This window comes from Indicator indicator, chromosome 12 (assembly GCF_027791375.1).
Source record: "Indicator indicator isolate 239-I01 chromosome 12, UM_Iind_1.1, whole genome shotgun sequence".
In the NCBI taxonomy this organism is placed as follows: Eukaryota; Metazoa; Chordata; class Aves; order Piciformes; family Indicatoridae; genus Indicator; species Indicator indicator.
Genome location: NC_072021.1, coordinates 28404021 through 28476109, shown reverse-complemented (window position 1 = coordinate 28476109; position 72089 = coordinate 28404021). Strand labels below are relative to the sequence as shown.

Genomic DNA, 72089 nt, shown 5'->3' with positions numbered 1-72089 from the left:
TGTGCTGCTATGGTTGTTCCTGTGTAACAGGAAGGAGTTTTAGTGAAAACAGATTTCAGATATTCCATAGACAGTAGCTTGAAAGTATACGTTCAGAAAGCCTGCAGAGAGTGAATATGCAAAAGATTGTGCAGACACATTTAACTTTGGCTGGGTTTACAGTCTCTATGTATTCTGAAGATAGCTTTTCAGATGGGATGCACATATATAACACATTTAACATAATCCAACCATAAAACATCTTGACTTCTTGTGATGAAAAGTAGCAAAAGAACTTCAGAACTAATGTATTAAATTGACTGATATAAAATGGAGGGTTTTTTTTTTCTTTTAAAAGGTTCTGAACATTTCCAGCATTACAGACACTTTAATTCATGCTTTGTGCTTAACTTACAGCAGCTGTATTCTCTAAAATCATACACTTGGTCCTGTCCTCCCACACGCTCTATCAGCTAACCAACAAAAGCTCTGAGGGGTTTAAAAATAATCTTACTGAGCTCAGGGCCAAGGAGCATTTTACACTGATTATATACTACAGGCCTTTTGTAAATCAGTTTATCAAACCCAAGAGAAAGCTGCAAATCTGGAGATGCATTTTTAACTCTAATTATGCTTATGCTAATTATTAACAAACTGATGGGCAGCAGTCGAGTGTTCATTAGGTACTGAGTATTCCTTCTGCAAATGTCTCATTTATGTTCTTTTTAACATTCAAATATCAAAATAAATCATTAGAACAACCATTGGCATTTTAAATTAATGACAAATCTGGATGATCTGGAGCTTTAATTTTCTGGAGAACTGATACTTCCATTGCTGGTGCTAAACGACTGGGACCAGGGAGAAATTTTCACTGACCACAGTTTTATTTACACAATTAAGCATAAGTAGGCAGGTTTAACAGCAGGATGTCTCAATTTAAGCATTTTTTGGTAACAGTGTCATGTCTAGGGCAACATATTTCTCAAAAGACAGACATTTTTAATGATGTTAACAGTTGTTGAAAATGATTATAACGAAAGGAAAGGAAGAAACCATCCCTTTTCCAGAGGAAGCATTTATATAGGAATTGTATTGATCAGCAGTACTTACTGGGTAAGTACATGCTGCCTTACAGTCACAATATGGAAAATTCCCAGAAGCTACCTTTCAGTGCAACCAGAAAAAATATACTGAGAGCTCAAAAAAATGAAACAAAACCCCCCAACCCATTCAAAAAAAAAACCCAAAACCCTTAGGTAGCCTCTGTGTTTGGGGTGGCTATTTATCTCAGCCTTTCTTCGTGTTCATAGGAGTGCTGTGACTGTGCAGAGCATGCACAGTGGTTTTAATGCTCTTATCACTGGGACAATCCATGAAAATGTTGGATCAGAGTAACCAGTCTTTGAGTATTGATCTGCACTTAGTTTAATAGAAGTAGAAGTTTTGTCCCTGCAGCAGAGCCACATCATACAACTGGATGCAGGGCTGTGCTGTTGGATAATCCAAGTAGTAAACTGAGGTCATCCTTAGGCTGCCTCTTCCCAGTTTCCAGCCTGATCATTACTGCTTTCCTCTTTGTTAACCACTGCATTCAACTCTTGGTCTTTTGGCCATGGGAAAGTTTTGATATACAGCCATCAGGATCAGGATTAGGATCTGTGATGTCAAACATAGAAGAGACGACATTTTTGCTATGAGATGTTTCTTGGTGCCATACATGTCCTCCCAGCTGCCAGCTGCAGCTTTCCTTCTGCACCTTGACCTATGTGCTGGCATGGCTGAGAGGGGAGAGACCTCCACACCTGTAAGGGTATGATGGAGAACTAACTGCAGAACTTCCTGAGTCTGTAATTTTAACCACTGTAAATACAGGAGCCCAATTCCCTTCCCTACATGTGTTGTTATTCTAGCATCATCCCAATGAAATGCTGCTGGCTGCTGAAAATCAGGACTTGCATTTAAAAGCCAGAGCAGTCAGTGGTGAGTCTGGCATATGGGGTTTGACTGCAAGCAATCACAAGAACTGAGCTGGTAAAAAGGGACATGGGTTGAAGCAAGGGAATACGGGAAAGTAGACAGAAATTAATAGCAGAAAGCTGGGGGAGGTGTGTGTAAATAAGTGGGCAGAAAGTGGGAAAGAGCCTGGGAAAATTAGGGAGCAAGAAAGGATGGAAACAGAAAAATAACTGCTAGAAGAGAAGGATGCACCAAAAGTGAATTCACAGACAGTGGCAGCACAATGGGGGGAAAATGAGAAATACAGAAAAAAAGGAAAATGAATAATGCATTGGTCCCTTGCACTTCAGTTCTGGAGTGGATTTTGGAGTTATTACTGCAATCTCAAAGTTTTCCAACCAAATTGGAATCAAGTCTTCACTTGACCCTTCACAGCCTATTAGGCAGTTCCTTAGATCATAACTGATTTATAGGTGCTCATAGTCTCCCATCCTGACTGTGGTAGCTTTGCTACAGCTTAACCTTCCTGAGCCTTAAATGTCTTCCCTCTGGTAAAGACTAAACACAGCCACCTTTGCATCCATCCGAAGCTGGCCTCCTCTTTCATTCTATTGCTCTGAGTTTCCTTTTCCCTTCTGGAACCTTTCTAAAAAATGTCTTTGTTTACCTTACATCTTCCTGCATCATCCCACTGATGGTGTTTATGAGGCAGGCTTCCATGTACAATGCCTGTCACATCTTATGCCACATTGCCTTCTACACCCTGAATCTCCTCTAAATGCTCTCTTCTTCTATGAAGTCAAGAAAATTATATCCTTGAAGTGTGTTTTGTGGAGGAGATGCTACATTTCAACAGAATAAGAAAATTCTTCTGGCAAACTCAGTCACCTAGATGCAGCCTATTATGAAGTGCATCATTTCAAGTACTGCTTGTGAATTTTATGCTCTTAGGAACAAGTTTTTAATTGTCTCCTGTGGTTGGGAAATTCTTACCACATGGGTTACAAGAAAACCATTTCAGAAAGAGCTGAAAGTCTTCATGAGTAATGCCCACAATAAACAATCCTTGACTCGCAGCCTGGCTGGCTAAGCTTTTGCTTTAGGACACTGAATTTGCTGAATCTCTCCAAGAAAAGGAAATGGAAAAGTAGCACAAAGGTCATCTAATTTACAACTGAATGAGGTTTGAAATTGAGACCAGGCACCTTGACTGCCCACCTGATACCTACCTCTTCCCCACCTTTGGCCCTTCCACCGCATTTACCTCTCCCCTCCAGCACAGAGGGATTTAAGTTGTAGCTCATCTAATTATTTCATAGCTTGAGGTAAAGGAAAGACTTTACTACTTTCATCTGCATGTGCTGTCTAATCAAGGGAATTAGCAATAGGTGGTGACACTGCTGTACACACTAGTGCTGGAGAAAGGACCACTTGTGTAACAATTCACCATTTTTGTAATTAGCAGATTACTGTGTCCTAACAAAGCAATCATCACCAGAAACAGTTGCTCCACTAGTCCTACATCTGTTCACAGGGTGAATGGTCCTGTCTCTCCCACTCCTCACCAAGGAAAGAAGAACTGATCGTGCCCAGTGAGAAACTGCATTACAGGCACAGCAGAAGATCTGCTGAAATCTCATTTGTTTTTCATTGCATTAAAATTATTTTGTCCTTTGGTTAGCAGCTGCTGTTTGGATTCAGTGATCCAGCAGTCCAAGATACTTAAAGTAAGCGCTTTAAATAAAACCATCAGAAAAGGATGGCAACATGGGAAATGCTATTAACACGATTTCAGCCTTTAGTGCAGGAAAAATATGGGCATTGACAAGATGTCTATAAGTCATCAAATCACATTTATTCATTTGTAATAGAATTAATATTTCTAAACTCACTAAAATAGTCTTGTAACGTGGAGCAGTTTGAGATTGTAAAAAAACAATTTGAAAACTTCCATTTAGGCTTTAGAAAATTGTCATTGAACATTTTAATGACTAATGATTTCTTGTAATGTCTTTATAGCATTCTGACATTAATGGAGTTGCCAGTTAAAAACAGAACCATAAAAATACGTGTGGGCAATTAGATGTTTCTTTCCACCAGAAAAGTCTGAATCCCAATGAAATTACCTATGGTGTTCTGAGGAGGTGTGATGTTACAAACAAGGTTGTTAAAGGCTGTTAAAATATTCAGCCTGCAGTTCTTGTATGGGTAAGAGGAAGCATCTGTGCTGTGGATGCTATTTACTTTTTGCCCACCATCTCGAAATCTTAATGAGTCTGTGTTCAGACATTACACAAATTAAACATCCACTGGAGACAGTGGGACCACTCTGTATGCCACCTGGAACTCAAGTACAAGTGTGGGGGCTGTATCTTTGGTGGCAATACTAATTGTCTAGTTTTACCTTTCATCTTTGTCAGGCACTTAATTACAGAACCTCAGCTTCTATGCTGGTCACATTAGCTTGGGCACACTGAGATGCTCCTGTGTGTCTTATAAATCTTGAAGTCTTGCAGGCCCACCTAGAACAGAGTTTCCCAGCTTTACCTGCATCCCAGCCTTCTTCACAGCTCACAGTCACCACAAATCACATCCCCTGGCCCTTCAGCAGACAGTTAATCAGCTGCATGCCTGTGATGGCTGACAGCAAGTCACACGAGACCCAGGACTGGAAGGCATCATATCTTTTCCTCAGTATCAAAGGGAATTGAAGCAGGTTAAGTCACCTGGTAACCTGCTTAAGGTCTCCCCTGCACAGCCAGGAGCTCTTGAAAGCTGACCCTGTGTGGAACTGCCACTGGGTAATGAGACACCACCCGCTGCTACCAGGATCTTGTAGTTGACCACTCCCAGCTCTACATCAGGAGCAACTATCATTATGGTTTGGTTGATTTTGACTACACAGACAGCAGAACTAAGTGCATTTTGGCACCTTACATTGGAGTTATTTGACTTTGCAGCAGTCCTAAGTTGTTGTTTTGTTTTTTTTTTTTTTTACAGTTCTGCAAGCACTTAACAGTTTAAGAAGTATATGGCCAAAGCCTTCAGTCATTCTATGAGTCTGATTGTCTTCCCTTCAGGTTTGCTTTCCTCCCCACCAGCATGTGTACCTACAGCAGCACACTCACAGAGCAATGCCACAGAGGTGGCTGGGTCGGGCATCTTAGCTTTGACTTGTCCTGAAGAGGAGAGAAAGTGTTGCTGCCACAGCCATGGACTGAGCTTGGGAAGAAATAGTCTGTCTGCTGTGATTTGGAAACTGCTATAGACAGGAAGGGTGATCTGGCTGAGTCATAGCCACTTGGTAAAGGATCTGGTCCAGCTGTTGGTAGAAAGGGTACATCTCCTACGCTGCTCCAGACTGAAGACTTATTTCAGGGGAACAAGCATGCTCCATACTGGTATTTTATTTCCAAGAGAAATGGCTCCCCACCTGTGTGTACCTGGGACAGATTCACTGTCACCAAATTGCTTGTGGGAAAATAGTGCTCATGCTCCTCACCTTTGCTGGTGTTACAGCAGACATAAGGAGGTGAGAGCAGCTCCATCCAGCAGTGCATGTCACAGCACCAGGCACAGTCACAGTGACCCTGCCTGGTGGCATAGGGTGAGGAGAGGGCAGAATATCTCAGGGGGCAGCAGGCAGGCAAACCAGAGTCCAGTGATGTGCTGTGACCATCTGCAGATACTGCCAAATTACCTGGCTGCCCCCATCTTTTCTTCACAGCCATACCAACAGGTAGGCAGTATGGATGGCCAGGGAGAAGGACTTGTGTGAGAAATTCAGTCCAGCAGTATAAACACACCCTCTCAGTACATATAGCCACTGTCAGTGTTATGAGAACTAAAGTCTTAAGGGACTGGAGCACTGCCTTACGAGGAGAGGCTGAGAGCCCTGGGGCTTTTTAGCCTGGAGAGGAGAAGACTGAGAGGGGATCTGATCAATGTCTATAAATATCTGAGGGTTGGGGCTCAGGAAGGAAGGCATAGGCTGTTCCTGTCCTCACTTGCACCCTGGGATGGGACAAGGGGCAATGGATGGAAACGGCAGCACAGGAGGTTCCACCTCAACATGAGGAAGAACTTCTTTACTGTAAGGGTCACAGAGCACTGGAGCAGGCTGCCCAGAGAGGTTGTGGAGTCTCCTTCTCTGGAGACTTTCCAGCCCTATCTGGATGTGTTCCCGTGCGACCTGTGCTGGATTCTATGGTCCTGCTCTGGCAGGGTGGTTGGACTTGAACACCTCTAGAGGTCCCCTCCAATCCCTAGCATCCTGTAATGCTGTATTTTGTTTTTCAGCAGTCAGGTGACAGATGTCTGTAGTTAGAAATTTAGCCAGGAAGTATCAGGATCTTATCAACAAGCTCCAGTGAGAAAACTTTGCAATTCCAACATAGGTGGTTTACGCCCTAAATATTGCAAATTTTCTCCCTCTCTTGGATGAAGTTTGGTGAGCAGAATCTCTGCTGAAAGGAATCCCAACTGCTTTTGCATCAACAAAGCAGAGTGCCAGTGCATATGTGCCTGCCTGAATCGTGACATGGAGAAAATGGAATGTGATGCAGCTGTGACGAGGTTAATAGTAAATTAGCATTGTCCCATTGAAATTTGAAGAGGGAGGTGAGCAGCATTGTTAATTCTCCATCTCCCTAAAAAGTCTTAAGAAAACTAGTCAGCTATCTGGCAACTTAACATTTCACAGTGCTGCTTAACATTCAGCTACAGTAAGTGAAAGCCAGCACTAGCTACTGTGCTGTACTTATTAAAGCTAACAGAGCATTACAGAAAAAGAGTTATGGTGACTAGCAGGGAAGGAGGGAAAGTTTCCAACAGGAGGGGAAAGAAAATTCACAGTGCAAATGTTACTTGTATTTAGTTTGCATATGCACTTTACTATTTACCTAGTGCCCCTAACTCAAAATGTGCTCCTAAACAAAAGGAACTCTTTTAATGAAGTGTACTTTTATGTTAACAAATGAACAACACTTAACACAAATAAGATTTTATATCATAGACAAATTATCTCAAAAGTGGAGACACTTCCATAGAGTTAAACACTTAGGAATACAAACTTCCCTAAACTACAGGGAGTAATTTCACTGCAGTTGGTGAAGTTGTTTAGTGTCCACATCTGTGTGAGGGAGATCTTTTGTTGCCTTTAAATGCCTTTGTATTCAGGTGATACTGTTGAGCATTGCATGATAGCTTACTTCACTTCAGAATGAAGGTCAAGGCAACCTGGGCTTACTGAACCATAAAACTTGTTTAGTGATGTGTTGTGAGTGCTGGGCACGTACACCTGTATGTACATAGCAGCTGCAGGTTCTCCAGGCTAATCATGTATTGGGGTGGTACAGAAGACAAGTGTTATGCTTTTGCGTCATGACATTAAAGAGGGACAATCTGGGTGCTTTGTGGGTTGGAGGAAGCAAGTTGATAGTCCAGCCACTGCTTAGCTGGAATCTCTCCTGATTCTTCACTCTTCTGTACCAACACAGTCCTTTGAATACCTCTCCTTTGAAAACAGTCAAGACCAGTATATGCCTCCCACACTGATTCAAAGACAACTAAACCTTGGTAAGAGATAAGTGTGCCTCTTATGCCTCCACCCATTTATTTTTCATCAATTTCCCATTTGTTAGGGGTGATTTTCCCACACCTTCTGGTTTGGGGCTTTACTTTGAAACCTGAACAAGCATGAAATAAATCTGCTGTAGGAAGGCAGACTCTCTATGCTTTTCACATGCTGGCAGTAAGAAAGGAATCTCTGAGAATGGTGGCAGTGAGCAGTGGGGATGAGGTTAAAGATGAAATAAGTTGTGCAGTGTTCCAGAATGGGCTTGAAAAGATTCTTTTAGCAACCTTTCTGCCAGGCCTAAAGCTTTATCTTGTTCCTTTCTAACTCAAGTCCTTTGCCAGTACTCAGAGCTGTGCCCAATTACCTGCTGGTAGGGGAAACTGATTTTTACAACAAGCTCTTTCTTTAGCAATTTTTATTTACAAATAAGTCTACACAACATCCTGCTTGTGTGGACATACTAAAATCAAATAGCAGTAGGCAGTTCTCTTCTTCACATTTCCCAAGCTGTTTTTCCCAGTAAGTTTCACATTGGGAGCTCCTTCCCTGCACAATTGCAAACACAGCTCCTCAGAGTGATGACTCTGCCCTCCCTTTCTTGTTCTTTCTGCCTTGGATGACAGGTGCACCTATCTGCTGCTAGTCTGTCTGCTGGTCCATGCAGTTAGGCCATGTTCTGGCCCTACCTTCTGGCCTTTAGCTTCAAGTTCAATTGCTCCTCCTTCCTTTAGCAGGAAGAAAGGCCACCCTGCTTTTCCATGAACCCTGTCTAGGTGTTCTGCACAGAGCAAACAATGGTTTCTTCCAGGATACCAGAAGGAATGGCTTCCTCCTAAAATTCCCTAACTTCCCTTTTGGGAATATTTGTTTCTTTTTTGGGTATGTAATGGCTGGCATCTGCAGAAAGTGTAAGGCAATTATGCTAGTGCCTGCTCCAGTTGATGTGTTTGTTGAATTCCTTAGTATATGTTTCTGTTCACACTGCACAAGGTAATTCCCTCAAAATGAAAAGGAAGACCCTTGGCACATATGGATTAAGAAAGGAATATGAACACTAAGTTTGGGAAGAAATGTTTGTGTCCCAGTGTCAGAGCTGCATTTTTGATATGGACTACCACTGCTAACAGCTAGGAGTTCCCCATGATACATGAAAAAAAAAAATCAGTGTGAGCTATTTACTTTTATGCAGAAGATGTAAAGATCCAAATTGTTAAAGAGCACAACTGCATCACTTAATCATAGAACTGCTCAGGTTGGAAGGGACCTTAGACATCATCTACTCCAACCTCCCTGCCATGGACAGGGACACCTCTCAATTAGACTTGGCTGCTCAAAGCCTCATCCAGCCTCCCTGGGCAGCCTCTTCCAGAGTCTCACCACCCTTGTACTGAAGAACTTCTTCCTAAGCTTCAGTCTGACCCTCCTCACCCTCAGATTCTGATACTGTAGTTAGTTATTTAATACAGTAACTAAGGTTTCACTGTAGACATCAGCATGAAAATGTCACATGCTCATGAAATGGAGTGCAGGACACCACTTCACTTGTTCCTTCACACTGAAAATTTGCATGGTGTGAGTTTCTGTAGCTGTCTCACTGCTGAGGGCACTTTTTACATAGTGTTGAATTTGTGTTTTCTTTCAGGGCATGCATGACAAAAGCTGAAGTTTTTTCATAACTGTAACAAGAAAATTTGTTGCTGTTTGATTTTGTGTGTGTGTGTGTGTGTGTGTATCTAATGAGACTTAGTTGAGAGTTTAGTCTTGAATTCCTTTGTAAAACGTTCCCTGCTACACTGAAAAAAAATCACACCCACTTTGTATTCAGATCAATGAAGAACGGCATTTGAGGGAATGCTAGGTCAGATCTCTTATCAGCATTCTTCAGATTCATAAAATACAAGGTGACTGATCTGATCTGTTACAATGGTGCTCTGCAAAGCTAGAAATATAATCTCTAAGTACACCTCTTGAGCTGATTATTTACTAGAAAGACATGGTTTCAGAATTTCTCATCTGGCTCTCTTTAGTCTACTGAAATTAAGAAATGGGCATTTTCTTGTATTATTGCCATCATTTTGCTGAAATTCCATGACTGTATTCTACCAGTCAGCAGCAACAGCAGCATTTCAGATTTTGTGGTGGTTGTTTTTTTCAAGAACGATGACAGCAGATCAAATGGTAAATTAGTTATCTATCAGATGCTTTACATATTTCAATTTACCAGACTTTGATGATGTCTTGTTTCAAACAGTATTTTTCTGATTAAGACACTATATAATCCCTTTGTAATTCTGCAATAGTTGACTTTTAAATTTTGTCAGTAATTACTCTTAAAGGTCTGTTTGCTAAGCAAGCCAAATGTAAGTACTCATACCATACTCTGTGGTAAAACTCAGAGGTCCTGTAATATGATCAGTACAATCTACTCTTCTGAATTAAAAATGTACAAAGAGGAAGATTCTTAGGAGTTAAGCTACTTTGGAGAGGATGAAATATAGGCCAGATAACCCAGCAGATAAAAGACTAGCAAGGTAAAGCTATGCAAGTGAAATGTGATTGTAAATTCCCTTCTCCTTGCAACTGCTCACTGCTAGTGCTGCTCAGACCTTGGTATAAGCATATGCATGGTAAGCTTGGTGAGAAGAGGTATGGGTATGAGCTCAGACCCTTTTCCTGCTAGCTTCTGTACTTTGGCATCATTATAGAGCTCCTTACAGTGGCTGGGTCCATGCAGCATCTGCGTGTGCCTGATTCCAGCTGTACTTCAGCTCCTGCATCCATGTACACTGCAGTGTTTTGGTAAAGAAGGACTGGAGTTACCTTCTGGTATCTTTCCATTTCACCTCCAGAGCAATGTACACCACCCAACACACATTCACTTCCGCCCCAAGGGAGCAGCTGAGTGACCTCACGTGAAAGATGGGAGTCATCTCCCTAGTTCCCTGCAAGATACTCAGAGCAATAGAAGTAGTTCCCAATTCCTTAGAAAAGATTCTGCCTTTCCCCAAGATTACACAACCTAATTACAAGACATACAGTAATTTTCTAATAAATACCCTGAAGATGCATATCTTCTAGACTGCCTCATCTTTACAGATTCTGTTTCTTCGTATTCCCATACCTGCCAGATCACCAGATATAGTGACATAATCTTCATTGCTTAATTATAGTCATTAGTCAAGGGATTTCTGCCTCAGACATATAGCTTACAAGCAGTCTGTTGAAGAGGTTATCAACAGGTTTTAAAAATAAGCCATTTGACATTTGAACATACTCTGCCAGTCCCTAAGAACAGTAAGAGAATAAATACCTATTTATCACCTGAAGGATGTTATGTGGTGAACAAGCACAGTAAAAGAAGGAAGGCTGCATGAGCATCCATTGCTAAAATTTGATCACTTCTGAATGCACTGCAGTTTAAAGTACTTTTTCTCATGTCATATAAATTATGAATGTCTATTTATATGTATATAAAAAATGTCTGTATGTTCCTTATGTGGGCTGGGGGTTTCTTGGAGGGAGGAAAATAAAGGGGAGGGAATCTTGAAATTCCAACAAAACCTAATATGTGAGCAAATTTTCACTCCCAGCCCTAAATTCCTCTTGAGATTTCCAGGTGTTTAGTGCCTGTCTACACATAGGGAGTATTTCCCAGGAAATGAAAACAATGGCAGCAGCAAAATGAATCACAGACCCTATCTTGGTGCAGGGTATTTGCTTCTTTATTCTCTGAATTTTGACTTCACAGACTCATTAAGGTTGGAAAAGACCTCCAGGATCATCAAATCCAGCCACTAACCTAACATTGCCACTAAACCATGTCCCCAGGCACCACATCTACATGCGTTTTGAACACGGCTGTGTCTTTTGCTTTTGCACAGTTCTTGTTGGGTTTTGGGTTTTTTGTTTAAAAAGAAAGCAGATTTCTACTCATTAGTTACATCAAGAAAGAGCCTGCTGAATTTCCCAATATTTCATGACTGTACTGGTCTTCTACAGAGGCAGTCCTTTAATTCAGTTTACTATGTACATTCAAGCATACTTGAAATGAGAATCCTTGAGCAATGGGCGCTGTGCATTCATGCAACGAGATATCCAACATCACAATCTTCCCAGTTTAAATGGAAATGGTGAGCAAAGGGGGCATTACCTCATTCTTTACCTTAGAAACTCAAAAGGCTCTCTTTGGTTTTTTTTCCTCAGGGTCACTGAGGATAATTGCAACAGAGTCAAAAAAAGTTCTCTCTTGGTTTAATGCCAGTTTGTGCCAGCTATCATGGAAGTCCTGCTAGCAGCACCCCAATCATGTATTATTCTTCACCTTCCCATTTTTCTTTTCTGGCAAAGCCTAAATGTCACAAATTGTAGATCTTACAGCTAGGCTGCACTATCCTATGCAGAACTGTCTCTACTGGAAGTAAGACTTTAGCCTGGGTCTGTCCAATGGGTCGTTGGAGAAGGCAGCTCAATGTGTGTGCTAGGTTCTGCTTCTCCATGCTACTGGTTGGAAGAGCAAGATAATAGTAACTAATGAGCAGTGCTTTTGAGTTCACAGAAAAGTTGCAGCAATATGTGGGGCTTTCAGTGACCTTTCCTTTGTCAAGGACACTTCAATTGTTAGAGTAACAAGCAGCATATCTGTACAGAGCCTGGCTAGGAGACACCAGCACGTTGACTGCAAACCGCAGCCAAGCTGGAAATTCTCTTGATAGTTTTGTGATGTCCCAGATTATTGGAATGAAGTTTCATAGTTCTGCCCCTGTTTTCAGCAGGTTTTATCTCCTATAGGAAGAAATTGCCAGAGCAAGACAGAGATTTGTTCCTGCACTTTTATGTCTACATTCAGGCTGGGAAGTTGAAGTCTTCCAAGGAAGCAACCAAGTGAGTTTTATCTTCTCCTCGGTGTCTACAGCAGCTTCTCTAGAAAGCTTTATCTGTTTAAGGGATTTAGAGATTAACACCATGGCCAAAGTGTATACTGTCTCTGGACACACGGATTAAATGTGAAGAAATATTGGCTTTCCTGCAACTTTTTATCTTTCCAGCTCTAGATCTGTGATGAATAAAGGAGGGGGAGGAGGGCACACAGGGGAGTGAAATGAGAGACTGGTGTTGCAGTGCCAGCTAGCTAGGTTATCGTGACACTAACCAGTCATCAGGGACAGGATTGCAGATAGTGATGGAGGGTTTATTACTTACTGACAGAGCCTTTGTCTTTACCCTTTTGCTCTGGATGACCATGAATAAACAAGGAAAGTCTGAACACTGTGGAAAAATAACAAAATGTCCTTCTGAATTTTAAGAGCCCTACGTGCTAGTTCTGAAGAAAATAATCCCAGCTGCCAGCATTTCTAGGAGTCCCAGATATCTCCTGCAATGCAATTATGCAGGCTCCGTAGAAAACTATTCTGCACATTTGGAGCTAAAGGACAATATAATAAATGACTGCAGTGAACTACATTGCTATTGCATCAGATTGCATCTGAATCCACTACCAGTGGGTTTTCTGGGGCTGGAAATCTGCCCTTCAGGATCTCAATGTCCTCTTGTTTGTTTGCTTACATACTCCTTGATACTGCAATACCGGTATGAGTCCAAGGTAGATTAGAAGCAGCTGTTTTGTAGCAAACAAACAAAAGCCTTTCTCTATTAGCTGTTATCACTTTTTTCCAGTGGGGAAAAGAGAAAAAAGCCAGCTGTCTGTTTGCAGACAAGTAAACTTCATCAAATGATTGAACTTTTTGCAAACAGAAAATTTGGAGTTTGATCCAAGTGTGATTTCAGGGGTAAAAAAATATTAGTGGAGCTTCATTTACTTTGAGGAACCACACTAATTCCTGCAGTTCATGATACACCCTGTAGCTCAAAGGTCTCTCAATATTGCCATGAGAATATCTCAGTGCTGTTGTGCTACTGTTCACTTGGAGTGTGTCAAAGACTTCTCCAAGCCTGACAGTAATAGATTGCAAACATAATTTCAATAAATAAGCAGCACAATATAGTAGGACTAAAGCTTGAAAGGGAAGAATGAGGTGCAGAACTGCCTAGCACGGTGGAGAACTAAAATGTAGACCAATTAATTTTAGTCCTAAATGTAATTTTCAGTATATTGAAATGCTCCTCCAAATGATCATGCTAATTGTAACCCACTGATCTCTGGCTACAGGGGAACTGTTGTGGATCTCCCACTCTCACTCACAGCAGATGCACTGAAAAATGCAAATGGGATTTAGGCACCCAGGCTTTAATTTACTTATGCAGCTCTAATGACTAGATGCAAAATGTACTCTGAAGAATAAGTGACAGAATGTGAATGTCATAATCTTAATCTTCCTTTTACATTTGCTTGTATTTTAATTAAAAGATGGAGGAATGCTAAAAGAAAATGTAGGACATCTCTCTTCACTACAGGATATCACCCTACCACAAGGTCTAATTAAAATTTTGAATTATCAAACTCAGGACACTTTAATTCAGGTTGCATGTTCTTGAATGTACATCTTCAGGAATATGGACAAAGTCTTGAAATGCATTTAGTCTGTCCTCTGTGCAGCTTAATACAGATTTGCTTTTACAAATCAAAGTGTTTGTAAAATAGGTTTCAAATAAAGGCAGTTTTGCCAGAGTAGACTAGAATGGTCCATAAAATACCTTGTTAAATGGAAACAAACTACAAAATTAACTGCTTTGAGTTCTAGTTTACATGTGTATTTTATGCAAACTTCAGATCTTAAAGTTCATGCTCAGGTCGGGAACTTCCAGAGCTTGGCAAATCCATGGCAGTCTTAATATACCATCACGTGGGGTTTGACACAGCTTCAATGGGTGAGCAGATGATGGTATTGCAATTCACAGACTCACAGAAACGTTCAGCTTGGAGAAGACCCTCAGGATCACCAAGTCCCACTGAGAATCCCACTCTACAAGGTTCACCCCTAAACCATATCCCCAGGCACCATATGCAAACAACCTAAAACACATCCAGGGTTGGTGACTCCACCACTTCCTTGGGCATTCCAATGCCTGACCACTCTTGCTGGGAAAACGTTTTCCCTAATGTCCAGTCTAAACCTGCCCTGTTGCAGCTTGAGGCCATTCCATCATTGAGTACCTGTGGGAAGAGACCAGCAGCAGCCTCTCCACAAAGTCCTTTCAGTGATGAGGTCTCCCTTCAGCCTCCTCTTTTCCAAACTAACCATCCCCAGCTCCTTCAGTTGCTCTTTATCAGATTTATTCTCCAGGCCCTTCTCAGCTGCCTTGCTCTCCTCTGCACTGGCTCCGGCACCTCCACATCTCTCTTGCATTGAGGTGCCCAAAACTAGATACAGTACTCGAGGTGTGGCCTCACCAGAGCTCAGTACAAGGAGACAATCACCTCCCTACTCCTACTGGACACAGCATTTCTAATCCCAGCCAGGATGCCATTGGCTTTCTTGGTCACCTAGGCATGCTGCTGGCTCATATTCATCTGCTTGTCCATTAGAAGTTTTATGAGTCAAGTCATATGCAAAGTCTTATTGAGAGTGTTGCAAATATGATTTGGGACAAGGGAAGGCAAGACTTAGAATGACTTTTTGGAATAGGTACTATTAAGATTAAGATAAAACAGGTACCTAAATAAAAGTGGAAGCTGCAACAGTGCTTAAATATATATATATATATATATATATATATGAGTGTGTGTCTACTATTATTCTGACAGAATAACTATTGTGTTCAGAAGGTTAGGTTAGGTTAGGTTAGGTGAAAAAGTGTGATACTCCTTGGAATGCTATTGCTCAATTCAGTATCTGTCACTTACTGTGTCTGTACTTAGCAGCCTGAGAGAAGCTCCTGGAAGCCCTCTCCTCTAACTCTGGCTAACCTGTGGTTTATGTTAAGGTCTTACTACAGCTTGTTAGATGATCTGTCTCGCATTTCTCACGAACTTTCACCTAAGAGTGAGTGCTTTCAGATTTAAGACTGGAGTTCCTCTTGCCAAATCTGGTTGTCATGCTTTAAGAGCTTAATTATTACTTTGAAGGATAGTTTTCTACTGGATGGACAACGGAAAGAAAGATTTACACAGAAGTAATGTAACCCTCTAGCTCCTGTAGGGACTCTTGCCTTTGAAGCTAGCAGCTATACTACAGAGTGCTCATGCCCACTTCTACAAGTTTCTATCTCCTAATTGCAACCCATCCATGAAACAGCATCAGGTACACCTAAGACAAAATCTGTTAAGAATTTTAAACAGCAACATCCCAACTGCTGTTGTGTAATAAAACCAAAACACGTGAGACTGGGTCCTGGAGAACTGTAGGCATCACTTTTAGCACATATTAGGGAAGGAGACTGACTGGCTTCCGTTCCTGGATAGGCTATAGGGCTAGAGCTCCTCTGGCTGAGAACTTGTCCTCCAGCTCAAAGTCCTCCACTTGGAGGTTACAGGTGCCCAGTACAAACTGATGATCTGGAATCATGGCTAAAGATTAGCTGCACTCAACAAGATAAAGAAATTATGTGAGCAAAATATTAATGCAGCGCTTTGGCTACATCTTCTTCCAGCCCTGTCACCATGCAGAACAAGAAGACTGCTATAAATCTGGAGTTCATTCTGCTTCTTGGAACTCTGGGTTATATTTTAGAAGTAGTTCACTACTTCAGACTACTGCTATAAATCTGGAGTTCTTTCTGTTTCTTTGAACTTTGGCTTATACTTTAGAAGTAGTTCACTGCTTCAGGCTTCCTGCTGTTTCTGCCTTAATGACCAGTGGGGACATGATGTGCATGTGCAGACCAGATGAAGGAGGTTCTAATTTAACCTAATTAAAAATCAAGAATATTACTAGTGTAAATATAGAGCCTGAAAAGCTCTTTGCTTCAAAAATTCTGAGTAAGAAAAAATAAATTGAATACAGGAAATGAAAAATTCCACAAAAAAACCCCCAAGTAGGCTTCTTAATAGCTCTTTCTGCACAAGTTAATTAGCTTCTTAGGTTTTGACAACTGCTGATGAAATGTTCTTCTTAGCATGGATGAGATTTTTTTTTGTTTGTTTTGTTTTCTTTGTAATCATGAACTCTTTTGTCTTGGCTTTTTCTTTCCTTTGGCATATTGATGGGATTTTGCCTTTCTTTCCCCCTTGGTCTTTGGATTTGTCTGTTCTAAAATTAAAATATTATTAATAGTTTAGTGCTTCAGTTTGTCCATGAAACAGCTGAATACTTGTGTTCTTCTGACACTATTCAACCACTTTAGATAACCACTGATACCTATCTAGTGCACTGGAAATCCTGTAGTAAAATCATGCTAATAGAGTGGCTTTTATGCCACTTCTGGCCCTGTTATTAAGGATGCAGGCAGATGAAGGGTAGCGCTACACTTGATCTTTGCCTGCCAACTAGGTCCACATCACCACAGTAAGAGTTAAACTGCTTTAGTAACCAGTAAGGAAAGAACAAAAGCAGTTTTCACGGGCTAGTGTTGGCATGTGACTACAACTCATGATTAAAGCTGAACAGTCACTTGAACATAAAACAATTGTTATAATATTTAAAGCACAATATCCAATATGGGTAAGAGAGACAGTTCAGATTCATATGACTAACAAGAAAAAGTAACTATTGCTACATTAAGGACATGAATTACTTTTGGCTGAGGTAACAAATTTTGTAGGCAGTACACAAACCCCTTTCTCCTGCAGGGGATCCAATGACTGTTCAGATTCTAGGTGAAGAGCTCACAAACTGTCTGCAAACACATCCTCAGGTGGCTTGAGGAAACTAATGTGAATCCCTGAGGCAGCCAGTGGAGCACAGTGCTTAAACTAATATGCCCCACAAATTTAATCAGAAGGCAAGCTACAAGGATGCAGCTACAGATGGAGAGAAGGAAGCGCATGTGGCAGGCAGTGAAGCTAAAATTACTGTAAACAACCAATTGCTAAAAAGAAAACAATGTTTAAACTACAGGGGGAAAAGACCATATGCTGATATCATTAGTAGGTGCCTGATAATTCTTGCAGAAGCTGCTTCAGTAGCTTCATGTGCCACCTTTGAGGTTCAGACAGAAGAACGACTGCCTGTTACAACAAACTTGGGTTTGTTCAAGATGAACCATATGTGCACTTTCAGGATGCTTTATCTTCACCTGTCTTCAAATACAAAAGAAAGATGGTGTCAACTTCTATGTCAGCTTAAAATTATTCCTACTGATAAACTTTTGTAAGTCCTTTCCAGATAAGAGTAAAAAAAAGAAACCACCAAAAAAACCCACAGTCATGATTAGAATTCTGTGTATGTAAAGTGATGTCTATAATTTCCTATGTACTCTTCTGGTATAAAAGAAAGAGTATTCTTCTCCCCAAACATCAAAGAGATTAAGACAGACAGCTCACAGCAGAGGCCAACAGAAGGAGCAAAAATGTTAAAAAAATTAAAAATTAAATGAGAGTAAGACATTTTACTCAGATAACTTTGCTAGGAAATAAGTAATTTGAAATACTGTAAAGTTCATTGATTTGGTGAACTTGCTAAGAGTGCTACATGGAAAGACATGGTTTGACAACCTGGGTGTCTTATCTGGACTACTAACACATTCTCTTCCCTGGATTTTGAAGATCCAGCTCATCTCATATGCAGGCAAACTGTTCTTGCAGAGTTTTTTTTCTCTACATCATTACTTCAGCATCTCATCTTTTGCTTGCCAAGCTCATTTAGCACTGAGGCAGGACTCTTTTGCATATCATCCTTCACTCTACATCTTTGAGAACAATGTTGAAATTAAGCCCCTGATGCCAGTGGTTGATGCTTTGCTCTGCTGCCATGAATGATCAACATGGCAAAGGGTAGCCACTTTTTTGGGCAAGTGATTGAAAGCAGTTTTGACAACATAGATATCTGGGTTGATTGGAATAGCATTTAATCTGAAAAGATAATTACTGTTGTCTTCTTTGTTATACAACTAAAATCTATGGAAAGAGAATTGTATCACATCTCTCAATAACATACAAGTGGATCATAGAAACTGGGTTGAATTAGACAGACAAAAATAATTTAGGGAGGAGTGGAGGAAGGCTATGGATCATGTTTCATGTTAACCTGTCTCTATGACAGAGAGCTTGACTGGGTCTGTTAGGGACTTGCACTCAGCACGTACAGCTGCAATTACTATGGGAGGGTTAGAAGTCCCTTCATGTTCATAGGCTCTCTGAAGTGTCTGTTCATACAAGCCTCTCTCAGTAGCTACAGACCAGAATTCCTGAGCATCCTTCCAGCATTCCATTGTTAACAACTATAAATAAAAAGAGGAATGGGATACAATGGGTGGTGTATATAGGTCATCTGAGGTTTCACTGAAGAAGTTTTTTAACTTCCAAATAGAAAGAAACTAAGAAAGTTGGCTAAAACACTGTGAATGCTTTACTTATTTATATAAATCTATAAATGCAGATTGTGTGTTCTTCCTTAAAGTGTTCATTTTGTATGCATAGGCATGGCTCCCCGGGGTGAACAGTCACATCCCTCATAGGTTCAAACTGCACCTAGACAAATTTACTGAAGACTTATACATTGAGGATTATTAAGCTTAATGATACCACCTCTAGTACAGGGTGTTCCTGGGCCAGAACTTCTCAGAGAATTGTAGAGCATTCATGCTTGTCTCATTTATGGATGGACTTAATCTAAGGTCTTTTCCAACCTAAATGACTCTTAGAGGGAAAAAAAAAAAAAAAAAAAAAAGAGAGGAATGAGGAGAAACAAAGTAGTCCCCATAGCAATCGCCAGTCATGGAGCAAGAACTCTGGTCTGATCCAATGCATCTGTTCTCATGGTGTAGTTATGAAGTCCCAGTTAACTTTGGTTTTCCTCAGGAACGGTCATACTTTGTTTTTCCAAGCCGATCAGTTGATCTGGTAGACAAGAAGCGCTTCTCCCAGCCTGCAACAGGCACTGCAAAATCCAAGCTGGATTCAGAAGTTGTGCTGTGAATCCCGCTTGCTTTTGACACTCGCTTAAACAGTGCAGAGCAGTAAGTAACCGCGGCAGGAAAACCGTCAGCAAAAGCTGAAAGACGGGCAATGGCAATTGAACACAAAGCGTCACAAGGAACTTCGATGGCGTCCGTAATTTTGAGCCTACAGCAGTTACCTTTTTTGCTCCCACGGTAGTTTTTCGGCCTCACTAGTGGAATACGTATTTGGAGATCACAATCACAGCAGCGCCGGCTGCCGAGGTGTCTCATAGATTGGGTACGATTTCACATATAGAGCCTTCTTCAGGGCAGGGAGCCAGAGCGCTCGTATACATTTGGTTACTTCGCGTGTAAGCCGGGAGTCAAGGCTGCTCCGCCGCCATAGTGACGGGAAGATTCACCCCCGCCCCCTCCGTCTGAACCCTTCTCCTCGGAGGACGCCTCCTCGGGTCAGCTAGACGGCGGCGCGTCCCCGAGGGACTGGCCAGTTCAAGCAACTCAGCCCCACCGGGGCAGCCGCGGATCCCGGGATGGGGCGGGCCGAAACCCGGCGACTTGAGGAGGAGGAGACGGAGACAGTGGTGAGGCGGGGCCATGCCAGAGCGCGGCGGCTCGGGCCCTCCCCCGCCGTCTGGGGACCGCTGCTCCGCCCCGCCCCGCCCCGCCGCCCGCCCGGCCCGCGGCTGCCGGGAGCGACTCCATGCGCTCCGGCCGTCAGTGCGCAGCCGCGGCGGGGCTCAGCCGGGGAGGAGGAAGCGGCGCGGCGCGAGGAGGAGCAGGCCGAGGCCGGCGGAGGTGGCGGCGGCGGCGGCTCCGGCTCATGGCTCATGGCTCCTCGGGCGGGCGGATGAGGTGCGGGTGTGCGGGCCGCTAGCGCTCCCCGAGGCGGCATCTGCGGTGGGCGAGGCTGCGGCGGCAGCTCCGGCTCCGTGTCAGGGAGCGCGGCGGTCGCAGGTCCGGCTCCTCGTCGCCTCCCTGCGGGCTGGTGTTATGGCCCCTTGGGGGAGAGCAGAAGGCTCCCCGACTTGGAGGTCAGCGCAGCTCCTGATCCTCGTCGTCTCCTGCTGCGGTAGGTACCGGGAAGTGACGCCACCCGTCCGCCTCCCTCTCCCGGGCCGGGAGGCGGCCGCCCGCCGCGGGCGAGGGGGAACAAAGCGGCCTTTCTCCTTGCCGGCCTCCGGCGGCTCGGCGGCCCCGGCCACTGGTGGGATCCCTCTGCCTCTGCCCACCTCGGGCCCTGGCGCCTCCTGGGACCTCCGCCGCCTTCCCCGCGGTGGCCCTGCTGGTGTCCCCGTGCTTGCCCTTCCTCACCCGCAGCCCCGACCTGCCCTCCGAGCTCGGCTGTTCCAGGACTCTCTCTGGGGGTTTTTCGTATCTGTGGGGGTGGGCGGAAATCTCCTTAGGGAAGTTCTTAAAACAGGCTGGAATTTGGCCCAGCTGCCCTCGGCTTTCTCTCTCGCAGATGTATGTTGCCGGGAACTCTGGAGTTGGCGTGGGGCCGCGCAAACAAACCAACCCCAAATCCTCTGAGTCACGAATAATCGCTATCTGTGGATAATAGGGATGTTTGGGAGATGTTCCACGTCCGGCCGGGCAGGGACTGTCGCGGCCTGGTGTCTGTGGGCAGGTCGAGCCCCTCAGAGGGCCGAGAGCCTGCGGGGGCAGTGGGGGGTGGCTGGCACTGTGTGATGAATTTGTGACACATCAGCACAGGCCTTGAAGCCCTTCCAGGGACCTTTGCTTCTGCTCAGCCTGCGTTCACTTCCTACCCGAATGGCACGTTGTTTATGGCTGTAAAACCATCTTTGGACAGAACTCGTGTAAGTGTGTTGAGTGTACTCGGGTTGTTTTCACAGTATGTAAGCGGCCCAGTAATACATGATCGGGCAAAATGCAGATGCTTGACAAGAGTCGTCGCATGTTTTCTCACAGAGTTGTTTGTTTTACTAACTCGAGCGTAGGTTGTGTCTGTGGGCCTCCAACGTGGGAAGCAGCCTTTGGCACGGAGCTGGGCATGTGCCTTCCTCTGAGGACAGCAACCGGGGCCCTGATTTAGCAGTTTCTTAGGTAGGCGCCTTTCCATATGAAGGTGATTGAGCATATGAAGTATTTAAGGTTTGTCCATGCAGAGGGCTTTGTCCAGCCTATGCCTGTGCTGCAAAGATCAGTGCAAATTCTTAAGTGCAGATGTACTACAAAAACCTGCAAGAACACTTCATATTTACATGAGTAAAAGTAAAGTAGGCTTCTTCAAACAGTTATGCCAGTACCTGTAACTGAGTAGTTACACTGGTATAAGTTAATTTTTTGAGGGGACCTAATTGCACCGAGGGAGGCACTGACCAATCTTTAAATGTACGCAAATCAAGGAAAGGAGTTTTGATATCTACGTAGGCTGTTAAAATTTTGATACATCAAAAGATAAAGTGAAAGCACATCTGGAAAGGAATTGTCATATGATAGAGAAGGAGCTGGTAGGGTAAAATCTCAAGTCTGGATATATTAAGCTGCCATTATGTTTGTATATTTAGTGCACTTGATAAAATTTAACTTCTGGGCAAAGGTTTTTAACAAACTGTTTATTATACTCATGACAAAATTGAAGTGAAAAAAATGTTGTAAATGTCACGATATACCTCATCAGCCTGACTTCAGAAAATAGATTGGGATTGTAATGCTGCAGCTTAGGCAGTATTTTCAGCATTTCCGCAATAAAAAAAATTAAAACACAAGGACAATCTTCAGTTAGAGAAAAAGACCCAACCAAATAAAATTCTTGCTGAATATAATTTTTCATAGACGTTTAATGAAGGCTTTCCAAAGTTCACCCAAGAATGAAGGCTCCATAAGTTTCTTTTTCCTTGCTGAGGAACATATCACCATCTGTTATCACAACTGCTGGGAAAGAGAAGCTGCTTTGGATTTTGATCAATGTGCTGCCTCATCCTCATGAGGAATTAGTTTTCTACTAGCCTTGTTTGTTACAAATGTTCTGACCAGTTTCACTGCTGGAAGGAAAGGAATTTTATCCTCTCCGGGCTAGAGCATCCAAAACAAAAGCAAGCATTCACTGTGTAGTGTAGCTGGTTCTGGAGCTGTCATTTTGATTTCTCCTGTTTGTTTCTTTTGGGAGAAGGAAGTGGGAACTATTCCCTGTTAAAGCATTTTACCTTCCTGTACAATTGCTTTTAGCTCTTCCAAACCAAACTAATTTAGTATCAGCATGAATTTAATCAAGGCACTGCTGACAGCAGAGCTCTGGACTATGATGTTGATCCTGAGCAGAGCCTTGTAGATATCATTATGTTACTGTGTGTTAAGGCTTTGAATTCAGTAGGTGGTACTCCAGGTAAATGCACACTTGGAAAAACAGTAGTGCATCACTTTCATTGCCTTCCATCATGCAGTCAAGGCCATAATATCTAGAATTTTCTGCAAATTAAAATCCTCAATTCACCAAGGTTGATATGTGGGCATTGAGCTCTCCAGAGAATGTTTCTCTGTTTCCCTGTAGTTAGTGAATTTTTCAAACCAACCTTCTGATGATGACTATAATTATAAAACTTTGAGAAGGAGGAATACTGATGAGTGAAATATTGGAATAGCACCGACTAACGAGAATTACAGCTTAGTGGGATGTTGGGCAATGGTATTTGTTCTTAATAGGTCTGACATTTCTTGGTGGCTTGGAAGTTTTATATCCAAGAAATAATTGATTGTATGTGTCTATATAATCCTGGCATGGTTTTTACTGTGACAGGTATGATGATGTTTCTGCATATGTCAAAGGCCTTTGCAGTTAATCCAAGTTCAAAACACAACTGTGTCTGTTGCAGAGTAATTTCTTTAGGAAAAATGTCATTTGAGAAATTGTTGTCTTCTTGAGGGCAGCATTTTTCAAACTACAGTTTTGATGCTTGATTGACTGGAATCCAATGAATGTTACTTTTCTGTTAAAACAGAAGCTTAGATTAGAGAACTGAATTCCCAGTGTTACCGTATTTAACACTCGGCAGGGTGATGATCTGTATCTTAGTGGTACTGTGATGCAGGATTTTTAGGGCCTGTAGGTGGGATTGATGTTCTGGAGTAGAAGTCGAGTTATGAAAAGTCTCTGAGGTGTTGTAGTGCAAAAGGTGGAACATGCCTTTTGTTGGCATAAAGTCCAGAAGCATGGGTACTTGGCTTCTTCAGATTTCTGGAAAGTCAAATTTTTTATAGTCTTAACTATACTTCTCACCCAGATATATTACTTAAAATTCCTGTCTAACTGACCAGAAGACTACAGGGAACTTAGAATGTTCTGTATAGTTGGTAGCAGTCAGTGCAGAAGTACAGTAGGTAAATTTCCTTGCTTTTGGCTTCACCAGGTGTGATGAGTATCAAAAAAAAAGTACTTGAAATAGTAGGACAGGGAGACTGAAGTGTTCAGAGGTAGAAGTGGGGGCAAATAAGGAGAATTACGACTGATCTCTATCTTGGGGATGTGTTTGGCTTTAGCGAGTACTTTTGAGGCACCAATGTTGGAGAAGTATTAGCAGAGGTCAGAAAATAATTATTCACAAAAATTATAGTTGAAACAATGTTATATGTTACTACTGAGCCTGAAATGCTATTGACATTATTCTGGTTGTTTAAAGAAATACATATTGCACTTATATAAGCTTTAAAACAGTTTTAGGTTAGAGCAGTTGTAGGTTTCTATGGTAGAAATGTTGCTTACAACAAGTTTGTGTGTGTATATATGTATGTATGTATGTAATTCATTGTTCATTTGGTTTTAAGATAGGTAAAATTGTCATAAAAGGTCACTGCTCAGGACTCAAATTTTAGTTACGTGTCAGTTTGCTAATGATGATACGAGGAAGAATAAAGGGTTGTTCACCTTTATTGAAAGAATAGCCTGAATCATGTAAGCAAATAAAGTCTGCCAGCCAGTTTATTTAATTTTCTAAAGAAGCTGAACTGTAAAGCCAGAACAGACTGTCCTATAGCAATGACTTAGCTTAATAAATGATTGTACTTTAAACTCTTCAGTCCACTCTTTACCGATACTTTTGTGAACAGATATTTTGCTAAGCAGTGAATCACATTATTGTCTAAACTGCTGTGTTTGAATAGTTTTGTAGTCCTTGAAGTGAAAATTTCTTAATGCCATAGGAATTTATATAATGTAATAAGTCGATAGTATGTTAAATTGTACAAGTATATACATACTCAACTGACTGTTCAGAGCCACAGTTAGGTCTTAAGTCCAAGTGTCTATAAGGTCGTGTGGATAATCTTTAAAGTGCTTGTTCATTCAAAGGGAGAAAAAACCCCACTGTATGCTAGACAGTCTTGTAGCAAAAAGAGCTTGAAAATGTAATGTAAGGCACTGGTTATGATTGTTATGCACTAAAGGAAGCAATTGTCAGAAAGAGCAGAGAGGTACTTGTAACTGGAATCAAGACAGAAGCCACCTGACTCCATTCCTGTCATCAGAGCAAAGCATATAATTAGCATGACTTTTTCAGCTCTTTCTGGCTTTGCTAGGAGAGGAGGAGTTCTGCTGGATGAGTGTTGGAAAGGCTGTACAGGTGAATCTGTTTGCCTCCTTTGCTTTATTCACTCCTATTTCAGTATCAAATAGATGCCAATTGTATGGGTATGGTATTCAACTAAGCTCTAAATATATTGCTTTGTGTTTGTCCTGGCCAAAGCTTGCAATTATATAAGATCAGTCTTGTGGTTCATTAACAGATCTCAAATTTTTAAACTTAGTGTCTTTGGTATGTCATGTGTATGCCTTCACACATCATTTATCTTGTACTACACACCTCAGTTCCCCAGGCTGTAGACATTACATTCATACTTGTAAAGTATAATTCACTAGTTTCCTCAGAATTTTTAAAAAATCATGAGTACTGTTGGTACTACATAAATACTGTGGTCTCCTTCTCCGGATGTCTGCATTTTCCAAGTTTAGTGTTCCGTTTATGTTGTCCTAGATATTTAAGGATGGTATTTAAACAGTGGATCAGCTGAGATACTTAACAAGGCATTAATTGAAAGAGTGTGATTTGTCAACAGCTGTGCATTTTTTTGCCTTGCGTGCAACTGAGAATTCCTAGCTGTAAGATTTTGTGGTGCTGATTATTACCGAGTGTCAGTTGGTCAGCAAGATTCATCCTGCTTAGTTAACATGGTTGTAGGAAAATGGTGAGTACCGATGCATTTGATACTGTGGAAGATAGTTGTAGATCCAAGTCTCTGTGTTTATCTCCTTAGGAGAAATAAATGCTCCAAAGAGTTCATAGCAGCCTATATAATACCATACTCTCCAGGACTGTGTTCTTCTGACTCTTTTTTTTTTTTTTTTTTTTTTTTTTTTTGCTGCAGTTGGTACTTTACTAATGCTGTATTACTTGAAGGCTTGCAGTTGCATTGAAATATGTAGTATTGATTCATGTATCTGTGTTAAAATTACTAAATTTAGCATAATCGACAAATCAGTGCAAATACTTCAAAAGCGTTTTTCTCTCAACAGATGCTTTAAATTTGGATCCATTATAACTTTTGCTACATGTGTTGGTGGCTTTTTAAAAAAGCAAGCATATTTAGTGTGTCTGCTAGATATATTTTTTTTTTCTGATGTTCTATTTGACACTTTGAATTTTAGGTTACGAGGCAGTATACCTTTTTAATCTGTTTGTAAGAAACAACTTTCTGTAACTAGTCAGGGGAAAAAAAATAGGTTTCTTTTTTTCCTTTTGACTGACTTGTTAATGGTTCAAAAGTAAGCTAGCAAGCAAGAATAAGAGCCCTAAAAACTAAGGAAGCCTACAAGTAGAGTGTATTTTGAAGGGTGAAAAAAAGAAGTCACATGTAAAGATTTGGTTTAGTAGCTTGAGTTATCGTAAGATGGTCTCTCTTTTCATTTAATCATCATGCATCTTGTCAGTACTCTCCCAGACACCTTTAGTTTGTGGAATTTTTTGATGTGGAGGACAGCTGAATAACCTGTTCACTCATATAGTGAACTCTAAATTTTCAGTAAAGCCTAGGACTGGCTCTGCATAACCACAGCAGACTTCTAAAGCCAGAAAACAGTAGAATGCCTCTAACGAGCAATGTGAGCACACTTTGGCACTGGCAGAAGTCTGTAATGAAGTTACATGTGTGTTTAAAAGTTCGGAGAAAAAAAATTACACTAGAGGCTCCTGTGACTTAGTTTTATTATTCCAGCTTTGTGTGAACCTTTGGGAGAAGTAGATAGGTCATTCTGAAAGTACAGATTATGAGAACAGTTCTCTCATGGAAGAAAAAAAAAAAGGCATTTTGGTTCCCCCCAAATACAGTGTTACTAGAAACAGGTTCGTTCTGGTTAGTAATGTCTCTTGAAAATTTAGTGATCTTAATCATTTAAGGATCTGCTCCTTAAGAAAGGACTATTTAGTAATTGAAGGTAAGCAGTTTAAAACAGAAAGTGAAAGTCTTGTGGATTTGTTTTGTGGGGGAAGACGTGTGCTTACATTCATGTGCTCTGACTTCTAGATTTTAGCTGTATATGAATTTTTGTGAGACTTCAGTTAGTGCCTTTTTTTTCTCCACGTTGCAAAACCTGTTGGAATCCAGTCGATTAGTCTGCTTTGGTAGGGTGTTTTCTTTCTGTGAAATTGTATTTTGAGTATCTCAAGTGAAAGTAAAAGCTTCAGTTAGGAATATTGTAGTAACTGGGACTGAGATAATGAATAGGTCACATGCAGTAAACAAATCCATATATATATGTTCCTCTTATCACATAGTTTTAAGTGGAGACTTTAACCCTCCCCTTGTTTTTCTGCACATTATGCTCAACAATGTAATTTCCAAAGAGGCAATGATTCTAAAGTCCTAATTAACATGCTGGTCTATTCATAATATTGTCATATTTATTCCAGTCTGCTCTTCATACTACTAAATAATTACATTTTTCCATTTGCTCTCTTCTAAAGAAGTACTCAGTGCACAGGGATTTAGCTCAAAGTGCGTGTCTGAACCATATGGAAATATCTGTAACTGGACTTGGGAGTGTATGTGTCATCTTTTTTTTTTTTTTTTTTAAGTATGGAGACTGAACTTTTCTCCTTTCCAAGGTGTAAATACCAGTTCAAATATCCTAAAAGATATTGGTGTCTGTCAGAAAAATGAGTGATAAAATAAATCATCAGTTACAGGGGGAGGGACTGTTAAAAAGGCCTGTAGTGATAGGACAAGGGGCAATGGTTTTAAATGAGAGAAGAGTTGATTTATATTGGATTTAGATTGGGTGTTAGGAAGAAGTTCTTTACCATCAAAGTTGGTGAAGGGTCTTAGCTAACAGGTCTCATGAGGAGCAGCTGAGGGAACTGGAGTTTTCTAGTCTGGAGAGGAGGAGGCTGAGGTGAGACCTTCTCAGTCTCCACAACTACCTGAAAGGAGGAGGATGTATCGAGGGAGGAATTATTCTCTTTTCCCAGGTAGCAGTAGGATGAGAGGAAGTGGCCTCAGATTGCACCAGGGAAGGTTTATAGGAAAAATTTCTTTACTGAAAGAGGGGTCAGACATTGGAACAAACTGCCTAGGGAGTCACCATCCCTGGAGGTGTTTAAAAAAAATGTGTAGGCAAGGCAGTTTAGGACCTGTTTTATTGGGCATGGTGGTGTTGGGATGATGGTTGGACTTCATGATCTTAAGTCTTTTCCAACCTTAATCCGTGATTCCTCTTTCTGACTGGTTCTGCCATTTGGCAGTTTTGTGCTTTTCTAGCAGCTTTAGTGCTGGATGTGTCTGGCAGCTATTTTTTCTGGAGTCCAGTTAGTACTGACCTCCCTGTTGCTGTTGATCCAGCTAATGCTGTTTCCAGTGCCTGTTGCCTAGATGTTACTCAGATTGTCTCACTCCAGTCCCTCATTTCAAGTTACCTGTTGTGTCTGTAGTCTGTGCATACTAATAAACCTTCGGTGGTATCACAGTTCTCATATAAATGACAATCCAATATGCCAAAGCTGAATGGTAATGTTACTAATCTCCTGTGAAGTCTGCAAGTTTCTGGTTTTCTTCATTTGTGGCAACCTGGGACAGTACAGCCTGTATACAGCCCTTTTGTCTTTTCACTGTAAGTGAGTGATGCTTGGGAGAAGCCTCCCTTTCATCCTCTTGCCTTAGTGAGGGTCACAGTCTGCTGTCCTTCATTTGTTGGAACTATGTCGCTTGTGTGTGATGCTCTTGCGGTTCACAAGGAGTTTTCCTGGCATAAGAGACCTTGTGTTCTGAATGTACAGATTAGGAGGAGCAAGCAGTGTTGCACTCTGTGCTCTACACAATGGTATCTCCCAGGGATGACTCTTGCAACTCACGTGTGCCTGGAGTGAAAAGTTACAGTCATGGTTTGGGGGGTTGAAGGACACCCCTTCCTCTGCACTCCTAACTAACAGAAAGTTGTAGTAGTGCTTGATAGTTTTTGGAATGAGTATCATGAAATATTTAGCTGTACATTTGCCTTAATATGTTTGTTAAAAGCATGGAAGCCAGGAAGATGTATGTGAGAAGCAAGTGAGTAAGTCTACGCTTAGTCTCTTGCATCTTGGAAATGTCCCTAATTTGTGGCTTTATAAAGGAGGTGGATCTGAACTTTGGATATAGCCGTTCAGAGCATTGGGCATGAAGGAATTTGGCATAAAATGCAACAGCTTTCAGAAATTATCAATGACCAAAATAAAACCGAATTTCAATTTTTTAATCTGAGACCCTGCTTGCTGACCACACCACACATTTGGGAGCCAGTAAGGGTGGACAGTTTCTCAGTTGTGTGCCATTCAAGGAAAGCAATCACATCTTTTTTTTTTTTTTTTTTTTTTTTTTTAAAAGGTAATGAGTTACCCTCATGGTAAGGAGATCTGAACTGGCTTTAAACTTCTGAGTTGTTGAACATAGTTTGTAAATTATTGCTATGAAGGTAAGGATTGTAGCACCAGGTTCTTATTTAAGCAGTGCCTTTGTGCCTGTACTGAGGTACTGTGTACTTCAATGTAGTTTTGAAGTGTCTGAAGATAATTTATTTAGACATGTAATCAGAGCTTATGTTTTGCAGTTTATGAGGCTCCATTGTTCTGGGTCTACTTTTCTGGGAATCTGCTATTAAGCAGGAAGGACATGTACTTAAATGAATGATATACTTCATAACATAAAAGCAGATAAATACAAATTTGAACACATAGGCATTATGTCTGACATGGATCTTGTGCTTGTCACCATGCCGTGTCACATTTCTTGATATTTTAAAATTAAGTGCCTGTCTTTAAAAAGGATGTAGGAGCAAGTGCTCAATTTTGTTAGCAGGTTGGCTTTTAATAGCGGGAATGTCTGCTTGTATGTGTAATTTTTTTACCCTTTATTTTACAGCTCAGTTACTGCATTTGTACCCATTTTCCTTTTCAAGCAATATTCATTAAAAAGGAAGCCCTTAGCTGTTTGAGCCTTACAAACTTCCTGTAGCAGAGTGAAGCATCCTGTGCTGTAGCATGGTCATGATTATTTTAAAAACCCACAACCCAGGAGAACTGTATTCTTCAGTTAAAATCCTCAAGAGAGAGAATTTCCGTATTCATGTAGAATAGACTAAGAACTTCTGTCGTTATTCTACAACTTTGGTTCCTAAACCAAGACTGACTTTCTCTGTGCTTAAGGTTGTTGGTTTTGTTGAGCATTAGTCTTTCTGAGCAAAGTTAGTAATTGACTTCATAACTTTGTGTCAGCAGAAATTTGCAAAATTTAGGTAAATCTTTGGGTTTCCAACATACATTTGATATTGTGTGGGTACTATGAAGTCTTGTGATTGCTTTGAATACGTATATACATATTTGGATGGGAGATGTGTAGAATTTTTATCCATTCTCAGCCTTGACTGTGCTGTGCCCTGTGATCAGTTTACTCCTGGCATCACAAAGATCGAAGTCAAATCAAAATTAATTACTTTCTAAAACGTAATAAAATTACTACCTGCAGTTTGATAATTATAAACCAATGAAATTAACTTTAGGAACTTTCAGTGGTGTGTTTATTCAAAATTACCTTTACAAAAAGTTGCATTTTAAAGTTTTACCCACCTAGGATCATTGCAAGACATTTATCTCTGTCATAGGTGGTCCACAATAGAAACCTATACAGTTTGTTTTGCTTTGAGAAAACAAAGGCCAATGGTAGTGCCATCTGTGCCATCACTTTTAGCCGCAGCAAGCCTAACAGTTCCCTTCTGGAGATGGAACAGGCTAAAATACTTCAAGAGTGAAGTCATGATTTCTGAAGAGATCTGTGTAGTGTTGGTGTCCCAGAAGTGGCAATGTCTGATTCCATGTAGAAGTTGTCTTGTAATATCAGTGCTGAGCCTTTGAGTAGTTGTGCAGGCGTTGTAGTGTGGTGGGTTGAAATTTCCCTCCCACGTTAACACCACCAGACTAGCTCAGTTCAGAAGCAAATGAGGCTGTATTTACAAGCAAAAACTACAGTCTACAATGGAATGCGATGAATATATACAAAATACACAGTATTTACAATATTTACAGATATGTACAATTAACAGAAACAGCACCAAACCCTCCTGGCCAAAGCCAGGAAAGCTGTTCCTCTGCGTCCCCCTTCCCTGCCTTCTCCATACCTCCCTGGCAAAAGGAAGCAAGCAGCAGAGAGGTTATAACTTAGCCAAGGTCAGTGTGCAGGTGTGTTATCTCTGAAGCAAAGCCAGAAGAGAAATACAGAAGCACCCTGCTAGACTGCCCAGCAGAGAAACACCAGACAGACTGAACTTTGTTTTGAGTACTGCATCTTAGAGGTTTCTATCTCTCCAATGGAAGTGTTTAGAATAATCATTATTTTGCTTTCTTACATCCAGTTGTGATTTATTTACATTCTCTTACTTTTCTGTTTGAACCCTGTGAAAAGAAATTAAAGGCATATCCTTAAAAACACCACAGCAGGTGATCCAGGAGAAAAAACAGTAAACAGTGGCTAACAATGAGTGGTGATGTATAAGCAGAGGAAGAATTTTCAAGCATTGCTCTGCTATCAATAAAAGATGAGGAATGGAAAGCTCGGATGCCATGAAATAGTCCAGACTTCCCTTCTGTGAAAGAAATATAAAGGTACCTCTTGTATTGATATCCCCTTCCCTTTTGAATAGCCAATACCAAGCGAAACCAATGCCTTAAACTGTGGCTTATTATTATTCATTAGGCTGAGCTGCCAATAAAGAATTGTAAGGGATGTAATCTGCTTTCATCAATGCCCAAGTGTAACAATGCTTTTTATGCAAATTGAAAAGAAGCTACATCCAAAAGAACATGACTGCCTGGCAAGTTTGGTAAATGATGTTAACATAAAATAGAATCTTTTTCACATAGCTATATTTCCAAAGCATTCTTCATCTTTTTCTTAAAAAATAAATAAATGGCTGCTTTGTGGTTGTGCATGAATAGGGTTTGTTACAACACATTTCTGGTCCTATGCTGATTTTTGTCTAGTGTAAAATGGGAAATGTTGTTTTGAACTTATGGGAAAGTTAGTGTGGGAAAAGGCAGGCTTATTAAAGGGATGAGAGGCAACAGGAATGTGACTTACTGATCTGAAATGCTCTTCAGGGAAGTCTCAATTCTCAGTGCAAGCAAACTGGTCTGGTCCTCAGAGGGAAGATAAAGGTTGAAGAGTGGACCTAAAGTATTTAAATACATCTTTTAGGAAAGATGCAGTTGCTGAGTTTTTCCTGTGGAACTGGGAATAAGCTGCTTGGAGAGCCATGTGTCTGTTCTGCTTTGTTTATAACTCCAACTCATGTACTTGTCTGGTTTTGTGAGTGTGGCTACCAGCTAATTCCTCTCATCCTCAAAATGCCAATCCTCTTCTCATAACCACAGTCCATTGTATATTTCAGCTGTTGTTTAAGTGAGTGGATACAGACTGCTTTAAAGGGTTTAGTGATGATCTGCTGCTGCCACTTAGAGCTCCTTTAGATCAGCTTTCTTTTATTTGAAGCAGACAGAACATTTTTTTTGTCATGGATTATTGTATTCTGTGTAGTGTCTTGTATTTGGTAACAAGGAATTTCACGGTGAAACCTTTACACTGGAACTCAAGTAGAAATGTGTAATTTTTCTTGAAGTTCTTAACTGGATTTTTAAGTCTGTTACATTTCTACCAGGTGTGATAGAAATAGTCCAAAGTATTCAGAAGTTATGAGGAATGTGCAGGTGTGCACAACTGCTCTTATGCTGTGTGACCCATGGGAAGCTAGGCTCAAGCTGGAATTGAGATTGGCAGATAACAGTATGTCAAAACTGATCAACTCAACTGGCTTTTGAGGTTCTGACCGGGGTGGACAGTAATTATGTAACTTGACCTGCAGTCATCTGGTGTTTATCTGCATGACTCTTAGCAGGGATTTTTTTATAGTATTCTATATGTTTAATAAGTTTTTTGGTTTTTTTTTTTAGGAATCTGGAATGAGTGCAGGAAAAAAAGTTGTAAAAACTGTTCTCAGGAAGGAAGTTAATGACTCATGTAAATGTGTACTGAGAATACTTTTTGGTCAAGAAAGGAATAGATGAGAAGAGGAGATTGTGTCAAGGCAGAAGTGGAGATAAGGTAAAATGTACTAAGTGCTGGGCTGAGCATACTGGAAGGTAATTCTAAATTTGAATGTCAGGATAAATGGTGATAAGGATTTTGGAAATGCCTGTTAGATCATTCTCTTCTCCAGGGTGTTTATTGCTCTTATGTTTAAGCCTCTCTTCCTATGTATGCTTTTGTCATAGGAACTCTATCCTAGAGAGACCTGTGTGTGGTTACATGCTCACTCACAGCGACCTGCTTTCCTCTCCATGGGGGAGCTGATGATTTGGTGAGGTTTTTCAGCGTAGTGCAGTGCAAGACTGTGTTTTCTTGGTGAACATCGCAGGACCTGGAGTGGCTGGGGAGCATACGGCTTTGTGAACCTCCTTTCCTAGTTCTGCTGGTGGGACTGGCATCTGGGTAAGTCAAGAGCAGGGATACTGGAAATCAGCAGCCTCATACCAGCCGTGTCCTAGCTGCAAGGGATGGCACAGTTGCAAACACAGCCATGTTTTGGTGGCAGGCAGAGGCTTCTTTGTCATTCATGTCCATAGACTTTTTTTGTTTAGCTGGTAAGGTTATGTGGAACCAAATGGGCCAATTCATACCTCTGTAAATGTTAAATGCCTATTTCATCTATCTAACTTCCTGGAAATGTGTTTGCTGTTTTTAATTGCTGTGGACTTGCATCTAAAACAGGAAGTGAATCACCGAATTGGGTTATTTGATCCTTTGATAAAAAAATAAAGCATGTGTCATTAATTTTATAGACTTTTTTAATTCCTTGCAATGTTCTCCAATTGAAATTCCGATTCTGCTGCATTGGGGTACATGTATATAGTAGAGTGTCAGAGTGGGAGTATCTGTGCATGTTTGGGAAGGAAAGCAGGATGCAGTTCAGTTCTGTGTTACCAAAAAAAGTGAGATAAATCTCAAAGCTGCAGGACTTCTCTTGCATGCTTAGAGCTACTGTAATGTAATAAAACTTGGGATTTTGTGTCCCATACAATGTGAGACTTACTGACTCTGAGAGCAGGCCTAGAAAGTGCATTTAGGGTTATACAAACAGCCTTTATTGTATACTGACATCTACAAGTCATTGTGATCTTTTAATTTCTGTAGCAAATGCCCCCCTTGCAAAAATCCAAACCCAGAATCTTTAACAGTAAATTAGCTGTGTATCTACTTTAAAATATTTAATGTTTTGCAGTGATAATTTGTGTGTCTCTGGGATGTAGTTTGACAGCAGGGAAATTATATACCTGTTTCGAAACAAACTTTGTTCTGCCCTCTTTGCTGCTCTGGGTGTCCTGAAAGCATGCCCTACTCTTGAGTTGCAGCTGCCTAAACTGGCTGTCAAGTCAAATGCTTATTCAGCTCTACAGAAAGAAGGATTTCTTTGCTTTAATTTGCAATTGTACAATCATAATACCAGCCAACACTCTTTCTTGTTCCTGGCTCCTGATAGTAGTAGATTGTGTTTCTGCAGAGGAGGCTCTGGTACCTTGCAGTCCTATGCAATGTGAAAAATAGTATTCTGGCTGTTATATCCAATGAAAAGAAGTGAACATTTAAAGGTGGCAAGGTTAACTGGCTTTATGTTGCAATTACTGTTTTGTAACAGTTCTCACCTATCTCTAGCTACCTCCAGCACAGATTGAGATTTTCCCCCATACTTCCCAAAGCTCATAATTTTGAACTTTATTCTGAGTGATTTGGGGTAGAGAGGGAAAGTGAGGCACAATAAGGAGTCATTAGCACAAGACAGCTGTTTTGCTTGGTTTTGGTTGCCTGTTAATCTTCAGTGGCTCTTCAGTACTGACAGCTTTATCCCTTATTAACATTACTCAAGTTTAGCCATTCTTTCCTTTGTGCTTCCCACCAGCTGGGTAGGTCTGTCCCTGAGAGAAACAAAGCCCTTGTATTTGCTTTCTTGAAAAGCTCTTGATTCTGCTGTGCTTCCTGTAAAGCCCTGCCATATGATTATGTTCTGGCACCTGGTGGGCTGGAATTTCCAATTATTTTATATACTGTGCTTTTTTCATTGTCCTTTCCCTTACCTGATAAAAATGTAACATAGGCAGTTTTCACAAAGTAGTGAGCTCTGTTGAGCAAGTGTTGTTTGTACAGTTCCTGACAGAATAAATAAGCTTTAATCATGATTGTAGCTTTACGGTTTTATGTTAGTGTGTTTTACAGATACCGTGAGCTAAGTAGAGGAGACTTACAAATTTATTTTAAAGACATTGCATAGTGTTTGAAATAGCACATTAAACTTCTACAGAGGTGTACTCATGCTAGTGTGCAGGGTACAGCACCAGCATCGTTCTTGCAGGACGAGAATCATGAGATTAGTAGCAGGTAACATGGAAAGGAAGAGGAAAAAACTATCTTTATCTATTATATATCTATAACTATCTATTATCTATTACAAAGAGAGGGAAAGAAATCCTGGTTTGGGACTTAGAGATTTACAGTGTTTTGTCTATTGTTCTTAAATTATATATATATATAGAGAGAGAGAGGAGAGACAGACTATTCCAGGCTCTTCAAAATATCCAGGAGGTTTTCTGAAGTTTTCTATTTCAGAATCAAAAGCTTGAATTGATGCAGTAGCTATAGCAGAGTTTTCTCAAAGTGTGCACAGGTTTTTCATGAAACAATGTAAATAAAAATAAATTTTACTTGCTTGCATTGATGAAACTAATCTGTTGAACAAAAGACTATAAAAGCAGCAAGGTTGCCATGCACAGGTGTCCTAAATGGGTGCTGAGCACACTCATGCAAATACATGTGCACACATGTTCATACCAGGAGTATGCCTTGGCTATTTTAAGATTTGATTCTTAAAGTTACTAATCTGAGTGAAATCAATTTCATATCTTTCAGGCAATCTGTTTTCTCTTAATGTCTGTCTTATGAATAGAAGCAATTCACAGTGCATTTTGAGGAACGCAGGATGTTATGACTGGCAAGTTAGAGCAAGTTCATCACTTATTCTTTTTAAGTCCTGAGGATATTTAATAAACAGCATAGTTTAGGCAAGTCTAGAAAATTAGTGTAGCTAATTAATAGCCTTTGCTATTGCAGTGAGTGAAATTCTGAAGCTGACAGCTGGTTAGAGAGAGCTGTGTGGATTGAGTCTTTTTGATATTGAGAATGGAAGTGTGTAAATTTTGTGGTTCCCTCAGAACTCAGTGACATCTTCACTTCCATCTGCTATAATTAGACCAGATCAACTTATTCAGAATAAATAGTAAAATCAGTTTTGCACATAAGTGTTTGCATGAAATTAACAAAAAGCATTGCTTTACAAATGCTGAAGACACAGGCAAGAAGTGCCTTGCCTTAGGAGCTCTTCCCTCCTTTGGCTGTGCTTTTTACTGCATTCTTGTAGTCCGTGTGAGTGATGGTGTGGTGAGTTACGCTGTGGTAGTTACTTCTGCACCTTAGTTCAGTGAAGCATTAACAAGGGACAGACTCTGGAAGATAGCAGGGCAGACTGATGACATTTTCTGTTAAGTCTGGTTTCAGTTTGAATAGGTGCTAGGGGTCTAAATACTCCAGGTGCCAGACTTTGCATAGCAGATCTGCACAAGTGCTTGCAAGAAAAGTGGTTTCTGAGACCTTTTTTGTAAACTAGTGGAAAAAAGCTTTTTGGGGAACTCAGCAGTGCTTTTTAAGTCTACCAGAAAGTAACCAAAGTACATTAAAGAGTATAAAAAGTTGTCAAAGTCACAGGTTTATTTCTAGTAATAAGTAGGGAGAAGGGAAGAAGACACAGCTTTATCTTTCAAATGAGGGCATATTTTCTAGATGGAATAAACATGCTGTGCTTTTATATTTGATGTATGTGGCATACATGCATGCAAATACACTGCTGCTTCACCACCCTTTCTAGTAAACAGGTTGCATTCAGTTCAGTTATGTCATTACAGCGAATGCAGCTGGGATGCTTTGCAGTTAACTCTAATTTATTGTTGTTACCCTCATGAGAGCAGAGATGAAGCTCAGCAGGTACATGCTTTTGACTCATAGGCCATGGTGTACATGGGAGATTTCAGCCATCTGGGTTGGAAGGACAACATTGCAGGGCACCAGCAATCTAAGAGGTTCCTGGAGTGCGTTGATGATGATTTCCTCCAACTGGTAAAGGAACCTACAAGAATAGTTGTTATGCTGGACCATGTCCTCACTGACAAGAAGAGACTTGTGAGTGAGGTGAAACTTAAGGGCAACCTTGGCTGCAGCAACCATGAAATGATAAGAATTTAAGATCCTTAGGCTGTCGAAGAGGGTGTGAAGCAAGCTTTCTACTCTGTATTTCAAGAGAGCAGACTTCATCTTCTTCAGGGGTCTACTTTGGCAGAGTGTCATGAGAAAAAGCCTTGGAGGGAAAAGGGGCCTGAGAAAGCTGGTCAGTACTCAGGGGTCATCCCCTCCAGGCCCAGGAGCAGTGCTTCCCAAGAAAGAAAGTGGTGGCAAGAGTGCCAGGAGACTGTCATCAACGAACAAGGTGCTCCTGGATTTACTTGGGCAAAAAAGGAGTTACTAGGGATTGGAACCAAGGATGGACCATGTGGCAGGACTGTCTGAGCAGCCAGGGATCAGCTTAGGAAAGCACAAAGAGAACTAAACTTGGCTAGAGACATAACGGAGAATAAAAATAATTTCTTCAGGTACATCAGGGACAAAAAGGCAGCTAGGGAAGGTGCAGGGCCTCTCTGAAAGGAGAATCACAGATGCACAGGATGTTAAGGGTTGGAAGGGATCTCCAGAGATGAAGTCCAACCCCTCTACCAGAGCAGGACCATAGAATCTAGCACAGGTCACACAGGAATGCATCCAGGTAGGGTCTTGAAAGTGTTTGGAGGAGGAGACTCCACAACCTCTCTGGGGAGCAGCAATGGAGCAGTGTCTTCATTCTTTTCAAAATTCCTTATGATTTTCTTCCATCCCCTGGTATCAAGTACTCCTACTCTACTTAAGTCTTTTTTTGAAGAGGGGAAAAAAAAAGTAGTAATTGTAAGTCTGAGTTATGTTTTTTTTCTGGAACTAGAAGCTTGGATGTTTTGATGGTTCCTGGTAGGTGCTTTCATGGGGTAATTGCAGGTATTTTTGTTTCTGCAAGCTTATAGAAGATTTATGATGACTGCAGTTATTTGTTAGTTTAAGAATAATGATTTAATTTCTTCTGTTAGCACTTTTTGAAGACAGAATGGAATTAAATCATTTGGTGAAAAGCAGTATTACATCTTAAAAATATGACTTGAAGCCCTGCTTTTACTGTGTAACTTCTGATAGAGGCCTGAAATCTTAAGGTTGACTCCAGATGGTTTGGGTTTAGTTTATTTGTTGTTCTTTTTGTGTGTGTTTTTAAAATACAGTACACCAGCTGTATGTAGACATTGCTAACTGCCATTTGTTCCTGTAGTTATAAGGAATTAAGATGCGAAGTCTGTCTAAGCCTGCATAGAGCAAAAACAAAGCCAGGGATTTTTTTACTGCAGCAGTATTTTAAATAAACTAGTAGATAAAAGTTCAAAGCATGTGAAGATCATGAATCAAATCTGAAGTGCTCTTCCCTCTCTGTATAAGCACTTTGCAGCCCACACATCAAAATTTTCCCCTAGTCTGGCACTTCTAAAATGTGGAATACTTTCAGTATCTGAAATGGAATTTCAGAAGAAAATTATGTTTACTGCAGTCAAACATGTACAAAGGCTTTGGTCAGTCCTTTGTTATCATAACTGAGTTTTGTTATTTTAAACATAGCTGTGGAAATAACAAGAAACTTCAGCTTTTTCTGTGTAAGCAATATGGCAGTGCAATGTTTTCAGGTATGAGGGTAAATTATGTTCACGTTCCTCATAGGGTCTAAACAATTAAGAATAGACATCTAAACCTTATAAAGGAGGTTGTTCATGGAATAGTTCATTTAAGGTTGGGTAGGCAGTAGAGTCTCTTGCTTCCCTGTCCTTGCCACTCCCTACAAATTTCTGGTCCACTCCCCTTTCTTCTGATTTCCTTATCATTGTTCAGTTGTTTTGGGTTTTTCTTTGTTTCTTTTTCTTTTTTTTTTTTTAAGATACTTCAAATTTAGCTGTAATTTAGAAGACTCTATTTGCTGTTTGAACTGTTGAATTGGTTTTAGTAATATGTTTTCTTTTTTGCTCTCTATCTAACCCAGAATGCTGCAGTAGATTAACTGGAGGGCAGTACAACTTGCAATGGCCAGGCAAGTAATTTCCTTTATACCTGGCTGAGCAGAAGCAGAGGGTTTGACATGAATAGAATTACTTATGTTCTTAAAATCAGGGATTGTGTTGAAGCTGAGCCAGCGTCTCTGCTAGATTTCCAGTTTCCACTGCTTGTTGCCAAGTCTATTAGAGCTGTCTATAAATAGTTTGTGGAATTTCTGAGTGAGAACTAGAAAAAAAAGTAATGTTATTTTCTGTCCCCACCTTCTCAAACTTTAACTTTTTTTCTTCTCTCCCCCCCCATCAAACTGTTACACCAAAATGCTTCTTTTAAAATTAATTTAGTTATTAGTTTAAAAAAAATTGTGTTTTCATGACAGTAGACTCAATTAAAAACGACCTTGTGGGGTTTACACATGATCACATGTCTTGGATTTCTTTCCACCTGCAGCATGAAATCAGTTTCTGTAGTTACTACTCCAGCTTGTTTTTTGCAACTTACGGTAAAGGAGCCTTGGGTTATTTTTCTAGTTTGGTGCTCAAAGATCTTTTTCAAAAGTGTTTTCTGTTCTCTCTCTTGTGAGTCTCTCCTGCAGGTACACCCAGGAGAGGTCTGTGCTGTATTAAACAGTCAAGTACAGAACTGCTAGTTGCTTTGTACATTTGATTGGCTAGAAGGGAGAGCTGTCACTTTCTGTAGAAGTGAGAAGGAAAAGTGACTTGAGAAAGCCACACCTGTAGAGCAGGGAAGTGAGAGCTCACATCATACACTGCATCATTTTCCAAACGTTTGCTTAATGTCTCACAGTGCTTATGGGGACTCTGTTTCAATACTCTGGCATCGGCTCTCTTGGCAGCACCTATGTGGAATCTACATTATGCTAACCTCTCATGATGGTTTATATGGACTATTATAAATGTGTGTCGCAACAGCGTTCAAGGGTGGTGTATATTAGTGAATAATGTATGCAGTGCTTAATGAATCCAGAAAGAGAACTTGAGTCACCCATACTAGATGACTGCACAGACTTCGAAGCTTCTGCCTGAAGTTGAGGTAGAGCCTCCCTGACGTACTGGAGCTCCCTGTCAGAGGGCACACCTGGGGTGTTGGGTAACTGAGGATGTCTCTGTGTTGGCATGTTCCACAGCCTGGCAAGAGCAGATCTGGAGCAAAACAAGTTATGCCGAAGATCTGTTGTTTGTGCTGTATGCATTTCTGAAGGGTTTTCCTTGGACTAGCTCAAGTGTGGCCCAGAGGACTGGTGTCAGTGTGATGCCAGTAGGCATGTGTCATCTAAAAGGAATCCAGTTTGATGGTGCTAAGGCCATAGTACAATGTGAACCAAAGCAGATCAGGAGATTGAGAAGCATGCTCCATATCTGAAGTAAAGTACTATTGTAGACAAACCTCAAGTTGACACCAAAAATTAATCAGGAATAGAGGATATATCATGTTTTGTAGAGAAGCTAATTCAAAGCATTCACTTAGGTAGTGAACCTTGGTTTTTAGAGTACCTGTTTAGTAGCCACTTGGTTTTGGTGAGGGGAATAATGTTACAGTGCTAAAAAAATAGAATGTTTTTCTGTGGAGATTTTAAAGTCAGTGTTATTAAGAGTATAGGAAAAAAGGTATGTGCTGTTCATTCAAGTACTGATTGATTTTGGATTTAAGCTCTGTACAGGGTAGACTTGAAAATTTTGGGGCTGTGATTTATTCACTAAGTGATGAATTAAGACTTTTTATTCAAAAATATCATGCAGCTACGCATTATTTAAAGCCCCTCTGTGAGGAGGAAAGGACAGTATAAGAATAAGAGGGTGATACAAAAATGCAATGTTGCACAGGTTTTAAGTGTACAATGCAGACTTTATCAGCACCATATCCACTGGTGATTATAAAACTGAAAAATCTAAAACCTGCATAAACCAATTCATCGCAGAATTGTATCTCTAGTTCCTATTTTTCTAACTAAAACTACATCACAGTTGGTCTAAAATAAAAATGGTACTACATAAAATAACAGCATGGAGTAATGTAAACAAATCCTGTGCTTTATCTGTTCTTGCAGTGAAATTTTATGTGTTTATTTCCTGCTTTTGTATCATAAACAATTAAATAAAACACTATTTCAGTATAGTTTCATCTGTTAGTCATTTTGATTCTTTCCTTAATTAAAAGAATTAATTATGCCATTGTACTATTCAAGTATACAACACTTTCTCGTTTAATGTGAACATTCACTTTCACTGTTTGACATTTCAGATATATTTACTGTATCTTCTTTCTAGCAGATGTTCTTCTGTTACAGGGATTTGGAATAAATCTTGCCACTCTATTGCTCAGTTTGCTTTTAGTAGAGAATTCTGACTGATGTCTGCACAGCAGTAAGGCTTTCCCTCAATGTTTCTGTCTACTGCATGTGTAATTTTTTATTAAAAGAAATGGTTATTTAAGCCTTTCCCTACCTGAAGGATACTTTGTATCTTGCTGCACAGCTTAATGCTGTTTTGGAAATGACCGCCTGAAATTCCTGATTCCTATACTTAACCCTAAGGAAATGTAGGGAAAAAACCACACATAACAGCTTGATAGCAAACTGCTGATTTAAAGTTAAGAATTAAAAAACCTGTCAATAGCTCTTGCAAAGATTTTTTCATCTAAACGAGAGATCTTGTCACTTCTTGTGGTGCTTTTTAGTCACCTTTTGCCATGGAATATTATAAATTATGCAAAAGCATGTGTTTTCCTTTGTCAAGGAAGGAGCAATTGGGAAAAATGTACGGTCAAAGTGCAATGCAGTATAAAAAAAGAAAAATAAAGGCATGAAAATAGGAGCTTACTGTGGATCTTGAGTAGTTAATCCAAATACATACTGGGACAAAGATGTGTTCATTTGATTTCATGCATATCTCTAATCAAAAGGATGCAGTGGCAATCTAAGCCATCAGAAGGCAGGAAATAATGAAATGGTGTTAACTGTAAAAGCTGTGACTGCTTTCTGTAGAAATCTGCAAGTAACTGTTTTGCTTTGCTGCTGAATATAGAGAGTATACAGCTGCTGCATGGCTTCTGTGGACTCTGAGCTCTACTGCACCTTAACTTGAAGCATTCCTTGTAGCAATAAGGCTGTTTATTTGATGAACTGTTCTGGGAGGATAAGTTTCAAATGCTTAGATGACTGCTGTTTGTTTTTTCTTCTTTCTACTTGCACCACTTTCAGTTCCTTCTCTCTTGCAATGCTGTGCATATTGCTCAGTTCCTGTCTTCTCACTATAATACGGTTTGGCAGTGCTAGGAGACATGTTTTGCACATAGAAGAGAAAGAGGAGAAACCATATTCTCAGAGACATTTCTAGCTTATAAAGGGTGAAAAAAAACTCCAAGTCTAGTCCCTTTCATACTCTTATTGCTCATACTTTCAGTGCTCATTTGAAATTATAAAAAGTGGTCTTTTTCTCAGTTGCATAGTCTCATTTTACTGATTACTACTCTCACAGCACAGGAGAGTGTGGGAGTAGCCAATGGATTTAATGCTAACTGTACACTAGTTTAACAAATACAGGTGCAAGTTTTGAAGAGATGAGGTGGCTATAAACAATGAGCAAAAGACTGAGGGAGGATCTTAATTTTTGTGGCTCATTGACTGCATCTGAGCTACATGTGAATAGAGTATTTTGGATTATGTATCAAACAGATGTTTTTGTCATAGGTGGTTTGAGTAGAAAAGGACTTTTGAAGATCATCTGGAAAAGAATAGCACTGCTTGTTTTTCTGTTGGTCTCCTGCATGCCCTGCTCAGAGCTGTAACATCTTAACCTTAGATTAATCATAGGTATAATGGGCAAGCAGTTAGCCTATGCAGTTTTATTCCACTGATTCAGCAGGTGAGCATGACTGGTTCAACTTGACATGTGGGATCTTCAGATGGAGCTTGTTTCAGCACAGATGTGCTTGGATGTTTGTGGGAGGTGCAGGGGGATGGTCTGATGGTCTCTGGCTGGGACTATCTGAAAATGTGCTAGCAAAAGGGGCCATAACCAAGAAGCATACAGGAATGTTACAGAGCCATCATGTTTCCAGTTACCATATCTGCATCAAGAAGGATATTGCCATTTTTGGATTAGACATCAGAGGACTATTGCTAAGTGGCTTTTTAGTGGGGTTATACATAAGACAGCACCATTTTTGTTCATGAAAGCATATAGTTAGATTCTTGTTTTTGTGGTATCGTCCACGCTTGGTCATTTAGAAGCAAAATTTGGTGCAGATTACTGCAAGGTAATCTTGACAAGAGGCAGTGTAAACAAGTTAAGTCTACTGGTTGTAAGGTACAGAATCGACCAAAATTTTGGGAGTAGGTTGAAGAAAGGAAGTTTGGTCACGAAGTACATTGTCTGAAGCAAAGCAAGTTGAACAGGTACTATGATAAAGGGTGTTGGGAAATGCAGTTGTGTACAGGAAGTGTTGATCTCTTTGTCCCTGATGATTGCGGTTCAAGAGAAATATCCTGTCCAGTCTGCTTATGTAGCAGTCCTGACATACCACAGTACCTTTTAACTCAAGGAAATTTAGAAAAGCCTTTCTTTGTAGCCATTCAGTTAAAGCAATTACTCAATTGATACAATTCTGTTTATAGGGGAGGTTAATTTGTCTGTTAAAGCTAATCACGGTGGAGATAAATGTGCATGATTTCTTTTGTGTACAGTAACTACTTGGTTTAACAGGAAAAAATAAAAGTAACTTAGTTGTGGTGTTTGCCATTATGGATTTTTTTTTCTTTTCATTTTTCATTTCCATAGTCAATATCTCTAAAACTCAATCTGGATTTAACTTGAGTCCTCAGAGAGATGATATTCTTCCAAACTGAACAGTTATGAAGTTCAGTTTTAAAATCATGATAGACAAAGTTGCATATACCACATTTTTATAGGTGCAGTTTTACAATATTTATCACTTCACTATGTTTGTATTATTAGTTTTAGCCAAAATGAAATTAAAATGGGGTTTTCATTTGAGATTCATTATTTTCTATCTTGAATATATCAGTATTTAAATAAACTTTAGATAAACTTGTTCTTTTTCAGAAGCCTTCAAGTTCATGTATCTAGAATGCAGAAGCTTAATCTTGTTAAATCTGAATGTTTAGACTAAAAGGGACAAGTAATTACTAGGGGGCTGTGGGCTCGGTTTTATTCTCTGTAGTTATATGCAGCTAATCCTTTGAGTCTGATCCCACTTTGAGAGCGATCTGTGCTGTATAGGTTATGGAGAAGGAGGGCTATAGTAGGGGTAATGTCCTGAAGTCATGTGGTTAACCTCCACAGTAGTCTGAACATCACTGCTACTGTCTGGGTTTTAAATATGAAGAACTTGGCAGCTTTTTTTTTTTTTCAAATATGTCTTGTTTTTCAAATCTGAAAGCTTTTTTTTTTTTTTTTTTTTTTTATTCCTCACTTCCCTACTCAGCGGTTTGGTTGAAGTGTTTGGTACTGTGGTGCTTTCTTTGTTGCCAGTTCTGTTCTCCTGGCCTGTGTTTATTTCCTTACCCAAAGATGTTAGTGAATTACCTTCCAAGGCTATGGATTTTATCTTCTCTGTGGTTTTGTTCTCCTCTCCAGATTCCCTATAGGAGTATAGGGCTCGTGGCTCTTGGACCTGGATGTTGAGAAGTAATGCTTTAAGGGTGTTGGGTTTTTCATGATGGGCTTGGGTGGTTTTTAATGTAGTTTCATATAGACTGATAGGGGTGAAATGGCCCAAATGCTGGAAGACCTGAAGGCAAGCTTGCCTGATTCTGTGGTCAATCAGCTGTGAGACACAAATCAAAAGGAATTAATTCAAGTGTTTGTGGAACTACTTGTCTGTTTCTGCCTGCTCTGAAGACAAGACAGCATCTCAACACAGAGGATTGGAGTGGGATAGGAGAAATGGACAGAGGTCAAAGGGAGTGGCTTTGTGCTGTGAAAATAAAGTTTTATGTTGAGACTGTCAGAATCAGTGACAACTTTGACCATTATTGTGCTGTGAGCATATATATAAGTTATTCACGATAGAAAGGCACTTCAGAAACTGGAGATTGTTCCATACTGTAAACACACCCTGTAAAGAGTCTATCTCATTAATAAAAATCAGCCAATTAGTTAACTGTTGTTCTTATTGCAGTCAAGGAATCTTTAGAGAGATAGCAGCAGTGGTGGCAGAAAATTGATGTGCAGTTAAATAGAAAGCCATTAAAAGTCCTTTCCATACTTTTGATTATCCTATAGTTTACCAGTAGTTTAATGTGTCTTGTATCCGTATTTACCGAAGATTCTGCTTGTTTGGGGGTGTGTTTTGGTTTGTGGTTTTCTGTTGGGTTTGTTATTCATTTATCTCTGTGTGTGGGTCATTTGCTTGTCTGTGGGGGGTTTTTTTGTTTGTTTGTTTGTTTTGTTTTTTATTTTGTCCATTTGAACTTAAACACACTCACTGCCTGTACATTAAGCTGCAGGACTAAAGCTGACAAACATTTCTTGTTAATACCCCTTAAAATAGCTGGTCCATTTTTTTTTTTTTTTAAAGGATTTATAAAAGGATATGAAGGAGATGGGTATAGACCTGGTTATACAAGGGACTTTTTTGTTTTGGGGTTTTGTGTGTGTGTTTTGGGGGTTAGTGGGCTTTTTTGTGTGTTTTTTTTGTTTTGGTTTGGTTTTTTTTTAAAGTAAGAAATTACCAAAGATAAAGTGATGGAAGATGCCAGGTTTTGAAAAAATTCATGCAGAATCTTTTCTTCTCAGTGTGTCTGCCAGTGCTGTGCTGTTTTTCACACATGCTTAACCAGTTCCTGTAACCGATGGGAGCAAACTTTGTGTGGAGTTTTGTTGCGTGGCACCTGCTACAGTTTAAAACTTCAGGTTCAAACTGGAATGAATAATAAATGTTTCTTCAAAACATTGAGAAATACGAAACTTACTGGTGACCTAAGAATTTTTTTTTTTAATATGCTCAGACTCTGCTGTATTAAGTTGATAGACTGGCAGGAATTTCAAAGATAATTATGTTCCCAAATCTTAATGGAAATTCCTGATCTGTTACCTGTTGATACTCTAGTAGGCTCAGTTTGTATGGAAGCATGTGACATAACTGTTGAGATCATATAAGGATCATTGCCTAAAAAATTCAGAAAGGTGTCAGCAGTTAGTAATGCTTCAATGGCATCTGAACACACTATTTCAGTGACAGTTTTCACTAAAAAAAAAAAGTGATAATCTGGGAGGTTTTTAAGGTTCATCTTTAATGTATTGAAGGATTATTGGGAAGGATTTTGTTTTTTAAAGAAAACACCATATTTTGATACTTTAATCCCTGGATCTGAGTTGAGGCTTGATCATCACACATTAGTGATTCTTAGTGGTCTGTGAAAATAAATCAGATATCACCTTATGTCAAGAGATTGATTATTAGATCATAAAGTATATTTAGATGGAAAACACTTAAGTGTTCCATTTTTGGATGCTGATTTAAGTTTTCTTCCTAATTTAACCCATTAAGTCAAGGAATTGGATGTGTGCTCCCATTTTAGTATGTGTCTCATTAATGCTGTTTGATAGTTTATATCGATTTCTTATATATATATTGCTTTTTCTTCCATCACTTTAATGTTATGTGAGTATTTTCATGGTTTATTATTGTATTTTTATCAGAACAGATACCATTAAAATTCTGGGTTTGTTTTCCTGATCTTTATGTCTAGGCAGGTTGTCTGTAATTCAGATTTTGAGGGCATCAGTGAAGTGTCTTCAACATTAATTACCTTGGAGTTTTTTATATTTCCAAATGTTTGTGAATTCCTTCTTTGTTGTCATGTTGTTCATTGTCAGTGTTCAGTAATAACTACAGATGTAGCTGAATGTACTAGTAACCCCTTTTTGAAAATACAAACTCGGTGAACAATCCTTACTGCAGTTTGAAAGATGAAATACAAGTAAGCTATTTTTAGTTTAAAACAAGAGGTCTTGAAATGAATTAATTTGTCATTATGTTGATGGAAATAATGAAAAGCAAGACAATTAGAAATGTGCTTCTGTGGAATTAGTTGCAAGTAAAATCACTTTGCAGCAAAAATGGTGTTTATTTTGTAAATTTAGAACTGTTACTGAAGCTATGAAATCAGAGCTGCAAGCACACCTGTATGCAGAATGGATTTGGAGAATAGCTTTTTAAAACTTACTTTGCTTTTCAAAATAGTTTAATTGGACAATAATTGCTATCTATTAGAGTGTTTTAAATAGTTTTTGTTTTAATTTCACTTCTGACTTTTGAACATCAAGGGCAATTGTTACAGTGTAGAATTATTGGGTGTTTCTCAAATGAGGTAAAGCAACTTCCTATGTAAATATCTGCAACAAAATGAGTACATTAAAAATGGGAGGGGAACCGCCACTTTTAGAGTCCAAGATTTTTTTTTTTTAAAAAAGGGAAAGTACACTTGCAATTTTTCTGCAAGTTTGTTTGTGTCCCCTCAGTTCAAGGACAGGGAACCTGCTTGAAACAGTCCAGTGCAGAGCCACAAGGACGGTGAAGAGAGTGGAACATCTTCCTTATGAGGAAAGGCTGAGGGAGTTGTGTCTCTCCAGCTTGGAGAAGAGGAGCCTGAGGGGTGCTTATAAAGATGTGAAGGGCGAGTGTTGGGAGGATGGAAACAGGCTCTGCTCAGTGATGTCCAACGACAGGACAAGGAGCAGTGGTGCAAGCTGGAGCAGAGGAGATACCACATGACCATAAGGAAAACCTGTTTCACTTTGTGTGTGACAGAGCCCTGGAGCAGGCTGCCCGGAGAGGTTGTGGAATCTCCTCTGGTGACATTCAAAGCTGCCTGGATGCGCTCCTGTGTGACCTACTCTAGGTGATCCTGCTCTGACAGGGGGGGTTGGACTAGGTGATCTTCAAGGTCCCTTCCAACCCCTAACATTCTGTGATTCTGTGTGTCTTTAGGAAGTGAAAAAAAATATTGTATCTTTGTGCATTTGATGTCAGCCCTGGGAACTATTTCTGAAACACTTCATCTCTATCCACTGCAGTGGAGGAGTGTTGGGATGCTTGCTTAGGTGTATATGTTCTAGGCTGACTCAGTCTCTGAGCTCAGTATAAAAAGGAATTGGAGTTTTTGCCATATCTTTAAGGTTCTTGTCACCAAATGTATCACACTTAAATTGCAATGCTGGTGGAGCAACTGATTTTGCATGTTTGAAAATCTATGTGATATGGCAAAACTTCAGTATTACAAAACTTTTAGTGATTAAGAATTGTGTTTTTAAAAATTGCTTAGTGATGTATTTTACATTTTAGATTCACTATCTGTGTTCAAAGGAGCTTATTTATGAAAGTAGCTCTCTCATCCCAAAATGCCTGGAAGATTTTACAAAAAATTTCTTGTAAGGGTTACAAGAAAAGATGTTGAATAAAGGAGAGGAGAATGAGAGGTGTTGCTGGGAAAAGCATTTACAAATACAATTTGATCTGTCACATCAAGTCACGGGGTTACCACTTGGCTGCAAGCATTCGCTTTAGCAGACTTCTTCAGAGGAATAATTTTTTTGTTTCTAACTCTTGATGACCACATGGCTCTGGTCGTTCATCTTTACTTTTGAAGGTAGCTAGTTTCTGGCTCTATCTTGAAACATCTTTCTGGATAAAGGCTGTAGGCTGCAATTCATTATAAAATAGATGGATGCCTTCCCCTGGATGTCTTTATTTGCATAGCATTTACTTGCAAATCTTGATGCAAGAGGAGGTGGGGAAGATGCATTGAAATAAAGCTTTCTCAGAAAGAAAATAGCATCTGCCATCTAAAATGCCCAAAGTTTCTCAAAACCGCTTGCTACCATCAGTCTCTCATTCCTTAACTTCCCAGTGTATTTAATTGCTCCTAGAACACTAACAATGCTTGGGTTTTGTTTTTACTATAGAGTAACTTTTCCTCTAACTTTTATCATAAAATGAACATAGGATTTTTAATGCTTTTAATTAAAGTAACTCCGGTTTTATTCTTTCTGTTCTGTGAAAGGGTATCTGAGGAAATTTTTACAAATTTTATCTTGGAAATTAGCTTATTCATTATGTTTAATTTTAGGAAATGGTGCTCTTGCAGAACATTCTGAAAATGTGCATATTTCAGGAGTGTCAACGGGTAAGTCATTTTTTGTAATGTTTAAATTTCATGCATGACTTAAATAGTAAATATTGAAAGCCACCTGGTATCTTATGAAGAGATATTTGGCTATAAAAATTATTACTGCCTTTTGCAGCATGTAATAAGGAATGAAGCAACTGGAACATGGAAAAATTCTCATAAGATAAAACTGATACCTGCATGCTCATGAACAGATTGTGCCTTTCTAAGTGGACTGCTTAATTATTTTTCCATACAAACATTGAACTAAGAGAAAAGTTGGTTTAAGCTGAATTGATATTTTCTTTCCACAGTAAAGTTTTTGTGAAATGAAATTTATTGAAATGTAATTTTGGTCACTGCTATCAAATAATATGAATCCAGGAGTTATGCATTTCACCTGATTAGATTGAAGCAGTAACTGAAACCACTGTACACTTCACTGCACAGTTTCTTTAATACAAGAAAAAAAAGAATTTTAGAACTCATGAAACTGAAAACCTTATGAGATGCTGGGAGAGTATGGGGTATAAAAGCAGCACACATTGCTCAAAGGTTGCTCCATTCTTTTCCAGTAAGTCAGGCTTCTTCAGTGCAGCAGCCATGGTTGGGATTATTCTGTTAGTGATGTGACTGTATGTCCCTCAAGGCATTAGGCCATACAAGTTGTAGTCTTTGTTCTTAGTTGTTAAGCAAGGGTCACTTGCTTATGTTCAGAATATGTGCAAATGGGGAGATAAAAACTCTTCTTCAGTGGGTAGAAAAATACAAGTTTGTTTCTTTTAATGGGGAAGCAGCTACTAATCCCTGGAAATCAAACTGATTTTCACAGCCTTCTCCTGAAATAAGAATCAGAATGCAAACTTTTTGAGGACAGCTTGAACATCTCACTGTAGTATTCTGGTGTCCTTGCAGTATCATTTCAAATATTAGATTGCTGCTTTTGCACATGGTTGAGTTTTTGAATAAATGTATGCCAGTGGGTGGTTTCTGTTACACCATAGTACCTTCTCTTCCCCTTACATTGTTTGCCACTTAAAGACTCTCAGAAGATCTTTATCTGTTCTTGTACTGCATCATGAAGACTGTTGCTTTACAACAGTAGTAATGCACCAACTATCGTATTGTACTGGTTAAAGCTCAGCTGGCCACTAAGCCCCACACAACTGCTCACTCAGTCCCCCTACAGTAGGATGAGAGGAGGAATCAGGAAGGTGAGAAAACTCATGGGCAGGCAGGTGTTCAGCCATCTCCAGGAAAGCAGGGCCCCATCACATGTAACAGTTACCTGGGAAGACAAATGCCATGTCTCCAGAGATCACTCCTTTCTCCTTCTTCCCCCAGGTTTATATGCTCAGCATGATGTCATATGGCATGAAACACCCCTTTGGACACTTGGATTCGGGTGTCCCAGCTGTGTCCCCTCCCAGCTTCCAGTGCACTCCCAGCCTACTCTCTGGTGGAGTGTTGTGCAAAGCAGCAATGGCCTTGACTGTAAACTCTTTTGCAGTAGCCTAAACATCCCTGTGTTATCAACGCTGTTCTCAACACAAATCCAAAACACAGTCCCAAGCTAGGTACTGTGCAGAAAATGAGCAGTAGCCCAGCCAAACTTGGCACCTTTTCCACCCCTTATTCCAAACCATTTATGTCCTGCTTAGGTCATGCACAATCTAATACACATACACAGCACATTTATGGCATATTGTAAATAATAAACAGCAGCACAGGTACTTCCCACTGCTGGAACTGGATTGTGTGAGATATCCTGAAAGCTCCATAGCTGGATTTCAGGCTATGTTTGACCAACCCTTCACCTCTTTGTTTACTGCCAACAGTTGTGTCACAGGCCACTGTTCAGACAGAAAAGCATCTGCTGGGCAAGAGGTGAATGGAATGTTTGACTCTGCTTTCAGTACTTTGGCCAGCATGCTTGAATAGACAGTGCCAAGAGAAGAACACCATGTACTTTCTATACAAGATAGCAGCAGCTGGTAATGGATCTGAGAAGAAAGACTTCCATTTAAAAATGAAAATTAAAAAACCATAATATTTAAAAAATATAACTAGCTTTGGCAATCCTCTGCTCCAAACCATCTTTCTACCTGGGCAAAAGTAAATATAATCTTAAAGTTTCAATATTAATATAAAGCAAAATTTTTTTACTGGAGAATTTTGAGATAATGGGGATGGGATATTAATGAAAACCTGAAGAAAATGTGTAAACAGAGCCAGTGGTGTTTTCTGTACAGTTCTGTTTTATGTACATCATAAATGGTAGGTGTATTCCCCAAATACAAAAGATGGGGATGGATTTAGAATTTTTTTTTTTTTTTAGTTCCTTTGAAACAGTCAGAATCTCCCAAACATGTTTTTGTATTTCCATGTTAATATATTTCATCAAGTATACCTGGACAGCTTTACACTTATCAGAACAATTGTAAGTAGAGTTTCTGTAAAATAGAACCAAAGACATCTGGCCTTTAATCTTTCTAAATCCAACTTCAGCTTGGTGCTGAAACCAAGCAGGCAATTTTTTTTTTGGACAGTTGCTACCGAGCAGGGATTTAAAATGAAATGATTGTCTTGGTGGTAGATTTCCTGTCATGCTGCTGCTGTAAGACTACATGACCAACCTTACTAAATTACATTTTAATATTACAGACCTCTGTGGTCTTTGGTATTTATGCTTCTGCTGTATATTATGTCTGTCAAGTTATAGGTACATCTCTAATATATGAGTGCACTTTTTCTACCAACAGCAATAATGGAATCTTGTCTCCTTTGTATAAGCTAGCACTAGAGAACAAGTGTTTATGCCTTTAAAATCTGAAAATTCAAGAAATATTTTCAGGTCTCTCTTTGGGGTATGTTGTACCATAATTGTCACAACTGCAAAATCAATCCTCCTGCCCTGTTTTAAAGAATTTCTACACTGCTGAAAACACTTCTTCACAATAATTAAAATAAATAATTTTAAATTACTCCTTTTTACTGAGTGCTTCTCCGTATTGCAAAGCAAAGGGCATTTTAAATTAAAGCTTTCCAGCTTGACCTGAAGGCAAAGATTCCTATGCCTTTTTCCCCTGTAGTTCTCCAAATAAGACTTTCAGTGGCTCCTGAGAGTTACAAATGCAATAATTATCCTCCCTGTTCATGGTTTAGACTTTATCACAACATTATTCTCTTTTTTTACTCTAAGCTGTTTTAAACACCTTTAGATAATTTATCCAGCTGCATTCATGTCCTTACCATGTCCAATATAATGCATACCTTATCATCTTGTGGCTACATATTGAAAGCTAATTCTTTTATCTTTTCAACTAATCTCCTGGCATTACTGTGAAGATAAATCCCTAATCTCCCTCTCTCTGCTTTTCTGAAGTGACTTTTTCCATGACATGTTTTTCACTGTTACTACAGGTGCTTCTCTAGATCTTGCTTACAGAATTCTTGCATAGGTTCCTAAATTATTTTCTTGTTACAACTTGCAAGTTGAATTCACTACTGTAAAGCTTTCAAAGGCTCTCTTCTGTTTAGCAGTCAACATCCTGGAGGTGGTTTGCAGCCATCTTCTGTAATGTGGGCTGGTGAGCACATTGCAGTAAGAAGGGAACAGGAAAGAGTGTTGTATGTGCTTTTAAAAAGCTGCAAGAAACCCCACATACACCAGAAAATCATGTGACAGCTTGTCCTCTCAGTAGTTTTTTTTTTTTATCATTATTTTGCACTTTAGCATGTGAAAGATCTTCAGACCCCATTACAGTGTGGCAATCCACTGACAGAGCTAAGTAGCAAACAAAACTGCAAATAGATTGTTAATAAAATAAAAGCTCAAGAAAGAAAGAGTTTAAAACAGGTAAGGAATAGATGAGCAAAACTGCAGAAAAGAACACAGGGGAATTGAGAGGAATGTTGGTGGGGGGATTGTTATTGTGTTTTTTCCAATCTAAAAGTCTTGCAGCCAGGAGGATGAGATTTGAAAAGATCTTGGGTATGCATCATCCTGTGTCTTTGCCTCTCTATCATGCAATCTTACCCATTTGTTTTGTGCTTCTACCTCAGTTGTAAACTCATCTCTCTTTTGTTTGTTTGTTTTGGTTGTTTGGTTTTTGGGGTGGTTTTGTTTTTTAATTATTCTAATTTTCATTCTTTGGTTTTCTTGAAAATTTTCTCTCAAAATGACAGCACTCCTGAAGTGCAGCTTCTGCATAGCTGATCTTCACCTTCATACACATTTTCAAGCAAATAGGAGAGTTCTGAGCTACAAGTAAAAGATTTCAGTGCATGAATGTATACCAAGTGTGCAAGTACATTTAGCTTATTTAATTAACATGAAGGAAGCTGTAATTCCCTTTTCAAGTCCATTCCCTTTTGTTTTAGAACCTTTTGTCATTTGCACCTTTTCTTCAGTTTGATTTTTCTCTCTTCTACAACAGAAGCACAGTGTTGTTCACTCTACCCTGTATTTTAGTGCCTGTGGTCCTCATGCCCTCCACAGTCTGCCTCAGGGATAAAAAGTCTTAATTAAAAGAATACAGAAAATATAGGCATATGGCTGGTAGTATGAACAAAGTCTAAGCAAACGGAATTTGAGTAAAACTGGAATTTCTGGAGTGCTCTGAAAATGCCTTGGTTATACAGACTTTTACTTGTTACACAGGTCTGAATGGAAGTTACTGCTTGTACTGCTGCAGGGATTGGATTGAGTAAATTATAGTTGTCAAGGTGCACTGTGCCCAGGATAGGAAGTTGCAAAGTTAATTGCATAGTAATTTACAGTTCCTAGCAGTGTTTGGAGGTTTCTAGTCGAGAGACAAACACTGTACCTATATTTATAGCATCCTCAAGTATTTGGAGGTTTTTGGAATGAACATATGTTGACTAGATTGGTTTTATCTTCCAGTGTAAGGTTTGTTTGTCCTTTTTTTTTTTTTTTAAACAGGCAAATTTAAAAGCTTCCTCAGAAATTTGTGAATATCTAAAATTAGATGAATGTTGTAATAGTATAAATTTCACCCAAAGGCAGCTTATTTTAGTTAGGCACTATTTCAGTAGTAACCAAGTAGTGCATGGAATTGCTTGCCCACATCTGCAAGCTTGATGCATTTGTTTTACACATACTTCTACTTTTTTTGCATGTGGTTTCTTTTATACCTATTAAAAATACTATTTTACTTGAACATTTAAATGCAGATAACTTTTTTCCTTTCCAGTCTTTCCATTTCTTATCTGAATAGTTGTAAAGTATATCCAATCATTCACACAGGAGTCGTGTTCCAAAATACCGTGGTGTTAGAGCACCACCTAGAGGATTTGGTCAAAATTAAACCAAGAAAGTTTCAGGGAATAGTTGATTGAATATTCAAATAAAATAATATTGTCTATATTTTGAGATTTTTTTGTCCTCCTTAGACATTTGGGCAGGTCCTATGTTCTACAGCCAAAATATAGTGATACTTAGCTATGCAGCATGAATGAAGCTCTAGTAAGAAACGTGGGAAACTGTTTAATGAGAAGGTTTTGTTACAGCTGTATGTGAAAACAGTTTATTGGTTTTGTTTCTAGGTTTCTATATCCAAGCTATACAGAAAATGTAGGCATGTACCAGTATTTTTCTGTTTCAGTCCTTCAAAATCTAGTTTTAGAAATGCATCTGTTATGCCAGATGTTATGCCAGAAATAAGCTTAAGTAATAATTTAAGAATGTAAGTTTTTATTGTATTAGAGCTAGCTCTTACTTTCAGGTCCCCATGAAGAACAATCTTGGAAGTTTGACTGTGGATAAAAATAGGGGAAAACCCCCCCACAACTATTTACAACTTTTGCACATATTCAGAAATTAAGACATTCTAAAAGCTTTGGACCATCACAATAATTAAAATACCTCTTTTTTTGTAATACTCCCTTCTGTTTAAACTACTGTGTGTAACCAATTGTGCTACCAGTAAACTTCAAGAGTCCTCAAGTTTTGGACTAGCAGTGAGGAAATCGTAAAATAGAATGACAGAGAGCAATTATTTTAAATGTGTTTTCTGACCTCTGAAACTTCCTCATAATTTTCAGGCTATGTAGCAAGAGTATTCTAGCCTTTCTATTTGTATGGAGGTTGTGAATATGACAGATGTTTGATAAAAGGCTGCTAAGGGGACAAAAACCAACAGTGAAACAAACCCACAAAATTAATAAGTACATTGCTTGAAATAAAATCAGTAGAGCTGAGAACACTCCGGTGAAAGGAACGAGCAATTGAGTTGAGGTCAATACAGAAAGCTACACCTATAATAAAGTAAGAATACAAATGGCTGAGTTAGTGTGGTTGCATAGAATTAGTCCTATAAATACAGGCTTTCTAGTCTATTATCAGAACTGTAGTTATGCAAGTCCCTTGTAAGAATAACCTCTTGGAAACCTAACCTTTAATACATATAAATCGTGTGGTGCGGTAAGTTCTTTTGGCTTCAAATCGTGTATATGAAGATAATTTCTATGCCAAGGGCTGTGAGCAGGTATTTTAATGATGGCCAGGCACTGAGTCTTCTTAAGACAGGAAATTTCAACTACATGATTATATTGCTTTAATCTATGTTTCACCTTCTAATGCATTTGTCAGTATAGGAGTAACTACATAGTTAAATTGAACTGAGTCTTTGTGAAGGGTGAAAATAAAATTAGGAGACACAAAGTTCTCTCATACTAATACAAGTTGTCAAAGTCTGCGTAGAGTAATCATTTTCTATTACTTCTCTGGAGTACTGATTGACAACAGTATAAGCATCTGCACTGGCAACACTGGAAAACATCTTTTGGCTGACATGTTGTGTCCTTTTGACACAGGTCCTTTGACCTGTGTCCATTATGAATCCCTTTAGACATTGTTTTTATTAGCAATAAATAAACCTCATCTAGCTCTATGATATTTTCCCTCATAAGTGTTGATTGATTTTTTTTTTTTTTTAAAGGCATTAATCAAGTTGCTTTTGATTATTTTTTAGCTTGTGGAGATATTCCAGAACAAATTCGATCACCAAGTGGAACAATCACAAGTCCGGGGTGGCCCTCTGAGTATCCTTCCCGAATCAACTGTAGCTGGTACATCCATGCAAAGCCAGGGGAGATCATTACTATAAGGTAAAGCACTGCTCCTGTATTAGCCACATGGATTACAGAAATACTGTCCAGACATTTGTAGCTGCCAGTTGTATATATACCAATTTCTTCCTTCTTTCCTGTAAATGTATGATTTCTGTTCTCACTGCTTTCTGCCCTTCCTTTTATCTGAATTGCTCTTTGCACAGTCATGTCACATTTGTTTTCAGCTGGCGAGTTGGCAACTAGAAAAAAGCTCTTGTGTGGTCATTTATTTGATTTCTTCTTAACATGTCTGAAATACAAAAGTTTTGCATTTAAAAAATATGTGTAGGGGAAATTCTATACTGCTCCATTGCTATAAAGTCTTGTGGTGCTTAAAAGTGACAAGGTATAAATAGTGAATCAACAGATATGATTGGTTTCGGAAACACCGAGTTTTGGTGCAGCGTGCTCCTCAGTTTCATGTGCCTGTATTTAAAAGGAAGTAATATAAAAGTGGTATCATCAGCTCAGGTTCTCATCAGTTCATTCTCCATTTCTGTCACAAGGGAAATCAAGTCTTGTTTTAGCATCAAGACACAAATTAGTACTGCTTCACAGGCTGATCATGAAGATGCATTAACTGCAGAGTTACTTCAGTTTCCAGTCCAGACCTGCTGACCTAAGAAGCAGGCTGTGAAGACATTATGAAATAATTGCTTTGACATCAGATACTCTTTTGAAGTTCTATTTTTTAATTTAAAGTCTTTCTACTAAATATTAAACTGGCATAAATGCAGTGTAAAATAGACAGAGCTGTTCATCTACTAAGAATGCTTTCTGAATTTCCTCATACAGTTTATTCTTCCTACAACTTTTTTTTTTATTCTCACATTATTTTCTTCCACTCATCTATGTTTCACATTTCATTTCTGGTTTACTGCTGTTTTCTGTACTGACCTATTTTGCCCAGACTGTTTCTCCTTCACACTTCATTAAGTCATGATATAGCTGTAGCCACACCATGGCATTTCATGACATACCCATTGCATAACTGAGTAGTGTGTAAGTGGGAGCAAATCTTACCTGAAATCACAGCTTTGAACAGTTCATTTGTATTTATAACATCAAGTCATAGCCTTAGTTAAGTGTACCATTAGCTCAAGTTCTGATGATGTTTGGGTTAAATAAAACCACTTGGTAATATATGAATGTCATTAAATGAGATTCATGAAGACAAGTGCATGAACAGAATTATTTGATTTCTTTTAGATGAAGGCTTAATGTGATTTTTATAGCAAAACTGAGGAATATTTTGGTTAATAGAGTCAATTTTTGCTGTGCTCCTAAAAGAATTGTGACCACAAGGTTAAGTCCTATTCTTACATAGGTAGAGAAGCTGCTCTTTATATTTCAGACCAGAGAAGGTCTTACAGCTAATTTCCATTTTGGTGTGTTAGCGATTCATCATCTTGGTTGTGTAATATCCAGTTCAGTACCAATTTTGACCAGGTTTTGTTGCTTTTTGTCCCCAGCTTTCAAGATTTTGATGTTGAGGGATCACGACGATGCAGCTCAGATTGGTTAACAATTGGAAGCTACAAGAATATCGAAGGCTATAGAGCATGTGGCTCCTCCATTCCTTCACCATACATCTCTACACAGGATCACGTTTTGATCAGATTTCATTCAGATGATAGCATCTCCAGGAAAGGCTTCAGATTAGCCTACTTTGCTGGTATGTTTCAAATGATACATAGCTCAGTTTTGTTGCATTTTCTGAAACCAGGACAGCAATGCAGATTTTGTAAAGTTTTTTTGGAGCATTGACTGCTGCAGTTTCTTTTATAGCCAATTTTACAGTCTGTACCTTGGTCTTTAGGAATGGCAGTGATTTAAAATGACACAGTGGTATTTGATTCAGAGCTCAAACAGCTTGTTTCACAGCCATCCTTCCATGTTTAACGTGGTTTGAACTGTACTAATGACACCCTGAAAAAACTATTCTTGATATTAGAAGTGTGGTAGTAGCCAGTAAATTACATTTTCATAAATAAAGATGTCCCTCCACCTCTTCTAATTTTTATTTCCCCCACCCCCAGAATTTAAAAGCAAAACCAAACAAAGAAAAAAAACCCAAAACAAAACCCAAACAAAACAAAACCAAAACCCACAAGCTGACCAACAAAAAAAATCCAAGAAGGCAACAAAACCCAAAACAAAACCAAAAAACAAACCAAAAAAGCCCACACATGCTTCCATGTTTTTTACACCATTACTTGCATCATTAACTTTTGAAGTGTAATTTTGTGTTCAGGCAAGCATGTGTTGTTGCATTTGCTACACTCTCCTCTTGGTTGCTGTGGAGAGTCAGGAGCTGTGGGAAGAGGTGAGGACGGAGGTTTCTCTTTGGTTGGTGGAGACTACAAAACCAGGAGAGAGGTCTGACTGCTATTACAAGAATTTGAGGAGGTGACTAGTACTCTAGGACAAAATGTGTGTATGTTTTGAGTGATGGAGGAGAGAAACAGTATTTTTCTGACTTCTTTCTAGCACCTTAGAAGACAGATTTCTGGGGTTTTTTTCAGTCATTCTAAATGAGCATTACCTTCTTGTTTAGGTTCAAGTTACCTGACTGAAAGCAGTTAAGGGTCAGGCTCATGCTTATGTCCTGACAATTTCAACTTGAAAAAACTGAATTATCTTGAAACTTACTGAAAGTTGTAATGATTTACAGAGGCTTTAAACAGTTGTTCTGCCATTCTGAACTACCTGGTGCAGCATATGTGTGACACAAGCCATGAAGTGCTGCATTGGAAAAAGTTAATATTTTTATAATTTTTTACTTTTTTTTCCCTTTCAGGGAAATCTGATGAACCAAACTGTGACTGTGACCAGTTTCATTGTGCTAATGGGAAGTGCATTCCAGAAAGTTGGAAATGCAATAACATGAATGAATGTGGAGACAACTCGGATGAAGAAATCTGTGCCAAAGCTAGTCCTCCAACAGCTGCTTCTTTCCAGCCTTGTCCAGGCACTCAGTTACGGTGTCTGTCTCGCTTCACCAAGCTTTACACCTGCCTTCCAGAATCCTTGAAATGTGATGGCAACATTGATTGTCTTGACCTGGTAGATGAAATAGACTGTGCTGTGCCAACATGCGGGCAGAAGTTAAATTACTTTTATGGTACTTTCAATTCTCCCAACTATCCTGACTTCTATCCACCTGGAAGCAACTGCACCTGGCTGATAGACACCGGTGACCATCGCAAAGTGATTTTGCGGTTCACCGACTTTAAACTCGATGGTACAGGTTATGGAGACTACGTCAAAATCTATGATGGATTAGAGGAGAACCCACGGAGGCTCTTGCGTGTACTAACAGCATTTGACTCTCATGCTCCCCTCACAGTTGTTTCATCCTCAGGACAGATAAGAGTGCATTTTTGTGCTGACAAAGTGAACGCTGCAAGAGGATTCAATGCCACCTATCAAGTCGATGGCTTCTGTTTGCCCTGGGAAATCCCATGCGGTGGTAACTGGGGTTGCTACACCGAGCAGCAGCGCTGTGATGGCTACTGGCACTGTCCAAATGGAAGGGATGAGACCAACTGCACCATGTGCCAAAGAGATGAGTTTCCCTGCTCTCGGAACGGCGTTTGCTACCCTCGGTCAGATCGCTGCAACTACCAGAACCATTGCCCTAACGGCTCAGATGAGAAGAATTGCTTCTTCTGTCAGCCGGGCAATTTCCACTGTAAAAACAACCGCTGTGTGTTTGAGAGCTGGGTGTGTGATTCCCAAGATGACTGTGGTGATGGCAGTGATGAAGAGAATTGCCCAGTTATTGTGCCTACTAGAGTAATAACCGCAGCTGTCATTGGGAGTCTTATTTGTGGATTGCTGCTTGTCATTGCACTGGGATGTACTTGTAAATTGTACTCACTCAGGATGTTTGAGCGAAGGTGAGTAGACCAGATGGCCTTGGGAACTTAATTTTAGAGTATTTTAACTTGAAACAGTTTTATTGACATACAGTTGTTGTTGCATATGATTTCTAACAGCATTGTTCTTTTTTTGTTGTTCTCTGGCAGTAAAAAGAGGTTAGTTAAAAGGGAATAGAAGTATTTTGATCACTTAACTATTCAAAGTTGAGTTTTCAGATGCTACCAGAAAAAAAGAAGTGTGGAGAAGCTGCCTTTTCTGCAGTAAAATTAATTCTTTATTTAACAGCATGTTTATTCTGTTGTAGACTATTTCATACCAGAATTAAAGAACCTCCAATGTTTAGAAAACAATACAAATATCTCTTGTGGTATGTTCTGTGTGTAGCCCATGGTAGGGTTTTTTTGGTTGGTTGGTTGGTTTGATTTTTGGTGGGTTTTTTTTATTTATTTTTTTGTTGGATTCCTTTTGTTGTTCTTGTCTCAGCTGGACATACCCTCAGGAATGACTGCAAGGATTTACTCTATATTTCTTGTCAATTAAATGTCAACTAAATTAAGAAAACTTCTTCTGAAATGTGTAATTTCAGATTAATAGTCAGTGTAGTTTTAAATACATATATACATCATAATCTTATGTATTATGACATTTCTTTTCTCTTCAAAAGATCATTTGAAACTCATTTGTCAAGGGTTGAAGCTGAACTATTGAGAAGGGAAGCTCCTCCATCCTATGGACAGTTAATTGCCCAGGGTTTAATTCCACCAGTTGAAGATTTTCCTGTTTGTTCACCAAATCAGGTGAGATTCCAAAATAGCAGGCAGACCACTTGAATATTAAAAAGCTGGAAATAAAGTATCTTTAACTTTCATTGGCATTTTCTTGTTCTATAGCATTTCCTTCCTTTCAGGTTTTTAGAATTGAACTACTTAGCTGAGGCACTGTTTCTATGAGCTTGAGTAAGGGACCCCCATGGCAAAAGTGTTAATATGTTTGTATTACCTTACCAGTTAACCGTTAGACAAGGTTTTAAGCAGAAAAATTCAGGCATGTATAGTTCTGTAACTGATCGACTAGAAAATATATACCAGATTTGGGAAATGTATGGGTTAGAATATACATAAGGTATTTTAGTAAAGCATTTTAAAACTAGAATTAACTAATTACATCTGAATGGGGAAAAGTATCAAACTAGTAAGCGGGTATTTAATTTTATGCTCTATTCTAGGCAGCCCATTTTAGGGTGCACTATATAGTGGACAAGGAAAGGTCACCTCTGTTAAGCCTTTCTAGAAGCTTTTGTCTTTAAATCCTAAAGTTTTTGAGTCATGTCTCTGTATACTGTACTCTAAAGTCCACAGGGAGAGTACTTTATTTTCTTGGTAAGATTGTATGTAACAGATCTTGCATACCTGCTGTAGTGGGCCTGCACTGGATCTGTGGATGCACTTCTCTGTAATCAGTGTTTCATATCCAGGTTGTAGTGCCTTGACTTTGACTTTGCCTTTGTTTAGAGGCCTTTGATTGCACAGAAGCATACCTCATATTCTTCATTGCTATGTTATACCCCTTCTTCTCTTCTTCTTCCATATATTTTCATTTAGTTCTCTGCTCATAATGTTTTTTTGTAGATTTCTTTTTCATGCTTGCTTTGTTTTTAAAATATTCTGTTGCTCTATGCATCAGATCCTTAGTGTTAAAGACACAGCACTTGACATATAACTTTGTGGCTATATACCGGTTTGCACAATAGCTGCTCTTTTGTTAGGGTGGTGCCAGCATGCTGTCAACAGTTGATTGTTGCTTGTCTCCTCATTTAGGCTTCAGTTCTGGAGAACCTGAGACTGGCAGTACGATCTCAGCTTGGATTTACCTCCATCAGACTTCCCATTGCTGGCAGGTCAAGTAACATTTGGAATCGAATTTTCAATTTTGCGAGGTCACGTCACTCTGGATCCTTGGCTTTGGTCTCAGCAGATGGGGATGATGTTGCCAACCAAAGTAGCAGTAGAGAAGCCGAAAGAAGTAATACTCACAGAAGTCTCTTTTCAGTCGAGTCGGATGATACAGACACAGAAAATGAAAGAAGAGACACAGCAGGAGCAGTCGGTGGTGTTGCTACCACCTTGCCTCAGAAAGTCCCACCCACTACAGCAATAGAAGCAACAGTTGGAGCGTGTGGGAGTTCCTCTGCTCAGAGCAGCAGTAGCAGCAACCCTGATGGTGGAAGAGAAGTGACAGGTGCGGAGCCCCCGAGCAGCAGTCCCGCCCGTCACCAGCTGAGTAGCGCCCTGAGCCGCATGACTCAAGGCCTGCGCTGGGTACGTTTCACTCTGGGGAGATCCAGCTCTGTGAACCAGAACCAAAGTCCTTTGAGACAGCTCGATAATGGGGTAAGTGGAAGAGAAGAGGATGATGATGTCGAAATGTTAATTCCAATCTCTGATGTAGCATCAGACTTTGATGTGAATGACTGTTCAAGACCTCTACTTGATCTCAGCTCAGATCAAGGACCAGGGCTTAGACAGCCTTACAGTGCAACACATCACGGCGTAAGGTCGTGCAGTCGAGATGGCCCCTGTGAGAGCTGTGGCATCGTGCACACTGCCCAGATACCTGACACTTGCTTAGAAGCAACAGTGAAAAATGAAACTAGTGACGATGAGGCATTATTACTCTGCTAGGTACAGATTGTTTAGGAAAGATTGTGTACAAGTTGGAGCAATATCTGTCATTGTTTTGTACTTCACAAGGTAAAACTAGTTTTTAGTTTAAAAAAGAAAATCCAGGACACAACATTGTTAAAACTATTTTAACCTTTGTGGTTGATAAAACATTTCTTATACTGGATGACATTATGGAACTATTAGAATGAACGTTTTAATGGCTCTGAGTACATGATGTGTATCCAGTATAATCTGATTGCTCTTTCCAGTGAAGTTACCCCACTTAGTTTCAAATTTAGTTTATCTTGATTCCGTAGTTCAAACCAGAAACATGGCTGCTCAGGACTGATTTGGCTGCCGGTTTAACTCCATATTAACAGGTGGATTTGTACAGAATTATTTTCCTTTAGGAGTCAACTCTGTTGTATTATTGCCAACATACTTGTAACTTAATATGCTAAATACTGGTAAGGATTGTTAATGTAAAATATGTACTTTTCTTTGAGTTTATACAACACTTTGTCTAAATATTCTTGGATTTCATCATAATGTGAACTTAAAGGGAGGAGAAACTTTCTCTAGGAGCATTCTTTTTCTTTCAAAAGTACAAAATGCAATGATTTGTGAAACTATCTAATAGATAAACTGATGGCAAAAGCTTTTATTAGCACTCACTTTCCTAAACTGCAATCTAATATGGTACAGCCAAATAGTTTGTAAATCCCCAGTCATTAGTGTTTTTGAGTTGGAGTAAAAAAGGGCCGAAGATATTACAATGTGTTTCTTTAAATATCTGATATGTACAAATACACTACAGAGTAAGTTCCAACTGGTAATAGATCTTTTCCTAGTACTGTAGGGTATGAAGCTTGTTTGATTTGCACTAAAATCATATTAAGGTCTCTAATGAGCTTAGTGCACAAGCACTATCACTTTAAGTACTATTATTGTCTAATATTGCAATGGCTATATATTTCCATGGCTCTTTTCTTGGGGTGTTGCATTTTTGTTGCAATTGAATTTGCTTTACTAATTCCCTATTTATTCGTTGTATTTAAAAGCTGGGTTACTTGGGCGCAGACTGGTTCTTTAAAAATAAAAAATAAATCCCTTTTAGTGTAATTTTTTTTTATGGTATTACTGATTGGAGCAAACTGATCAAAAAAAAAAAAAAAAAAAAAAAGCTCCTAACTTCCAATTTTGTGATAAGCAAGTTAATATGTGGCTACTAGCCTGACAAGAAGCTACACCTTATAAAAACAAAACAAATGTCAACTACTGTTTTATTTATTCTTTGCCAGTCTGTTTTTAGTAGGCTTAAAGATCCAGTATGAAATGTATTTGTGTGTGATTGTATGCTATTTATTAAATTTTAAATACTTTGTTGAATGTCATTTTAAAGCATGTTTAAAGTCTTGTGCATTTCTGTCGTGTTATGCTGTTGGGCAGAACTGACTACAATGTTTTAATATGTATCAAAATTCAATTGATTTTTTTTTGTTATGTTTTTGAGGTACTTTTAAAGGTAAATCCAAGATCTGTCTGGCTTTTTATTTTACTTTTTTAAAAATCCTCGTCTCTGAAGTACAAATCACGTGCAAAAGAAACAAATAATTGAATGGATTCCAAAGTGTATATATCTTCTCCCTCTTCTCTTCATTCACAGACACTGGGATGAGAAAAATGAACAATTTTACCATCTGGTTGATTTTATTCATGAGAGTTAGCAAGTGAATTCTGAGTTCAGGACACAGTAATGTAGATTTGTGCTTTTGAGGAATCTTATGTGCAATACAGTTGTAAAAGATTTTAATATAATGACCCACGTGGTTTCAAGTTTCACATTACATTGGTACCAGCTGAGGTACAGATTGGCCCATACCTACACATACCTGAGTAAAAGTCATCAATGGCCATTTTTATTCACATTGAATAATATCTAAATCTGTGGGTAATCTTCAGTCCAATTTCAGTGGCATTGCTTATAGAGCAGGCAACTTTGCAATATGAACATAGTATCACCCCCTGAAATATATTGTGAACAGTATGTCCTGGTATAAAATACTGGGTTTTTAAACCTTCCTAACTAATTGTCATGAGCAAGTGTTACCAAAATTGTTTGTCCCCAAGGCAGATATGTTTTGAAGAAAGAGTCTTCGCAGAATACCTTCGATGTTATTAAACACAGACGTAGTGATCTAAATTTGTTCCATTAGATGACCCAAACAGCACGTACCTATGGACTCCATATTGCAGATGTAAAAAGAACACAATGTTGAATTTGTTTTACAGGAGAAATGCTACACATTTAACTGAGAAGTTGGATTTGATCGGGAATTTGGAAAATTGTAAATAAAATTCATATTTGTATGAGGCTAACTTGTTGCAGTGACTTTTTTTTCTTCTTGATGATTGTAACAGAAGTGATCATTTTTTCTTTTGATTGATATATTACTGATTGGGGTTGGAGTTGTGTTATTTTGTTTTGTTACCTTTTTTTCCTGAGATTTCTGTTAAGTCACATTGTTGTGTTTCTTTTTATGGCAGGGAGCTTGAATTACTGTTTTCTGTAAACGATTCTTGTAACTGCATTGCATTTTGAACAAAAGTCAGAATGATTCACTGTGGAAGTCACTTGTTTTCTGTAATAAATCACTTCCATCAGGAAGCTTTGGAGAATGTAGGTTATTGTGAGGCAAGCCTTCTTCTCACGCAAAGCCTTCCAACATGGAAGGAGTTTGCCTTTCTTCCATTTCACACTTGTCATTTGATTTGCACTGATACAAATACTAAGGGGGCTGAGTGAGCTGGTGCTGCAAGGGATTGTTTTGTTTCCAAAGTATATTCCATTTTCAGTACAAGATCAGCAAGTATTACTGGTAACTCTTCTTTCAAAACAAGTTCCCAGAGAGGATGCTGGAATTGGTTACATTATCTTGTGTTCTACTTCCTATCCATATGCTAAAGCAGGAATTTGTGGCAAAGCAGGATTCAGTCTAGGGAAATGACAGTACAGGGTTGGACACAAATACTGTTTCAGTGAGTCTCTACATTAAATACTCCCTGCAGATCAGTTAATCGCAGCTTTTCCTGTAGGGATGAGTTTTTTGTAACCTTCCTGTAAAGTGTTTATTGGCCTGTTCCATTCTTCTGCAGCAGTTCATAGATTGATAGAACGGTTTAGGTTGGAAAGGACCTTAAAGGTCATCGACTTCCAACCCCTCTGCCATGGTGAGGGACCCCTTCCACTAGACCTGGTCGCTCAAGGCCCCATCCAGTCTGGCCATTCCCAGCCTCAGTGATCACTAAGAACAGAGGGCCATTTGTCTTCTCACAGCATTATAAGGGTTGTTTGTCTCACAGCTGGTATTTCAGGGACAGCTGAGCTGTGAAATATCAAGTACTTACCACATGTATGTAAATTGCAGCTCATGTGAGATTACCTTGTTGATCCAAATAGGCTAAATAAGACTGCTTAGACAGAATGTCATTATCAAACAAAAACCTATTTAATGTTGTCAAAACCACCTGTGGGATAAATTCAGTTTTCCTAAGCACTAAGGCCTGACACTCACTTATGAGTTTGTGGGACCTGCAGTTTTGAGTGGACATCGAGTTACAAACAGGAAGGCTTAAGCACTTCAGCATAGGATCCACAAAGTCTAAATTATCCAAGAGGAAATCAGAGGAGGGGAAATGAAGCTCAAGCTTGATGCTATTCAGGAACAGAAATAAATAGGATTTTGAGCCATGCTACTCTTCATGCATTTAGCTGTCAGTGGTGTCAGCTCTTTCCTGTGCAACAACACAGCAAAAGAGAACTGGATACTGAGGTGCTTTTCACAGTCTGCTGTAAAGTGTCAGTCCTGCTTTTAAACCTCCCTCGGCTCCATTTAGGGAAACATTTGCGCAGGAACAGGTTACCACTGCTACTAGCCCAAGAGCATACTTGGAGGTGATTATCTAGGTCTCTCACACAGAAATGAATTTTGTAGGAAAAAAAACCCTAAATATTCAAACTAGAATAAACTGTGGTTTATTCACCACATCTCAGCAGGATTGCTTGCAAATTCCAAAGGAAATCTGGATTTATTCCCACTGAAATAAAAAAAAAAAAAAAAAGCAGCAGCAGCTATAAAATCCATGAACTAAAGCCCCACAACCAAAGCCCAACCTGACTCCCTTGTACTATGCAGCTATTTTAGGTAGGTGACAGCAATTTGTGACATATAACCATGGCAACATTGGCCTGGCTCAATAGCTCCATTGCTCCTGAAGGGAAGAAATGCTCAGGGTGCATCCTAATGCTCCTAATTATTGCTCCAATTTCAGCATCTTCTGTAGAAATCAAAACTGATTTTTTTTTTCTCACTTTCATTCTTTTTTCCCCCCTCCTTCTTTCTTCCTTTCTCCTTCCTTTTTTCTTTATTTCTTTTTTTTATTTTGTCTTATTGCAAAAAGGATTTTCTTTTCCTCCTCCCTTGACACTTGGTAAAAGGGATTTCAACCTGTGATGTTTCAACCATGCTCCGTTAGGCCACGAGATGGAGCAGCAACCGTTTCTAGAAGGAGCAAAAAGCAGCTCCTGAGGAAGAGAATTTTCACAACTGCATGTGGAAGCCACTGGAAGTTTAAGAGAGGAGGGGTGGGGGGGAAAACAAATCCCAATCTCTTTCAACTTCTCTTTACAAGGCTGCCTTGTGATTCAGCCTCATTTTTATATATCTTTGTGTTTCATTTATATTTACATGGATAGATATTTATATTACATATTTATATATGTCTGCCTTTATATTTTTATATATGTATTTATATAGTTATATATTTATATATATTTACATATTTATATATGTCTGCATTTATATATTTATATAGTTATATGTTTATATTACATATACTTGTATTTATACTTACATTTATACTTATATTTGCTTACACCTCTATTTCTATTTTATTTTTATAGCACATTATTCTTTCTATTTATGCTATTTTTATTTCTCTCTCTCCTCTCTATCTGGATCTGTGCCTATCTATATCAACATTATTTATACTCTTTACACTTACATCTATACCTATATTTACATGTTTGTGCCTTATGGATTATAGTGAAAACTCCTCATTTTTCTTCCAGAAATGAAAAAAAGAAATAATATCATTAAAAAAAATAAAAGAAAAAAAAAGAAAGAAGCTGAGGAGGAAAGAAGGTCTTTTCCCAAGTGCATGTTAAAGCCACTGGAACTTTAAAAGAGGAGAGGGGGCAAAAGCAAATCACAATCTGTTTAAACTTCTCTTTGCAAGGCAGCCTTTTGATTCAGCCTCATTTACCAGAAGAAAATAAACCCCAGCAGGGTTCACATCTACATGATGGAAGCTCTTTGAAGAATGATCTCATTTTCTAGTTAGTGATTTATTTTGAAATACAAGGAAAGTGCGAGGAGAAGAGAGGGGTGGGGGAGAGAAATGAGAGATGCACTTGAATGCAGAGCACACAGCAGTGGCCATTGTAGTGCCACAGGATGGCTGTGAAAACCAGGCAGGAGCTCCAATGCCCAATCCCCCTGCAGTCAGCAGGAACATCCTCATCATTTGCATGGAAATGTTTACACCAAACTGTAAAGCAAACAAATCCAAAAGGGTTTGCATGGTTGTAGGAATGTGAGTCTGCTTCTAGTCCCAGCTACTCCTCCATCATTCTCTATCTCTACCAAGTCTGGTGCTAACCCCTTTTCCTCAGCACTGTCTTGGAAAGAATTCCAGGGATGGAGATTCAACCTCCTTCCTGGACAGCCTGCTTTTGAGAAGCCTTTCAGTCAAGAAGTTTCTTCTCATCTCCAACCTAAACCTAGACCTAAACCTAATTGTTAGGGTTGGAAGGGACCTCAAGGATCATCTGCTTCTAACCATTTGGAGTTGTTTGCTGGTATCCAGGGAGAAAATTCACTCTTGGAGAACTTTTTGTTTGGTTGGTTTTGGTTTTGTTAAAGGTTGTTCTTCTGATGTGCAAAGCACAGTTTATCCTCACCAAGCAAAATGATCATTATGGAAAGATTTCCTTGTGCTAGCCACCATCGTGCTTTGGTTTGTGAAGTCTCGTGAAGTTTGTTCTTTCCTGAGCTGCAGTTGTCCATTAGGAAAGATTAAAATAAAGTTATTCTAAATCCCCTTCTTTCACCACCACCTCCTCTTTCCCACCATCTGTGCCCCATTTTCCCCTTCTTTCCCCTCAAACCCAGAGCACCTGGGCTCTCTTGGAGTCTCCTCCCACCCCAGGTGTGGCCACTTTGCCCTCCCCTCCCACTCCCCTTTTTAAGTCCCCCAGGAAGAGTAGAAGCCCTAAGCTCAGTCCATCTGGGCTAAGGATCCTCCTCCTCTCACTGGTGAGTATGTCTGGTGCACATTGTGTGATTGGTGGAGGGGAATCAAAGGCTGGGGGGCCTCCTGGCCCCCCGGCTAGCTAGGGATAGGGTCCATGACTACTCCAATATCATCCATGCATGCTGATTACACCTCCTTACTGACACTGAGCTCCTCTGTGTGGTATCTTGGCTGGTTGAGGCTCTGAGATGGGTGCAAAAATGGTGGTGGTGGAGCAGGAGCTGTTTAGGCAGGAGTGAGATGATGTAGAGGGAAGAGGAGCTGCTGTGGGAAGGTGGAGAGGGGAGGCGGAGCGGGCGCCGCTTTGGGGAGGCGGAGCGGGCGCCGCTTTGGGGAGGCGGAGCGGGCGCCGCTTTGGGGAGGCGGAGCGGGCGCCGCTTTGGGGAGGCGGAGCGGGCGCCGCTGTGGGGAGGCGGAGCGGGCGCCGCTTTGGGGAGGCGGAGCGGGCGCCGCTTTGGGGAGGCGGAGCGGGCGCCGCTTTGGGGAGGCGGGGGAATTAAGTTAGATGACCTTTAGAGTACACTTCCAACAGTGGTGGTTCCAACCATGTCAGGGGCACCTTCCACTAGCCCAAGTCAGCATCTCTAAGGGCATTTTTTAATTTTTACTGTAGACAGAAATCAAGACATAATCTTCCCCCCCCCCCCCCCCCCGCCCGAAATAAGTTCAAGGTGATTATTTCAGCAAGTAACCTCAACATTTTCTGAGTCTTCTAAACAGATTTCTTTTTGCAAGCCTTCCTAGTACCTCAAAACCCAAGTTTGGCTTTGGAGATAGAAGAATGGTAACTGCCTTAGGAAATGAACAACTTGTTGGAGTTCTGCTGTGTCTCTGTAAGAAGTCAAGGTGAAGAGGGACAATTACTGAATGAACTTCCTTTTTAGCGGCTCTTCTCAGTGAGGCCAAAAGGAAACGTGCATTGTGATAGAACAAGAAATATTTTATCACTACCAATTGATGTTTCAAGGCTTTCTGCAGCTGAGAGTTTGTAGATGAGTGGAAGGGTTGGGGTTTAGATTCTAGTGTTTCTTTGAAGTGACAGCTGAGGTTTTCAGTCGTATGTCTTCTACAACGATTTGGAAATTCATTATTTACACTGATTTTTCTTTATATCTTTCTATATAAATAAAATTATTTTTTAAATGATATTTTAAATTATTTTTCTTTATGTTGGGTCCAACTGTTTAAACTAATAGTTATTTCAATATATTATATATAAATATATTATATACTTTCCATGTTAAAACTTCTTTGTTTTCCCTGTGGTTTCCCTGCTAAACCTTTGTTTTTCCTATGCTTTACATGCAAAACCCTCTTTTATTGTGCCATGCTTTACCTGCTACAACTTTTTCCCCATGCTTACCATTCAAAAAAAATTTTTTTCCCTGTGCTTTCCATGCTAAATCTTCTTAGATTTCCCTATGGTTCCCATGTTAAAATGTCTTTGTTTCCCCCATGCTTTCCATGCTAAAACTTCTTTGTCTCTCCTGTACTTCACATGCTAAGTTTTCTTTGATTCTCCTGTTTTTCCAGTGGTTTCCATGTCAAATCTTGGTTTTCCCAGTGCTTTCCACACTAAAATGTCTTTTTTTTTTCTTTTTTTCCCCCATGTGCTTTCCATGCTAAAACTTCTTTGTTTTTCCCTATATTTTCCATGCTAAAATTTTTGTTTCTCCTGTGCTTTCCATGGTAAACCTTTTGTTTTTCCTGTGGTTTTCACCCTAAAATTTCTTTCTTTTTCCTGTGCTTTCCAAGCTAAAACTTCTTTGTTTTTCCAGGGGTTTCCATTCTAAATCTTATTACTTCCTGTGCTTTCCATGATAAAACTTCTTTGTTTTTCCTATGGTTTCTGTGATAAATCATGTTTGTTTTTCCTAGAGTTTCTATGCTAATACTTCTATGTTTTTCCTATAGTTTCCACTGTAAACTTTGGGGTTTTTTCTCTGCTTTCCATGCTAAAACTCCTTTGTCTCTCCTGTGCTTTCCTGCTAATTTTTTTTTCCCCCCAGGGTTTCCATGCTAAAACTTCTGTTTTTCATGTACTTCCCATGGTAAAATTATTTTTTCTTTTTCTCCTATGGTTTCCATGCTAAACTTACTTTGTTATTCCCATAGTTTCCGTGCTAAGACTTCTTTGTTTTCCCCATGCTTTCCATTGTAAAACTTCTTTGATATTCCTGTGGTTTCCATGCTAAAACTTCTTTGTTTTTCCCATGCTTTGCATGCTAAAAGGTCTTTGTTTTTCCTAAGCTTCCCATGTTAAATTTATTTTTTCCCCCTATGATTTTCAGGCCACAACTTCTATGGTTTTTTTCTTATGTTTTCATGTGAAAACTTGTTTGTTTTTCCAGTGTTTTCCATTGTAAAACTTTTTTTCCCTATAGTTGCCATGTCAAAACTTCTTTCTCCTGTGCTTTCCATGCTATAACTGTTTTGTTTTTCCTGTGCATTCTATGTTCTTTATCTCTCTTTTACTTTCCATGCTAAAATTTCCTTGTTTTTCTTATGCATTCCATGTTAAAATTTATTTTTTTCCAGTGGTTTCCTTGCTAAAATTTCCTTGTTTTCCTCATGCATTCCATGCTAAAACTTCTGTTTCTCCTGT

At 39.5% G+C, this 72089-nt stretch overlaps 1 protein-coding gene across 1 annotated transcript; it reads left to right on the top strand.

The window, feature by feature from the left end:
- The first annotated feature begins 20437 nt into the window (after positions 1-20437).
- Positions 20438-63628, top strand: LRP12 (LDL receptor related protein 12). The gene is made up of 7 exons (XM_054385316.1): positions 20438-20540; positions 49389-49445; positions 56423-56558; positions 58034-58236; positions 59362-60463; positions 61111-61243; positions 62264-63628. The coding sequence occupies exons 1-7, from the start codon at positions 20462-20464 to the stop codon at positions 63125-63127; spliced, it is 2574 nt and encodes an 857-aa protein (XP_054241291.1). The 5' UTR covers positions 20438-20461; the 3' UTR covers positions 63128-63628.
- Positions 63629-72089: the final 8461 nt, after the last annotated feature.

What these genes read in the sequence shown, in the direction of transcription:
- LRP12 (XM_054385316.1), top strand. Translation starts at nt 20,462, where the DNA reads ATGGCCCCTTGGGGGAGAGCAGAAGGCTCCCCGACTTGGAGGTCAGCG. An exon ending in CCTCGTCGTCTCCTGCTGCG is followed by an intron (nt 20,541 to 49,388) that starts GTAGGTACCGGG and finishes GTTTAATTTTAG; the next exon opens with GAAATGGTGCTCTTGCAGAA. An exon ending in GGGGAGATCATTACTATAAG is followed by an intron (nt 56,559 to 58,033) that starts GTAAAGCACTGC and finishes TTTTGTCCCCAG; the next exon opens with CTTTCAAGATTTTGATGTTG.